Consider the following 54,002-nt stretch of genomic DNA (forward strand, 5'->3'; position numbering starts at 1 on the left):
TAATAATTAATATAATAATATAAATATTATTTTAATATTTAGTTTAATTATTTTATTTATTTATTTATTTATAAATAATTTATTTTTATTTAAAATAATTTCTTTAAATAACTTATATTAGCTAATAATAATTTTTAAAAAAATATAAATAAATTCTTTTATTATATTAGCTTTTTTATAAGGTATAAAATAAGTATACTTTATAAATTTATTTATTATAACTAAAATACTATTATATTTAATTTTAATTATTAGTTTTATTAATAAAGAAAGCTTAATAATAAAATTTAAGCTAATTAATTTTTATAGTTTTTTAAATACTAATAGTAATTAAAATAACTTATATAGCTTATATTTTATTAATTAATTTTTATTATAAATATTATATTCTTTAAAAATTTAAATAATTTCTTTTTATATATTAGAAAAGTTTTAATATCTTTTTAGTTTTAAATATATAATATAAATACCTTAATATTTATATATTAATACTTTATAAAGTTTTATAATAACTTTTTTTTAAAGAATTATTAATAAATAATGCTTATTTTTATAAAATAATATACTATTAATATTTTATAGCTATATTTTTTTATTATTTAAAATATTATTATATTATTATTTAACTCTGTTAATTAAGTTTTTTTAAAACTATATTTTATAAGCTATAGCTAGCTAGCGCTGTTTTATTTCCAGGCTTTTATTATTATTAATATATAGTATTATTTATATTTTAAAGGGTACCTTTTATTAATAATCTAACCTTTTATTAAAAGTATTTATTTATTTATTTTTAAATTTTTTTTAATAAATTATTTTAATATTAAATTATAAAAAAAATTTTACTTATTTAATTTATTATTTATTAAGTTTTTTAATAATAATAAAATAAGTTAAGTTTTTATAATTAATAAATATTTATATTTAATATTTAACTTTTATTAAATAATATTTCTATTTTTTAAATGCTTTAATTATTATTATAAGTTTTTTATTATATATTAAATAGTTAAGTTTAAGTTTATTAAGTTTTTATAAAAAAAATGTAATTAAATAAAATTATTTTTATTTATTTTATTATTTTAATTTTTTTTTAATAGTAAAGTTTAAGATATTAGTATTTATTTTATAAATTTTATTAGGGTTTATTTTTATAAATATAGATTTTAATATAACTTATTTTTTAATTTTATTAAATATTTATTATTTTATTTTATTTTAATAAAAAAGTTAATTTTTTTTAATAAGGTTTATTAAAGGTTTTAAGATATTTTTATAGTTTTTAATAAACTATTAGTAAAAGTTAATATAGCTTTAAAATCTTTTAACTTTTTTAATATTAATAAAAATTAGCTAATTTTTAATTATTATAATTTTTAAATTTTATATTTAAATTTCTTTTAATTAAATTATATATTTAAGAAAATTAATTTTTTATATATAAAAGTAACTTTTTTTTAGTTTTATTAAAAGCTTAGCTTTTTAAAAAGTTTAGAGAACTTAATATATATATTACTTATATTTTTTAAGCATTTTTAAAAAGATTAAAATATTATTTAAATAAGCTATTATAAAAAAGTTAAAGTATTTTTATAAAATATTATTAATTATAGCTTAAAATAAAGCTAATATATTAGTAAAGCTAAAAAATATAATTAAATATTTAAAATAATTATATTTTATTTTAAAAATAATTTTTTATTTTTTTCTTTTTTTTATTTTAATAAAATTATATACTTTTTTTAAATTTAAAGCTATAAATTATTTAACTTTTTAAAGTTTATTATATAATTTTTTAATAAATAAAAAAAAATAATAATTTTTTATTATAATATTATTAAGTTATTAGTAATTTATATATAAATATAATTTACTATTTTTTTTAAATATAAAGAGAATAAAGTATTTAACTAATAATATAAAAAGTTAAATATATTTTTTTTAAAAATTTTTTTTTAAATAATTTTATAATATTTTAAATTAGTTTTTATTAAATTTATAAATTTTATAAAACTTTAATTAAGTTTTTTTTTTAAAAAATATTTTATAATTTTATTAATTATATTTAAATAGTTTAATATTAAATATTATTTAAAATAATTTTAAATATTTTTAGTATTTTTTTAGAATATATTTTAAATTATTATTTTTTTTACTTTTTTATATAAAATATATAAACTTTTTTAATAATAGTTATATTATTTTTATATATAAAAGTTATTATTATTATTTTACTTATTTTAAAGTTTTTTTTAAAAATATTATTATAATTTTTAAAGTTTTTAATAAGTAATATAGCTATTTTACTATTATTTAAATTTTTTTTATTTTTTACTATATTATATATATTAACTGCTTTTTATTTTTTTTAAGTTTTATTATTAGTTACTATTATATATATAAATTTATATAAATATAAGCTTTATTACTATTTTTAAAAATTAAATTTAATTTTTTATTTTTAATTATTTTTTATTTTAGGTTAGTATTTTAAAATATTTAATTAATAGTTTAATTAATTTAAAAATTGCTTTTTTTTAGTTATAATATTTTTAATATTAGTTTATATTTTACTATATTTATAATATTAAATTAAATAGTTTTTTTTTAATTATTAAAAAAAATTTAAAAGTAATTAGTTTTTATATTAATAATTTTATTTTTATAAAATACTTTTTATTTATTAATTATATTAAATAAATAAGGTTTTTTCTTTATTTATTATAATAGTTAATATTAGTTTATTATTATAAATAAAATAAAGTTTTTTTATATTTTATTATTTAAAAACGCTATAAATAGCTTTTATTTAATTTATATTATAATTTTTATATATTTATATTTCCTATTATTTATTATATAAAAAGATTTTTTTTTAGGTTTTTTTATAGTTATTTAAAGCTTATTTAAAAGCAGCTTTTATTATTTTTTTTTTTATTATTTAGTTTTAAATTAAAATATTTTTAATTTTATTAATAGCTCTTTTAATAAGCCTTTATACTATTTTTAGTATAATTGCTATTATTATAAAGTTTTTTAATTATATATTTTTAAAATTAAATAGTAAAATTATATTTATATAATATTATTAATATTAGTTTTAAAGTTTTAGTTTAAAATAAATTTAATAGTTTAGTTAAAAGTATTATTATTATAGTTTAGGGTTTTATATATATTTTAAAAAATAGTTTTATTATAATTTTAAAATAGTATATTTTTTTTTAAATATATATTCTTATATTATTTAAAAATATAATTTTTTTTTTTTATAAAGTTAAATTATTTTTATTATTTTATATTATTTAGGAAAAAAAAATTTTTTAATTTTATTAGTATAGTATATTTTGTATTAATTAAATATATAAGAGGCTTATAAGATATTTTTATAATAAAAATGCTAATTATATATTTTTAAGTTATTTATTAAAAAATATATAAGTAATAGTTTAAATAATTTATTATAAGCTATTATTATTATTATACTTTTATTTTATTTTAGAATTATAATTTAGATAATATTTATTTTAAGTGCTATTAAGAGTATTTTATTTATATATTTATAAAGGTTTTAGTTTTATAAATTTAAAAGTGCTATTATATTAATTTTTATAGCTATTATTATAAGCTTTTATTTTATTATAATAAATATTTTTTTTAATTTTTTAAATGCTTTAAGAAATTATTTTAAAGCTTTTTTATTAAATAAATATATTTTATAATAGTTATTAAAATATTTTATTTAGCTTTTTTTTATATAGTTTTTAAGTGTTTATTATTATTTAGTAATATTAGCTTATTATATTTTTAATTTTAGTTTTTAATTCTTTTTTTTTTTTTTACTTTTATATTTTTTTATAAAGTATTTTTTTTTATTATAATTATAATATTTAATTTTTTTTTTATTTTTTTTTTAAATAATATTAAGCTTTATTAAGCTTAAATACTATTTATATATTATAATTTTAAGCTAATAATGCCTTTTTATATTTATTTAATTATTATTATATTAAAAGTTTTTTATATTATTGCCTTTTTTTTTTAGGTGTTATTTATAAAGCTTATTATTAATTTTAATAGTTAGCTTAATATATTATAGAAAGTTGTTAAATTGGTTTTATTTAGCTAGTTTATTTTTTACTTTTTTTTTTAAGCTATTATAAAATATAAATATTTAAGTATTATTAGTATAATTTATTTAAATATAAATTTATTGGAATTTTATAGTATAAATTAATATTAGTTTTTTTTATTTAAATTTTATAAGTTTTTATTTAGCTTATTATTTTTTATTTAGATTTTAAAAAAAAGTTTTTAAAGTATTTTTAAAGCTTTTATAATTATTAAAAATCTTTTAAGTTTTTTATTTATATTTTTTAAAGTTATTTTTTTTTAAGTAGTTTATAAAGTAGAGTTTAAATTATATAAAGGCTTTTTCTTTTAAAAAAAAAACTATATATATAACTTTTTTACTATTTAATTAATAGTTTATTTAATAAAAGCGTTAGTAAGTTTAGATTTATATAAAGTAGGTTTATAATTGTTTTAAAGTTTTATTATATAGGATTAGATTATTAAGTTTAATATTATTTTTAATTAAAATTAAAATATTAATAATATTAATAATAGTTTTAAAAGTTTTAACTTTTTTTTAAAATTATTTTATTTTTTTATTTTACTAAGCTTATTTATTAATAAAAATTTAAAATTTATTTACTTTATTAACTAGTTTTTAAAATTATTAAGTATTAATTTTAAAAATTTTATTACTAAATATATTATTTAATTTTTATTAAAAATATTATTAAAATATATTATTATTTTTAAATTTAAATATATTAAAAATAAAGTTTAAAATAATTATATAAGTTATTATTTAGGGTTTATATAAAATGTTTAAATAAAAATAGTTAAAATATAATAATTATAATTAGTTTTTAGCTAATAAACTTAGTAAATAGGTTTATATTTAAAAAGTGTTTAAAATAATAATATTTTAAATAATATATAATAATAATTAATTAAAAGCTTTATAACTATTTAAAATAAATATTTAAATTAATTGCTAAAAAGCTGTTTTAAATTAATATTATTTATTTAATAATAAGTATATTTTATATAATTTATTTTTTTAATTTGAATTGTTAAGCTTAAATTTAATTTTATTAATTTATAGTATTAGTTTAAATAGTTTAAGAATAAGCGTTTTAATTTAAGTATTAGCTTATTTAGCTTAGTTCTAATTTAAGTAATTTATACTTTATATAAGCTAATAGGTTATATAGCTTAGTATATTTTTTTCTTTACTATTTAGCTATATAATAGCTAGCTTATACTTATCTTTAAAACTAATTGTTAGTCTTATTTCTATTAGGGTTATAATAATAATTAGCTTAATATATAATATATACCTTAAAAAGATTATATTTAAATTTAATTTAATAAGCAATAAAAAGTTCTTACTAATAACTTTTTTACTAACTAACAAGCTATAAAAATATATTAAAAAAGCTATATATACTAAAATTAAAAAATACTAAAAGTATATAAAATTAGTATTATATATTATAATAATACTTTACTTAAATATAGTATATATAGCTATATAGCTTTTATAATCTTTTATAAACCTTAAACCTATATACTTTAATATAAGTAGCTATTTAATATAATACTTTTATTTAATAAAGATATTAGAAATTAAATATAAAAAAAAACTTTAAAATATTAATATACTTTTAATTATTAAAAATACTTTTTTTATAAATAATAAAAAATCTTAAAAGTTATTTTAAAAATTTATAATTATATTATTTAGTAAATTAATTTATTAAAAAGTAACTAAATAAAGTATAATAGTTATTTTAATTATAAAAGCTAAACTTATAATTCTAAACTATATAACTAAAAATATAATAATATTTTAAAAATTCTTTATTAATATTTTATTAAATATTAATAAACTATAAAAAATCTATTATAATAATAAATAAGCTATTTAGCTTATTATATTAATAAAAAATAAGCTTATAATTTAGTTAAAATATTTAAATATTTAATAAATATAGCTAAAAAAATAATATTAAAAAAAAATTTAAAATTAAATACTTTAAAATTAGTAAAATACTAATTAATAAGCTTATAAAGAACTTTATAAAGAAATAATTTAAATACTTTTAATTACTATTAAACTTTTATAATATAAAAATATTAATAAATTAAGTTAAATAATATATATTAGTATTAATAAATTTTATTTAGTTAAGCTTATAAAAGCTTATTAATAGTTAAGTATTTAAAATATTAATTATATTATAATTTTAAAAAGTAATACTATATTAAATAAAAATAATTTATAAAGCTTTATATAAAAGTATTATATATCTTTTTAATTATATTTTTTATTATATAAATAAAAATATATTTTATATAGTATTTAAAATTAGTTATATAATAATTTTCTTTATTAATATTTTTAATATTATTAAAGCTAGTAATTTAAACTTAATAAGCAATTTTTTTATTAAAGCTTTTAATTAAAAAACTATAAAAAGCTTAAAAAATATACTTTTTAATACTAAAATTAGTTAATATGTTTAAAAATAATTTAATATATTTATTAATAGCTTTAATAATATTACTATTTATTAATAAGCTATTACTTTTAAATATATTTTTTATATTAATATTCTTAATATTGCTATTAAACTTTTTAAAATTATTATTTAAAAATATAAAAAATAAGCTATATTTACTTTTAATATTATTAAACTTATTAATAAAATATTATTTTAAATGCTTTTTTTAAATAATATAAGTATTTATAAAAACTTTTTTATTAAAATTAATAATTATATTATAAAAAGTTTAAATATTAGTATATAAAATAATAAAAATAAAGAAATACTTTTTACTATAAGTATATTATAAATAGTAATTATTATTATTAAAGTAGTTAAAATAGCTATTATTGCTTTTATTATTAATAAATAAATATATATAAATAAAATAAAGCTTATTATATTAAATTATAGCTTTAAATTTAAGCTTATTTTTAAAAAATAATTTATAAAGCGCTTTATAATTATAAATAATAATAAGTAAAATATAATTAAATATTTAAAATTTTAAATTAATATAATAAAAAGCTTTTAAAGTATATTTTTTAAAAAAAGCTAAGCTATTTATATTTAGCTTTTTAATGTTTTTTTTTAAAGCTTTATAATATTTTTATACTTACTTTAATAATAATATAAGCTTTTTTATTAATTAAAAGTTTAATTATATTTAAATAAATATATTAATAATATTTTAATAAATAAATAATAATAAAAAGTATTTATAAATAAAAAAAAAGTAAAATATTTTAAAATTAATAAAAAAGTTAAAAAGTATATTATTTAATAATTTTTAATATATAATAAGCTAGCTATTTATAATTTTTATTAATATAACTTATAATAAAAGAAAATTAATAAAAGAATTTTTTAATAAATATATAAATAATAATTTAAAAAAACTATTTTATAAAAATATAAGTTTAAAATATATTAATTACTTATAAAAATTATAATTTAAATAGTTATATATAAAGTTTTTATAAATAAAAATAAAAAAATATTATATATTATAAAATAAATAATAATAAAAAAGTTATTATTAATATAATTAATAGTTATAAGTAAGAAAAATTAAAAATTAAAGTATATACTTTAAAGAATTATTTTTATATTTAAAATAATAATTAATATATATTATTATTAAGCTTATTAGTGCTTTAAAGTTATTATTATTAAATATTTTATTATAATTATTAAGCGCTTTTTTTTAAAAAAAGTACTATATTTTATTAAATTAATATTCTTTTTATTAAAATTCCTTTTAATTAGTTATATTTATAATAATTAGTTTTAAATTATTTTTAAGTAAATATTTAATAGTATTTAAAGGGTATATTATAAATTTAGTATATATATAAGCTATTAAAAGCTATTATAGGGGAGTATATACTTGCTAAAGCACTTATAAATTACATTTTAAGGGCTTACTCTTTGCTAAAGCAAACTTAGCTAGAATAATAACGCTTTTATTTATACTTTACTACTCGCTACATAATCTATAGTGCTTTACATATGTTGAATGTTGATAACCCTCCTCCTAGTCAGGTCAATAACAGTGTCTCTCTATGATGCCCGACACCTAGCTTTGAGTGTCTCCCAACTAGGACATACCCTTGTACCTGAATGATTCTAGTCGGTCGATAGGTTCTGAGTAAGAACTGAACAAGAAGGCGGGTATGAAGCGATTCATTGATAGTGGCTCGCTTCTTCATCCATAGAGTAAAAGTCAAGGACAAACAAACAGGTGACAATACTGACTGAGAGCTTGTTTCAAACCAATAAGCTGGAATGTAATCCTATTTCAAAACGGCTATTCACTTATCAATACTTTGCTGTGGCCTATTGGATTTAATCGACACTTGTCTCGGATCGCTCAGTCAACTGGAGGATGTGATGGGACTAGTCAACCAATAAATGTTATGAGCAAGCTGGCAATCTGGCATATGAAGCAGCTCACCGAACACAGAAAATTGATTATGCACCTTCGTGGGTACTGAATGTGCCTCTCTGGAGGGGTCGGCGTCGGCAGGGGTTTGCCGTGGTCCAGGGTAGCATTAGGAAGTGCGGACTAGCGCAAGGGAATACTACGTTTTATTTATCGTCTCACCCTTCAGTGCGTCCTACTCGGGCTCTCAAGCACTTGCAACAATCACCCCTTTCGGAACCAATGACGACGCCTGGCTCCCAGAGCTCTCATGCCTCGTCTGGCGGGTCTAGAAACTCGTCGGCGCGCCAGTCTTCGTGAGTTACACAGCGAGCGCGCCTCTTCAGTTGCGACATGACATCACAAGAGACGGCTAAGAGAAGAAGACTGACCATCTATCAGGGGAGACACCATACCGGATGCGCTATCTGTGGAAGAGTATGGACGCATGTTCAACGCATATCGCGAAGGCAGTGAGTTTTGCCGCCGTAGGTCCCAACCGATCACGACACAGTCGTAGCTGATAACAGCCCGTCGCCGTGTTAGAATATCTGTTGCCTAACGATGGGGTATGGATCTCGATCTCGTCTTCGGTCCAGCATGTGCGGCTGATTACTGACGTGATCGCAGGATGAACAAGATCGTCTCGGTATGTATTCATGAATGAGACACACATCCACGCACCCACAGAGGCTGAGCCTGAGCACCCCAGACCTGCAGCACCACATGTGGCGCCTGCTCCTCCGCGGCAGGCTGTCGATAGCACCCATAGGTGAGCCCGCCAGTGTCCTCGACATCGGCACAGGCACGGGGATATGGGCCATCCAATTCGCGAAGCAACACCCCGGCGCGGACGTCGTCGGGACGGACCTGAGCCTGATCCAGCCCACGGACAACGTGCCCCCGAACTGCCGGTTCGAGCGCGAGGACAGCGAGGAGGACTGGGTGCACGACGTCCCGTTCGACTACATCCACTGGCGCCTCATGTGCACGTGTTTTTCCGACATCAAAGGCATGATGGCCAAGGTGTACGGCAACCTGAAGCCAGGCGGGTGGGCCGAGTTCCACGACGTCGCTTGGGAGCTCGTCGGCGCCGACGACGAGGCCTCAGCGGTCCTCGACGGCTCGGCGCTGGCGAAGTTTTTCCGGTATGCCGTTGCAGGAGGGACCGCATTCGGTCGCGATTTTGAGGCCGGTCGCAAGTACAAGGAGTGGATGGTCGAAGCGGGCTTCGAGGGCGTGGTGGAGAGGCAGGTCCTCGCGCCTGTGAACGCCTGGCCGCTGGACCCCGTCGACAGGACCATCGGGAACTGGTTCTGCGTCGACGTCCACAGGGTGCTAGATGGGACCACAAAACTGCTCGAGGCCGGCGGCCTGCCGCTCGCTGAGATTCCTAGCTTCCTAGATGATGTGCGTGAGAGTATTACGTCGAGGGAGATGAGGGTGTATTGTCCCCGTAAGTGGTCACACAATCAAAGCTCCCCAACAACCACCCGTCTTCACATTCTGCGGTGCTTTCATTTACTTATTTTGTTGGACCATCAGATTATATCGTCTATGGTCGGCGGCCAGCCGGCCCAAGCCAGGCCGCATCAACTGCATCTGCCGCGTGATTGAAACGGCCCGGCCGGGCCATCGTCCTCAGCGACCTGGCGCCCCAGACGCTTGCTGCGCCGCATCCCTCACAACTTGCTGCAATGCGCAACACACGATACAGACACGGTTTTGGAAGGTATCTCACAGCCAATCCAAGCCTGCTCATTCCATAATTTGGGCTTTTTAGCCTTCTCCGGTCAAACAAACCGTCCCGGCCAGTCTGCCCCCAAAGAAGGTCCTGTGTGCATAAGATGAAATAGAAAGCCCAGGGTTCCAAACCTCGGTTCCTTAATGACCACTATGATAATTCAAGACGACCCATACCACAACTGATCCTGCTGTCCGAAATCCAGTCTCCTGAAGATCAGCGTTCCTCTTGCTGGAGCATCAGAAATTACCCATAGGGACCGCGATACGCGAATCAACAAACAAGCTCTCACTCACTCTTCCACAAACACAAGACGCTCTTCCTAAAGAGCGCACCGCAGTAAAAATGGGCAACAGTTCCTCCCGGCCGTTCAACCCAAGAAACCCACCGGAGATCTACCACGACCTCGTGAGTCCCCCCCCCCCCTTCCCCGGGCTCTTCTCTTTCCCAAATGAGGGCAGGCTCGCCTGACGCCAGCAAAACCACAGGGCTACGGCGCCATCCTTGCGCAGCCGATGGTAGCCCCCGCAGAGGCACCAAGGCCCAAGGGGCGCAGGACAATGTCCTTTGCCCGCAGGTCGACGGCGGTAAGCAGCCGCAGGGTGATCGGTGGCTATCCGAAGAACTACCACTGGTGATCTTCACTCGACAGCTTCTGGGCGGCTGACAGAAGCGAATGGTGGCAGCTGGTGTCATTTCTGCGGGTTAAGGAGGGAGAGTGCTTGCCATGCAAGTCATATATCGTCCAGCTTGAGACGAAGGACTCTATGGGAGGAAAGCATGAAACCATCGCATCATGTGGTCAGAGCCCAAAGGGCAGAACCGGTTGACCAAGGCCATGTTTATACATGTATATATGTAATGATTGCCAAATTATGAGTTTTACTAGGACAAGTATCTCACTCACTCACTCACTCACTCACTCTGCTCAGCCAGCTGGCGGATATTTCCTACATGACGCTCGGAGGACCAATTGAATTACAATTCTATCTGAAAAGACTGCTCAGAGGGGGTATCATTACTGCCAGATCTATGCCGAATACAAAAAGGACAGGACAGGGGCAATGCCATATTACATGTTGCAACCACAGTGCCTTTCACCATCGATCCAGGCCGTTCTATAACCCGGTAGTATATCGTTCTTGACCTCTCACTTCCCCTTGCCCTTGCCCTTCCTATGATGGCCAGGATTAGTCAACCACAGCCCCTTGGCGCTGCTCCACACGCTGTCGGACACGCGCGGCGGGATCTTGCGACCCCTTAGGCGCTGGTCGACGAGCCACGTGCCCACGACGAACTCGGCCTTGCTCAGAGCGGCGCGCACCCGCACGCCGCCCTCCTGCCCGTTCCCGTACACCAGGTCCCAGACCTCGGCCAGCTCCGCGGCGGGCAGCCGGCTGCGGCCCCAGATGTCGCGCACCACCACGCTGGCCACGTGCTCCGAGAGCTCCTCGTGGCTCTGGTCGCGCACCGTGGGCCCCCTGTGGCGGTGCGACTGCGGGTGCTCCGGGTCCGAGCACGCCTGCGCCGCCGACACGAGGAACAGCCCTCGGTTGCTCGCCCACACGGCCTCGTAGCGCTTCCTCTCACGCTCCGTGATCTCCTCGCGCCACCTGCGCCGGGATCCTTCGTGGTGTGTGTGTTTCTTGCTGTTGATGAGGCCTTTCTTGTGGTGGGGTCTTCGGGCATCTTCGTCGTCTGACTTGGGCCGCTGATCACGCAGGGTTTTCTTCAAGTGGTGCGGTGAGGTCGCCCGGCTGGCTGCTTTCTTCGTGCCTCCTATGCGGCGTGACGCTGGCACTGGTGGCGGCGTGCGGGTGCCTATCGCAGAGACAGGCGTGTGTCTTGCTGACGCAAGAGAGCCTGCCATCATAGCATCGGATAGTGAGTCTATAGGAAGTTGGGACGAGCCGGTCAAGTTTTGACGGATTGGAAAAGCTGGGGTGACCGGTCGGGCTGAAGCGGAACGTGGTGGTAAGGCTCTGGGTGTCAATGTACGAGAGGCAGGATCGAAGACAGGCGGTGAGTCCGCACGGGTGGGCGTCGAAGATGCTGAGACAAAGGTATCATTAGATGACATAGAATCACCAGTCAAAGGCCTAGCCCCCGCCGTGTCTTCAGGCGACGTTGGCTTGGACATATCCTGGCCATCGGTGCTAGGTGCGATGGAAAGCCTTTGCATATTCTGCCTCTTCTTCGGCGCCGGTGGTTTGGCTCTGGCCGGTGGAGCGGAAGACCGGGCTGGTAGGGTCGGAGGTTGTGGTTCTGGTTCCACCTTATCTTCTACACTTGGACGGGCCATTGTGCTAGAGCCTTTGGCTTCGCTTTTATCCGAGTTTCTCGGTTTGGGGGGCTTTGGTTTAGCTTTCCTCTCTTCCAGACTTGTGACGTTGGGCTTCTCTGTCACTCCAGTTGAAGATGCCGGAGCCTCAAACTCCAGCCTGGGCTTCGTGTCAGGCCTTCTAGGTTTCGGGGACACAATCTCAGTCTCGGCTCTCCTGACGACCGGCGGAGGCGGAGTCTCGTCCCTGGGTTTCGTCTTGACCTTGGGCTTAGGCTTCGTCTTCGGCACAGGTTTCCGTCGCGGCTTGATATTCTCCACGTCCAGGTCCTCGCTATCCTTGTTGCCATCATCGAGCTTCACATCCGGAAGAGGCCATCCCTTTGACTTGTTGACACGGGGCCGGCCAGGACTGTCCTTGACAGGGTCTACATCCTGGTCCCCCTTGAGCTCGAACATTGAGATCAGCGAGTTCGTAGGAGGCAGGTGCGCTGTATCAGGGAGGCCGTCCGAGCTTGTGGTTGAGAGGCTCACCGCCGGGCTGCCCGTCCGGACAGTGGGTTTCCTCCGGATAGGTGCCGGCTCCCCAAGACGTGATCTCCCCGTGGCTGTCCTCTCGTCACCGCCGCCCTGCCTGGCCGGGCTGGAGCCAGGACTAACGCTCCTGCTCGCTGCAAGCGTGGCAGCTATAAAGCTCGTAGACTTTGGATCCGCGGTCGCACCCGTCGCCCTGCCACCAGGCGGCAGCAGGTACGGGCTCTTTGACTGTTCGGAGCCGGGGGAGCCGAGGAACAGTGCTAAACGTTCCCTCTCCTGCTCAGTGGCCTGTGCTATGTCGCTGTCTGGCAAGATACTGCTGTTGCCAGTCGTCTGCCTGCTGATCCTCCCATTTCCAGCCCCCGTGCCTTGCCTACTGAGCGGGTTGCCCTGTCGACTGCTGACACTGCCTGTCGGAGATCGTATCCTCGAGGCCGACGTAGCCGCCACGAGCGCGCCGCCGTCCTGCGGCATTAAGAACGCTGGATCATTCAAGCTGGGCGTCAAGCTCTCCCTCCGTGTATTCCTGGCTTGCTGTTGCTGCTTGGAGAAGGCGAGGGACGCACCGCGCAAGGCTGCCTCCTGGGGCGTAAGCTTGTGTGGGCCGGCATGGTCGTTCGAGTTGACAGGACGGAGGTTCGAGCGGTGGCTTTGAGGTGTGCTCGAGGCATGCATGGCCTTTTGTAGGCAGGGACTAGGTAGACTCGGGAGGGCGAGGGGGAATCGTTGGCATATGTGGCTGCACGATGGATTACTCGGGACTTAGAGGTCGCATTTCGAGGGATAAGGCGAGTCGGATGGGTGCTAGGATAGCTGTTGGAGCTTTCGAAAATGACCTGAAGCTCGGTTCACGTCGACGAGTCACGCTGTGTTGGTGCCACGCAGGGCTGAGGGGCCGTGTCGAGGGATGTACAGGCCAATGTTGTGATGATTCAGGAGGTCGGTAGCAGCGGCCAGTGTGGCCAGGCGGTTGTGTTGTGACGAAATAGGGGATCTGATGTAATCGCGAAGGCTGTCCGACGCCGCTGATCCACCTGCAAGGGCGCTGAAAGTTCCCGAGGTAACGCTGAAGCTGCAACCCTGCCGATCCCCCAAACTCTGGAATGCCATGGTTTGTTTTTAGAACAGAGCCTCAGCCAGGATGGTCTCGCTCACTCAATCCAACCCAACCCAACCCAAGCAAGCTTCGGACATTCACTATTGCCTAGGTGATTATTTTGAAGACACTTGATACGAGTTCATGGAATAGCAATTCTCTGTTGATTTCTGATACAGCCAGCCATAAACGCATACAGTCAGTCAGTCGTCATCATTGATCGGGGCAGAGCAGCTAGCTACCATCAAGTCAGACTCTCATATCGTCCGTCTCAGTGTTTCCAGAATGAACAGAACGGAAAACAAACACAAAGCCTTGAACGCCGGTATCGACCTGACTCCAGAGTCTCAGATTTCACGAGTCTTCCATCCGTTTCCTACCCTTGCCCTCCCCTTCCATTTCCCAGCCCACGAGAACCCCATCCATCCATGGTTGGGTATCAACTATGTCTCCCCACCCCCGCCCTCCAGGAATTGCCCACAGTTAGAATCGAAAGCCCTTGAACAGGAAGGACTGGAATATGAACGACGCGGCCGGCCGGCCGAGCCTCTCGAGTTTTACAAAAAACCTTGCGGCATACTCTCTCAAGAGTCGTATAAGTAGGGTCGAGAACCGATCGGGTACAAAAAGAGAAAACACCCGGTAGCAGTGAGAGTGTCGATCACGGCGAACGACGGACACGCTTCACTCCTTAGAAAACATCCTCGTCCGTCCAGCCGGAGCTCCCAGAGTAGACGCGTCTGTCGTCGCCATCTACAATCACATGCGCCTGTTGGAGCGCAGGCGGGATTCCTCGCGGGCGCTTTGCCTGCTGGCTTGCGTTGAACTTGCTCGGTGGCCCCATGCTATAGTCGGTCCTCCCCGCGCGTATCTTGGCGTAATACGAACTCGGGACGTCCTCTTCCGGCTCTGATGTGTCGTCGTACGTCTCCCAGTTTTCCGACCCCGTCACTACAGTCCCGTTCGAGTCACTAGATTGGTTCGAGATCTGGCGGATCGCGGGGCGTTGGGCTTGGGAGTACGACTGCGCGAAGCGCTCGTACGGGGGACCGCTGTCATGATTGCGGAGCGAGGCCTTGCCAGGAAAGTCGCGAAAATCGTGGTGCGAGATAGGTCGCTCATACTCTGCACTGTGCTGCTTCGGACGATCGTCGTACACGTCCTCAGGCTCGATGTGCCGGATGACGCCTGATCCTCGGTCGGAGGACTGGTAGTGATTGACAGGCGCCTCCATCTCCGGAACCGAGACAAGGTCTCTCATCTTTGGCGGCGGAGCACGCATCACGGGAACCGTACCGCGCCTCACAAGGTCGGCCTTTTCCGGCTCTTGCCTCAGTTTGTCAGGGGAATTGTTGACGTGCTTCAAGTTGGACAGCGGAGCACGGGCTGGGATTCGGGTCGGGCTGCCCTTCCCGTTTATGCTCGTCTGGGGCCCCAGTGGCTTGGACCACTTGGTGGGAAGGGAATTGAACTTCTCAGTCGGTGTCTTAGCCCCAGCCCGACTAGGCGCCTGCGAGCGGTTGGTACCAACAGCACTGTTGGACCTGCTGACGGGTGGTGCCGACTTGGCTGGGCTAGTTGATCTCGATGGCATCGAAGTGTTTGCTGGGGTTCTCGATCGGGGCCCCGGGGTTGCCCTATTGGCGCTGTCGTTTTCAATATTGTCCAGGTACCTTTCACCGTGTACGAAGAATGGCCGACCCCACTCATCTTCCCACTGCTCCAGAGCCTTTCGCAAATCAGCTGTCACCTTTGGCAGTTCCTTTGCAATTCTCTTCCTCATCTTCTCCTCCCGCAGCAGCTTCCCGGGGTCTCGCTTCTCGCCCTTCTGTGGCTTCATCATCAGTCGAGAGGCGTCCTGGCTTGCAGCAGCTAGTTCATCTCGCTCAGAAATCAGGGTGCGGTGTCTCTCCATAAGAGCCAACATCGGGGCCCGTTGTTCCTTGAGAGTCTCCAGTCTTGCGATCTCGCTCTCATGGGCCTCGAGGAGCGCGTCGCTATACACGTCAGAGAAGGCCGGGGTGAACTCGAGCATCTCGTCCTCGGACATATACAAAGCATCCCATAGCTCCTGAAGTTTGCAGCGGGCGTCCTCGACAAAGAGGTGGAGGTTCTGTCGCTTGAGTTCGTTCAGCCGGGCCAGCTCATCGTCGAATTCATTGATCTGTCGAATACCACAGCCACGATTGGCATTCAAGAAGGCCTTGCGCTCCGCCTCGTCAACGCCGAGCTTTTCCCACAGGGCCTCGACGGCATCCTTGAGATCACGCAGACGCTGCTCCCTGTTCTGCTTCTCATTGTCGAGCTTGTCTAGTCTGGCGCGGAGTCGCGCAATATCCTCCTCGTGCAGACCGAGTTGCTCGGGGGCGTCGCGGTAGTACTTAACGATGGCGCCATCTGTTTGGGCCTGTGGGGTACCGAGCTCAGCCCATAGCTGAATGATGTTCTCCGAGAGGGACTGGACCGTTGAGATTCGCTTAGTATACTCTTCGTAGACCCTGGTGAACTCATTGTCGAGCTTGTCGACGTAAGAAGGAGACAGATCGAAGTTAGGCGGGATGGACTGGTTGGGTCCGGTGGGTGGGAGCGCAAGCTTAACAAAGCTGGGTTCGAGATGTGACGAGTAAGACTCGAGCGCCTGGACAAGTTCTACGGGATGTCAGTCTCATATATAAAGATGGTGGACTGAGCGTCGGGAGTGGCGGCGGTACGTACTCTTCACCTGGGCGAAACGCTCCTTGTGCACCCTGCTAACCTGGGCATGTTTCTCCTTCAATGCCTGAATACATCTGGTCAAAGGGTAGGAGATTTCCAGACCATCATCCTGGCCTTGGGAACCACCGCGGGGCTTGGGATCCTCAAGTGAGGCTTCCATCTGGCGGATGGTGGTGATCATGTTCTGGGCCTCTGAGATGATCTGTTTCTTCTCCTGCGTCACAAGGCGCACCTGATTGTTCAGGGTCTCGGACAGGGCCGCGAACAGCTGCATGTGTGGATATTTCAGTCAGTCTACCAGGTTACCAAGCACGGCACGAAGACCAATTGGACTGATTGACGATCTTTCACATACCTCTGCCTCTCTAGAATCGCGGTCATGGCTGGGGACGCCGATCTCGTCGAACAGGCCGTGTAATTGACCAATGATGGTGTTGACCTGCTGGGAAAGGTAGCTGGGGTCCATGGCGGCAGCGATTGACTGAGGTTGACGTGAAGCAGAGGGACAAGCGAGTGGTGAGGTGCGGCACGAAAGTGGGCCAGCGGCCTGCAGCGCAGTTTGAACCAAGCTTCAAGGTTGCTGTGTTGTGAGTATTAAGTTGGATTGGATCGGATGGGATCACTTGAGTTGTGGCCTTGGATGCGGCCACCGTTTTACGACAGACGAAGGCAAGATGGAAGAGGAATGGATGGATTGATTGTTGACAGCTGAGAGCACGCGCGCTGTGCGATGCGAAGCGAAGCGAAGCAATGCAGTGCGATGCAATGCGATGCGATGCTCCGCCTGTCAGAGGCAGTGGGCGGAAGCCGTGTGTTTGCTTGCGTATCACAACAGATACAAGTTCAGGACCCTCACAGCTCGGCTGGGATGATTGTGACAGCAGCAATGCATCTCATGAAAATTAATGAAAATGTGAAAATGAGAGACGACGCTGGGCTGTGCAAGACTGGCCTGGGTCTGGTCTGGTCTGGTCTGGTCGGGTTGGGGTGGGTGAGTGACTGAGTGACAGAATAACTGAGTGATTGACAGGAAATAGCGACGACGACGACGGCCTTGTTCTCGTCTTCTTGGGGCGAGCTGGGGTTTGAGATCGAGCCTGGGGGTCGGGCTGAGTGAGGATGGAAATTAGGCGGCGCAGTTCTGGCTTTCGCTCCTGCGGGTGCTCCTGCGTGCAGGCAGGTTTTACAAGCGAGGGCGGTTGTTGGGTTTTGGCGCTCGACCTGTCCCAGGTCTCCCAGGTCCCGCCAAGATGGTTTCCAGGGCAACGGCCCCAGTCCGCAGGAACCATGCCACTGCATGCCCATCCCACAAGCAAGCAATTGGGGCCCACCGGTGCCCACCTGCTTCGCGCCCGTCGCCCCACTCCTGATATAGGGATGCATATGCCTGTGCGCGCCAGGAAGGCTGACCCCGCTACCAGCCTCCCAGCCTCCCCCAATGGCTCGACATGCTCGACTACTCGACCAACGACGGATTGACTTTGGGGCTACTTTCCAAGCTTCCAAGCTTCGTCTCGAACCAGGACAGCAGATGCAGTGCCGTGGCCAATGGGCTAACTTCCAACGTTCCAAGGTTCCAAGGTTTACTGGGTTTCTGAGGCTCCGCCCTCCTCACCCCAACTTGCCCCAGCACCATTCTCCGCCTGATGTTGACGTGCATCGCGCATCTTGGATGCTACCCTGGCATGTCTGGGTACCACGGCACGCAACAGCAAACTCTCTGCTCACAGTCCCAATGCTCTGGTTCTCGTCCCTCACTCGCTCACTCGCTCACTCGCTCTCTGCAGACTGAGTGACTGTCTCACTGTCTTATCATTTGTGACGATCAAGCTCAGCCCGAGGAACGCCAACGCCCCAACAGAAGGAAAGGAGATGGTTAAACTCACCAATCATGATAAGTGCCGATCACAGTCCTAATGCACGTGTCTGGACTATGTATGTACGCAAACACACGCCAGGCGGCAAAATAACCCGTCGTTTCACAATGGGCGCTGGACACCTGCTCGTGTCTGCAGAACTAACGGACTACGTTGCCCCGACCACCAACCACCGCACAACCGCACCACCGCCTCGGCTCTGCCTCGATGCTACCTCGACTACCGAAAAGAAACCCAACGAAAGAAAGAATCTACCCTGGCATCACATCATTCATCTACCTGCAGTCATCTTGCAGTCACCCTGCAGGAAGCCACCGGGCACAGACGTCCAATTGTGTCGCAGAAACGCTTTGTTTTTGCACGACGCCCCCTCTTACATCTCCCTCCTTGCCCCTGCCGCTCTTCGCGTGCAAAAAGTAAGCCCTAGAGTAAACAAAAAAAGTTCCACGCACGGCTTCCCAGCCAGCCAACATCATCTCGCAGAACGACGCAGTCTTGAGAGGTCAGCTGAGCTTGGCTCATCTAGAAAATGTGAGACAGGACCTAGACTATACAGCAATATCTATGGGTCCTCCGCGCATGATAGGAAGAGGGGCCGCGGACACTGTTTTTCCAGTCGACCGCGTCGATCTTTCAAATCCCCACAGAATACAAAACTCCTGAGAACCTTGCCTGCGAGACTTGGTGTGTAGCACGACATTGTGTCAACAAATTCAGGCTCTATCCAGTCGCGTGTTGCACGGCACCATACGTCCGGAAGCAGAAACATGCGCTGTCTTGCCCGGCAGCTTGGTGAGGTCATGCCCGCAGGAACTGAGCATAGCCCATGCAACTGCAGTTATATGCTGTCCATCGACATCTTAAAGCCTGGTTCATGAGAACAAAGCTCAGTGCTCGCCCTTTTACGTGTACACGGCATTAATCATGCCACTAGAGGTCTTGACTTGCCTCGCCAGTTGTGACTTTGGTTCCCTCTGCCACAGCGGGGTCCTGAAGGACGTGCTCTGGACATTAGAAGAAGCAGCGCTGGCCCCTCTCTTCGTATGTCATGCGTCAAGAACTGGGCTAGTGGCTCCCGAAAGTGGAGCAGGCATCGTCATACTCAGATAGGAAATAGTGGCACGTCTGCAGAAGGATCAAGCACGATAGTCTATAATTAGTCCCCCTTGTTCTGGAGGCTATCTCCGCGCAGACGTCCTCTGCGAGAGCATAGGGTATTCGTTATTCTTGACAAGGTTCCTCGCTACCAACACACTATAGTGCTCTACCCACCTGTAATGTAATCCTCATATTGCCTCTAATAAATTTCTAGCCATACCGAAGGCATTTTTTAAATGTGCCGCAATATTGAACGGCCATGCATTTAGGTCATCCATACCAAATCTGCAAGGCATGGACTTCACTACTAGACTACACCAACTTTCCAGTCAAATTCATTTCACGCTTTGCTTTCAAACGGATCCTCAGTCATATTCATTGGCCGTAAAGCATCAACAGTGCCGTTTTTCAATGTCCTACTACCTCTTTTCTTTTTCCTCGTTTCTTTAAAATAAAAAACTCAAGTTTGTCTCACTTGTGCGATAACCCGCATTGTAGTTGCGAGACGAACTCTCCATCGCTCAATTCTGGCTAAGTGAATGGCGTGAAAGAAAATCAGCATCGGTGTAAGGGATACTGAGCACAAAGTACTGCTCTAAAGACAATCCAAAGAAATCTAGGCCGATGGACAATTGACTTGTTTTTTATCCCACTGCATTACCCCCAAAAAAGGCATTTCGACGAGGCCATCGGCTTCTATTCGAAATGCTCAAGCCCCAGGGCCCAAGCCTCCAATGCAGAAGCCACTGCGTCTGAAATACAGCTCTCAGTCCATCTAGCCCTTTCGGCCCTCCTTGCTGCACACAGCCTCCGACTAAACCTCTTTCCTATGCGCTCAGGAAAAGTTCGCTCTAGCGTTCTCGATTACAGTTTTCAATATCACTGAGTACATGAAGTCGACAAATATGACATAGACCCCTAACTTTGCAACTTGTTAGACATACAAACCCGCTTTGCTGAAATCGCCAAGCAGGATATTACACGTACTCGTCATTTGGAAGAGGCCAGGGGGAGGGAGCAGCATCGACGGTTTGCGCAGGATACTGTCCCCGGCGAGTCAACAAATATGTTCGTTCATTTTCGTCTATACCTGTAGTAAGGCGAGAGGATGGCGTACTCAAGACGCGTGGTAGCCGGGAGATCGAGACACATTACACGGAAAGATCCTTTATAAATTTCGGTGTTTACTAAAATGAACATTATCGATTCCCACCTATTTCAGCTTTCGTGCCTAGTTCGCAGCCATACTTGGCCCCTTAACATGACCACGTTATCGACAGCGCCGACTACAGGCCCAGTCTCAGTCTCGCCGTGATGATGCTTACGACGATAAACTCGGCCTTCCATCAGCACATATGTGGCTGCTGATATTGACGGCCCTGAGCCTTGCATCGCAGTGTCTCAGACTTGATCTGGGGATGACCGAGGTCAGCTCAGAGGTGCAATGGCCGAACGATAGCGCTTGTCCTTAATGCATCTCAGTTAGCTGACTTGAGAACGTATCGGCTCGTTGGTCTACGCCACAAGACAATAAATTGAGAGCTTGTACGCATATGGGAACGAACCCACCTATTGTTCTTGTCTATCGGTGCCTCCTCGACTTCGTATGTGCGTCCTTCCATGTTTGATAATTAAATAACCATTTTTTGACTACAGATCACTTCCTGATACTGGTACTGATAAGATTTGGCAGCACGCTTGGAAGAATTTCACAGAAACTCGGAACACAGGATAGTCCTCCTGCTTACCCTTTATTATATCCGCCACAGGGACTCGGGGAGGCCCCTTGCTTCACCGCCATAGTACAGGTAGAGCCAAACTGCTTCTCATCTTCAACCACGCTAGAAGCATCGGAGTCGTATAACGTGTGCATCCTGTCTTGATCACACGGACGCGGCACCTAGCCCATCCTGAGAACATCAGGCTTGTAGCCCACTTTCTGAACCCACTCGGAGCTCAAGAAGGCTCGTCGACGCACACGACCAAAGCCATACTGCACCAAACGGTCGAAGCGGTTAATTGATACTTGGCAGGAGTAGGGTGCTCCTCGAGCAGAAGGAATAGTCACGGTGACGGCAGTAACGCTTAACCAGAGTGCCGCCAGCCTGAGTGTGCTCGTTGGTCACTGGCCCCTGCTGCTCTTCACCATGACACGGCTGGGTACACAGACACTCTGCCAGCGATGACGACAGAGTCATCAAGAGATGCGGCAAATTCAACGTGTGTTGTGAATACTTGTCTTCAAGCCTCAAAATGTCGCGTGAATCATATCGAGATTGCGTCCCAGCTGGGTTCGTAATGAGCTACTTGAAGATGGCTCCAAGACGTGAGTATTAACTACCTAGGTGTACTATCCAAATTCAACAAAAGACAAGCTAGAACGCGCACGGGACTTGAGATGATGGTTTCTGAGCACGATTATTAGACGAAACATTTCCTTTGAACGGAGAAATTTTAAGCATAACAGAGTCATGGCCGAGAGCCAAAACCAAACTCAATACGATTTGACTTTCCGATACTGTAAAAGTAGGGTTCCCAAAAGGAAATTACAGCTTACATCAAAACTTTCTCGAAAAAGTAAAAGCACTCCCAGCTTTCGCAGCTGTGACGAAAGCTTGCTGCCCTCCAGCCCGTCACGAGGTCCTCAGCGATTGATTGAAACAAGATGAGACCGATGCCAGCCCAGGCTCAGATGGGGTGGGGATCGATTTTCATATTCAGTCACAGAAGAGAGGCAACCCGGCAAAGAGAGGGAAAAGGTCCCAAGTGCAGTACAAGGTGTGCGTACACACTGATAGAAGAGGGGCGGGTGTAAGCGATCAGCTGCACTGAGCTGTATGCTGCTGCAGCTTTTTGCGGCGACAACTTCACGTATAATATTGGACATACAGAGTCACGACACACATGCAGAGTTCAAGAGGCATCATTTTTGAGACAGATTGATTCATTCCATTCGTTCCAGATGTAGCGGCTACCACTGCAAAATATCTGACTCTCTGATCACACACTCGTGCCATATTAAGCACTACAGCCCACATGTACAAGGAACGTGCCAATGTCTGTCGCAGTCCGAGACGCACCCCAGTTGGGGACGAGACACACAAGATTTCGTCGAGAAGATAAAGAAAGCTTTCATGAATAGTAAATATGTACACACACCCAGAAAGAACGCGCTGGGTATACGCAGAGAGGTCGCTGTTGTCCTGCGACAAAGATGCGCGGGGTGTTATCGGTTCGCGGTGGTAATGACTGATGAAGGCATGGAGGGTCTACCAGCTGAAGGCCTCTTCGCAGAAGTCTATGGTGCCGTTGTACTGGCGGTTCCGCACGGCTAATCGCACCTCGTCGCTCAGCGCGCCGGGTCCGCAGACAGTGACACCCATGGCGCCGACCTGGTTCTCCATCTCCGCGCCGATCAAGTGCTCGATGTTGGGACGGCCCGGGAACATCTGCACGGTCGCGCTGGGGGAGTGGATCTCCTTGGTGGAGCGAGGACGGGATACAAAGAGCATAATGCGCAGGCACTCACGGCGGCGCTCCATGGCCAAGATCTCGGTCATCCATGGGCGGATCCACTCCAGGTGCTCGGGGCTCTGGATGATCCAGACAAGCACGATCTTCCTAGCCGCAACTGTGCCATTGTTGTAACCGGCGACCAGGTCGCGCACGTGCGGCACAGCCTGGGTGATGCCGACTCCACCTGCGAAAAGCATGGCTGTGCCGTACGACTGCAGCTTGTGGTCGCCGCCATAAGGGCCTTCCACAAAACACGACGTCACCATTCTGCCATCAGGGCATGCGGCTGCCTTCTTGTACAGAGAGCCAGTAGCGCCTGTTCGACCTCGGATGATGAAGGACATGCTGGTCTTGCGCATTGAGAGGATATCGTTTCGGTCCATAGGCAGCTTCTCGCCATCATACGAGTCTGTCTCCTCGCTCCAAGCGACGGAGAAAGGGTGCGACTGCCAGAAGCTGACGCTAGGGAAGTACAGGTACGCATGCTGCCCAGGGGCGAAGGCCCAAGGTCGTGCCATATTGACAGTAACGCGGACAGCATTGCCGGGCAGGGCCTCGACGAGAGTCTTGGTGCCGCCTGACCCAATGTTGGCGTACGCGAGGCGAATCAGACGAGCAGCACGGTCGAAGGACCAAAGAGCGACAACAGCGTACAGGTACTTGAGCTGGGGCAAGTCCTTGATCTGGAGGTGGTACCATACGCCGACGATGGCAACAGCGGCAGCGGCGATGTGGAGAATCTTGAACGTCTCGTAGAAGGCGTGCCTCGAAACACTGCACGCCTGGATGAAGATGAACACAAAGGCGATTGTGCCGATGAGACCGAACATCAGGAAGGGACTCTTCACTGTGATGCCTATGACCACGGAGAAGGGCTTCCCTTTGGAGGCCATCCAACAAATGGTGTGAGCCAGCGCTTCGAGAACCACGATACGGCCCAGCCATCGGTGCAGCAGGTTGAAGGTGTCGAAAGACATGCCCAGCCACGAAAGCAGAGGGTTGTTGCGCGCAGCCATAAGCCAGAGAGGAATCATGTTGACAACGGCCAGAACGCCGGTTCGGTAGAGGAACATCTTCGTCCAGCTCTCGAAGTTGCCCTGAAATGAGATGTCGACGCAGCAGAAGGCCACGTTGGTGGCGAAATATCCAAGCAGACCGAAGAGCTGAAGCCGAGTGGGAAGGGTGCCCATGTTGATGGCGGAGCTGATCTGGAACTCGCGATTGTGTCTCTTGTGCAGAACGGGGGCATACTGCAAGGACCTCTTGAAGAAGGCATGTCCCCATGACTCCTTGGCGAAGTAGGATTGGGTGCTGTTGTTCAGTGACGAGACTGTCCGGACGTATCTGACGAGTGTGATGTATACTTTGTGGGTGATGACCAAGGCTGCCATGATGGCAAGAATGTAGTAGAGATAGTTGGAGAGCAGCTGGTTTTCAAGGAAGGGGTTGATGGCCTGTGCGGTCTCGCCATCACCGCCTGAGCTGGCACCTTCGGCCATCTTGAACGAGTTGTGGTGAGAGGATGGAAAGAGTTTGGTAGTCCTGGGTGACGGCCTGGTCCCTAGGTCCCTAGGTGGAGGACGGCTTTATCGTCGGCCTCGGCGTGGAATTCGCGAGGAACAGGTGACGTCTTTGGGCCACGAGGGCCAGAAAGATCGAGGCTGTCAAGTTAGAAAGGGCGGATGTCTGATTTCGAGACCAGCACGAAATAGACTGGAATGCAGAGTGAGTCGAATGCTCCGAGGTGGCGGGTCCGGGCGGGTCGCGTCTTGGCGAGGGCTGCCGAGTGTTCGTATGGGACCCGTATGATATAGTGAATGTTGTGGAGGCGTGCTCGTTGCCTCTCCTTTGTTCAATTGAAACTGGCTGTTCTTGATCTCGTTTGGTCCCCCTTGTTGCTGAGTCGAGTCCAACCAATACACTCAAGTCAACACGAGTTTGCTGTCAAAGTGAGAAGAGTTGTCCTTTGACTGTGGCCTGAATCACAAATCCAGTTGCTTCGACCGTTATGTCACTGTGGTGAAGTGAGGTAAGGTGGCGAGTTGAATAAGCAATTCGATGATATTGCTGTGGTGGGAAAAAGGGGGCTGATGAGAAAAAAAGCCGTTGACGAAGTGAAGACTGTGAAAGGAGTGCCTGTGCCCAACAGCTCGATGGAAAAAAGAGGATCGAGAGTATTGAGGGCCGTAAATGAGAAGAGGGAAAGACGAGAGTCAGTCAAGACGTCAAGAGTCGCGGACTGCTGGGTTGAAGTGAAATGAGAAAAGTGTGGTGAAATCTTGGATGGCCTGGGTCCGCATGGCTAGAGAGACAAGAGGGGACGTGACGAGCGGATATATGCCAAGGACGTGGTCGCCGGTCGAAAGTGGAATCCCTGGTGGAGTCCAATCAAGTGGCCTGTCGAAGGGCTGCCGCGATCTACTTGGGACAGCCATCCAGTCCTGGCATGGGAGGGCGAGAGCGACGACTCAGGGGAACCTGGGCAGCCTTGGGAAGCTCCTCAGAAGGATGGCAATGGCTGCGCTGGTAAGGGAAGGGACACGCCAGCGGGGTAGGGAGAGAGGGAGGGATGGAAGGTGGGCTGGCTGACAGGGTGGGTATCTGGTGGTGGTATCTGACAGGGGGCAGGGGCTCGGGGTACGTACCCTGCGCCTTCCCGCTCTGCCCGCCAGCCCGCAACCCGACAGCCAACCAGCCCTGCCCGATACGGTGCCACGAGCCACCGTACCTACATACAATTTTCAATGTGTGTACGTGTACTACGTATACGTACTCCCTCTTAGACCTCCTAGACCACTTAGATATGCGTTTGCGTACTGCAGTGCAGTGGCCCAAAACTTCCCCCGACGCCTCCTGAGACCTGGCAATGATTGGCATGCATGAGTGCTCTGCGTGCTCTGTGTGTGCTCTGTCGCACTGCATACATACATGTTTTACTGCACTCTGGCTTCTGGCTGCACAGTTTGCATTCATTTTTCTCTCTGTGCACATGGATCGGCAGCCCCAGCACACCCCAGTACACCCAAGCACCCAAGCATCCAAGCAAACCTGGGGCTGCGCTGGGCCACGACATCGAAACGTCCACGGGTCTTGGAACCCACAAATCGGCGCGCGCCTACTTTCTGCCGTCTCATCGTCCGCACCTCGCCCTCGCACCTCTTTTTGCATCTGCTTATCTCGCATCTGTCACCTCTGTCCGCACTGCACTCTCTGAGCCCCCGGCCCTGGCCCTGGCTTCCTCGACTGGGGCTCCTCCGAGAGTGACGGACCTGACGGAGTCAACCATCTTGCCTGTGCCCGGTCAGATCTCAACAGAATGGCACTACAGCCACTCATCCAGAAGATCGGCGACCCGACAGATGCATGTGCTTCTTCAGGCCCTCCCATCTTCCATCACCACCTCTCACCTCCCAGCTCCCGCTCAGCTCTCACCGCTCCCTGGAGCTGGAAGTACGGCTGCGGGTGGACAAAGTAACGACAAACGCGGCTCTGTCCTGCATCATTCATCCAAACTTCCGTCGTCGACGCTTTGCCCCCCGCTTGCGACGACTCGCCCATGATTCACGAACTGCTGCGCAAGGGCAATCCCAGGCCGGCCCTGTGCCATGCAGGACGCTATGGCCGAGATCACCGCCAATCACCCTCTCAGCCACGGAGTCCTCCCGTCGTCTGAATAAACATAGCAACAGCAGAACACCCACAAGCCGGCGATGCCTGAGCCCTGGCGTGCCTGGGAGCCGGTGCAGTGCTCGCTTTCTGGCTTCTTCCGTCATGCTGGTCTTACTTTGGTATCTGCACGCCTGGTCGCCAAGCAGGCGAGCAAGCAGGCCCCTGTGCCGATACCCTGAATGCCTGCTGTCAGATGCTTGGTCATCCCAACTCTTTGCATTTTCTTCCTACGCCATGTCCCTTCAGCCTCTGCATGGCCCGGTGACGAATAACAACCACATTTTGCGCAGGTGGCCACGTCCTCCACTGTTGCGAAACTGCCTCGATCTGTTTCGTTGGCGGGGTGGGAAAATTCGACCGATGAGTCGACGCCTCTCATGTCCCTCTCGGCCGGCGAAGTTTGTCGAAGCTTGTCGATTGACAACGGCTCATTGGATGGCAGGCCTCTGCACACGGACATGTGAAACGGGCCAAACAACCTTGCCCCACCACTACTCTGCTCAGGGGCGGCCCACTCACATCACCTCTCACCTCCCGTCCCTGACAGCCTCTCGCGCCGACATCCCTGTTGTATGCCTGTTTGGGCACTGCTACCGCATTTAGGCGCCCTCGATTGGTGGAGTCGCAACTCAGCCCAGCTCGCCACGAGTCCGTGCAATTACACACTGAACTCTGTCAAGACGCTGGCACAGCTGGGCAAAAATATCCCCCTCGTATCTGAGGTATTGACGGAAGAATCAGCAGGTTCAACCGTCATCTTGGAGGACGATCTTGATCACCCACAGGCCTGCGGAGATCCTGACCGTAGTAAACAAGTTCCCCATCAGCGTTTCCGAAATCTGGGGACTGCCTCGGGGCGTTGGCTAGTCCCGAGGGTCAGAGATCCTATAGGGTCCCGAATGCCCACGCAGCTTGGCGAGAACCACACTCTCGGTCTATCCTACTGCCACAGCCAGAGTACCATTACCACCACCTACTAAGTATTCGATCTACCCGAGGGCTGACAGTTCCCTCTGCACATCATGCTCAAGCTCCCCCTCCCCTGCAGCCTGGCGAGCTGGTGAGGGCCACAACGCAGGCGGACCCTGGCAGACGGAAATGACTAAGGGGGTCTGGACATTGGCCTAGCGCTGTTGCACGCAAGAGTCGTCTAAGACATGATTGAGTGTTTTCACTCCTCATATCCCCAGTGTTGCTTCTACGAATTGAAAGTTCGCGGCGACAGTTTCTCATAGAGTACGCTACTGCCCACTGTCAGACCCGCATGCAGATGCCTATATCAACGCTCTATATCATACGCCAACGAGCCGCGTGGGCCCCCAGCAACGATCCAATGCAGGGTAGTTGGCTGAGACAGCATCGATCTGCCACCACGGTTGATCGGACCGCTGAACGCCTGATAGATCAAGCTATTCGCAATATTGAACAAGCTTCTTGCGATGCTCCATATTTTGGTCGACTGTTTGAAGCGGACAAGCACATCCCGTGCTCAAATGCCCAAAATTAACCCCAACACTAGCAAGAGAACCACTGTATAGGCTTGCAGACTCGCGGCTCGGCAGGCCATGTTTTTAATCTACATGCCGCCGATCCGACTTCACTTGTGTCTGGTCATTTAAGAACCCGTGTTGAAATTCCGAAAAGCTCACATTGAGTTCACCTAGTTTCGCAGCAGCCTAGCTGGATTGATGTTGCTTGGGAGTTGAAGCCATCCGATGTCATGGCCAGCTGATCGCAAGTTATCAGTTGCCAAGTGCCGATTTAATCTATTATCTGCCAGCGAAGCATAGCGCGATAGAGTTCATGAACTCCGAGGTAAACATTGTGCTGCCCGGTAAGGCGTTCGCTTGCGGCAACGTCGCTCCAATATTCCCTTATCGTCCTGCTTTGCGGTTTGCGGTCGGACGAATCACACATTGAAGATGCAGGTGAAACGACCTAGGAGTCTATCAAGGACAGATGCCATCTGATTCTCGTGGGGGGCCTTGACCAGAGAGCCGGCCGGCACTCCAACTTTAGATGAAGGTTGGGTAATCATCCACACATTCTCGAAAATCCTCAGCAGCCCGAAACGCTCCAAGAACCCACTCACTGCCCGAGACAAATCTCAGGTGCGTCAAGCACGCCAGCGCGACCGCCAAAGCACTTCGACAGGCCCTCAACCCTCGTCACCTACCACCCTACCAGACAACCCTGACCTCGGTCGGCGGTGTCGCCTCGGCGGTAGCGATCCTCGGCGGCGATCCGCGAGCAAGCTACGGTAGCAGATCACCGCCAGGGATTAGGGCAAGGGCGCCGACGAGTAGGAAGATCAGACCACGCCCATCACGGCTGTCCTTGACGATTTGAATGCCACACCCACACCCCAAGACGCATGTTCGTTCAGTCTTGGGTGAAACGGCAAGATCAAGCGAGACCGAATGTTCTGTTTTGGGTCGTGCGTCAAAGTGCCAAGTCTCGCTCGGCTTTACTGTCCGTGCGATCAATGGAGTCTCGAGATCTCCATCAGCATCACATCATTACAGACGGTCGGTAACAGAACACTGGGCCCTATGCCTGTGTCGGGCCTGAACAAAATTTTTGCACCACATGCAGCCATCGACAGAAGACGCTACATCACGTATTGCGAGCAATGCACTCTACGTTCCTGTAGCACATGCGGCTCTGCGTGCCGCCCAAACGTCCCGAGGCTCCACTATCTTGATACAGTAGACAGCCTCACAAGCTTGGCTCTGCGACAGCGTCCACGCACACAAAATGTGGCAGATTAATGCGTTTTCTATTCCTGACGTGTCATACCGAATTACCAATTCTGCTTTGCCTGCGGTCCCTCACCAAAACTACCCATCTGGGGGATTAACAATCACCACCCTATCCGCGAGACACCTTGTCAGAGGCCGAGCTCGTCCTCGCTGCATGCATCGTCGCGAGCAATGTTGGTTATTGTTTTCAAAATGGCCCGAGATGGTTTCAGCGTTGTCGTGCGACGCCTCTTTGCGCCATCTTGGCGAGGCGACAGCCCATTCTCATTGCTGCTGTTGCGCTGGGCGCCCAGAGCCTCAACACCCTCATCATCACCATCATCTAGTAGCGGATCGGCCGATTGATGCGCTTCCAAGTCCCGCTTGCCCAGTGATGTGCCGCTGCGGAGCCGCCTTGATGTTTTGACGGCAGAATCTGCGTGAGCTGACACGCCGCGAGCAAGTTTCTGCCTCTGTTTCGGCTGAAGTCGTTTCGCCGAGTCTGCATCCTGCCCCCCACCGGGACCAAGGTTCTGTCCCGGCAGTGGCGACAGACTGGACGACAAGCTTCGTCGCTGTCGTTGTCGCTGCATTGGCGCTGGAGTGACCGTGATCCACTCGCATATGTCTTCGTCCCAACGATAGGATGACGATGCGGACTTTCTCCGAGGTGTTGGTAAGACTTCCTGTGTGCATCCGGCAGCGTCAAGTGACTCAGCGAAAGCGAGATCGCGGAGATCGTTGGTCCGCTCTGCCAGGATGAAGGCACAGTCCATCCGCAATGTCTTTGGGGGACACTCAGGAGACAACTCCAGCTCGAGCTGATCACAAAGCTTGGTCAGATAGTAGTGCGACGGTTGGGTTGACCCTCGGCCACAGCACTGCGCGATAGAGCCGATGAGCGCTGTCATTGCTTCGTAGTGCTGTCTGCTCTCCCTGCTCTCTTGGCTGCATATGGTTTGAACCAAAGCTCCTGAAATGTCGGTACTCTTGGGACTGCTTGATGATGTGTTCGTATAGAATGCTGCCAGGTTCAAGGTAGTGGCTGGCCAACTTGGTTTCCTGGTCTTCCTCAACTCAAACATACATCTGTGAAGGATATATTTAACTTTCTGTGATGCTGAAGATCTCCTGGTCTGACTAATTTCAGACGTAGATGAACCCCTGGCCTCCTGGCCCAGAATTGACAATGTTGAAATTGCCGTAATAGCACTGATCAAAGTCTGCTGTGATAAGCTCCTAAGGTCGTTACTGTATTTTCTGAGAGACAGCGCTTCAAGCCTGGTCTGTGTACTCAGTGACGTGATCATTTGTACCGCGAATGATGTAGTGTCATCGCAGACTGCATTTCCAGAAAGAGCCTTAACCATGCTGGACCATATCAAACCAAATTCTTTGGTAGATAGCCAAAGGAGCGGCAGTTGTTGTTTGGATAGCAAGTTGCAGAGCTGTCGCTGCATGAACTGTGGTCTGTCGGACTCCCTCGCAAAGTCCCTCAGAATTTTCAGTGTTGCGAGCTTGCGACTCTCCTCGAATGTGCTGTCGACGCCCTTGGGCTTTGGATAAGAACGGTCAGTCAGTTCTCGCAACAATTCCTCGCCCTCCCGGAAAGACTTTGTTTTGCAGCAAAGCTTGATGAGCAATATCGAAAAGCCGTCGTCCAGCAGGCCCTCGGCTATTGAGTCTCTGACGACCTTGACACAATGGGCTCGGACGACCATTCTGAGATGACCGGCTCCATGGCTCGCCGGCAGCATGGCCTCGACCTGGCCGTAGATCTCATTTGAGATATCTGAGTTTTGCAGCGTCGACTTGGTTCCCTGCTCCTCCGCGTCACGTTGCTCCCAGTACTCGAGCTCGCCGATGTACTCAGGGACCTTGCGGAGGCACATCGCAACGAGAGACCTGTGCCCTAGCGAGTTTGAGGACGACGCTGCAGTGGCTGTGAGAAGGGCATGGACGGCTCGGAGTATGGAATCATAGAGCGAGAACTTGGTTGGCGAGACGCGGCTGCGAAGCGGCTGCATCTCGCTCTCAAGTGCTGCGATGACAGACGGGGTTCGCTGGCCTTGGAGCGCCGCGAACCGCTTTTTCCCAGCTACACCCCCTCCTGCGTCTGCCAATGGTGGTTGTTGTATTGGTGACGACAATTGCTGGCCTCGAGCCCGGCGGATAAGAGGTGTTGGTAGGACAATCTCTCCTGGCTGGGTGATAGTCCTCTTCGGGATTCTCTTCCAGGTGCCCGTGGTGGAACTCTTTGGGCCTCCCGACGTACTAGGAGCCCCCCGTGCCTTCCGTCCTCTCCGTGAGTATGTACGCTGGAGGTTGGAACGAGCTGTCTCAGCGGTGCCATTCTGGGCGACATCGTCACTCAGCCTCTCCGAGTCCTCCAGGTCGATCTCGCGCCTGAGCGCATAAATATGTGTCTTTAATGGGCGAAGCAAGCGATGACAGCGAGTAGGTGTCCAGGGCTGCAAGTTCTCTCTTGCTGATTGCCGGCGCCTGTTTGAGGAATGGGTGTGCCATGTTGTAAGACTCTGGGTATCCAATGGCTCCATATTCAATGAGTCGATAAGACCAAAAAAAGGGATCACAAGCAAATGCTCCCCATGACCTTCCCGTCTAGTGTCGTCGCGTATGTGATGTTGCCGTTTGAGAAGCGCTCAGATAATTGAAGCAATTATGAGCCCATTAGTTGAGATAATAGTCTTGTATCGATGCGGTGGCGACGGCGAGGGCTACGATGGCGATGTTGTTGAATGTTATGGCTGCCTATAATGAATGGACCTCATTGTTGGTGAGCGAAGTTTTGTTTACTTTGGCCACAGCAACCAGGGTTCGGGTTCTCCATAGTTCAGAGTTCCCCAGAATTCAAGCTCCCAAAACGTCAGAAGCTCAACGTCGGCTGCGGGCCAATGGAATGACGGAATGGACTGAATCCCTTGCTACCCACCAGCAGCACTGTGGACCTATGACTTTTCCACCACGGGGATGATGCTGAACACTTTTCTTCAAAAACGAACTTGACGAGTTGAATCCCATGGAGCAGCCATTGCGTGTTCGATGTGATGGATTAAAGGCTATATATATGGCCTGTGGGCTGACGGTACGGTGCGGTACGGTACAGCACGGTACGGAACGGTACCTAGGTAATGTACGCATAGCTCGGGCGCACGGGAGACGGAGCAGACGTGCCTTTGCCTGCCCGGTCCCCGGCTGCAGCAGCTGCTCTCCCAGTCAGTCTCGCAGCACTGGGGCGCACCCGCGTCTTGCCGGCAGAACGGGTTATCCTAGCGCAGAATTTTTTGAAAATCGTCGACGTATGTAGCGTAGAGAGCAAAGAGTATTGAGCTGTAGTCTGCGGTTTCTTGTTCTTCTTTCTTATTTTTACGCCTCACATACCTTGTCTGTTCCAGATATCCCTTGAGTATCTTGAATTGGCCCCATTTCTTTCCCGTCTCAAGTCTGAAGGGGCGCTTTTGTCTTTCCCATCCCTCCCAAAATTCCCCATCCCCCAGTCCGTTCTTTTTGGGTCGGCGCATCTGGAAGCCATTGTCCCTCAGCTGTAAATAGAGGGACGTCGACAAGCACTTTGGCCTTGTGTCGGTCCAAGTTGTCAATTCAATATCCAAAATGGCTGATGTGTCCAAGGATACGGCTGCAGCGGCTGGTACGGGCCCCCAAACTTACTCTTCCCTTGGAACACCTTGACCTCGGTTTGGTCGCGTGAGTGCTGACAGAGCCCGCGACTTCAGAGAACGCTGCGCCAGAAACCTCGACCCCCGAGGCCAATGGCGCTGCTCCAGCGCCGGTTGTGGACGATGGGGTGGAGCCAAATCCAGAAGGTACGCCCGCTTCTCAGCAGGACCGACCACTGTACCGGACTCGTCGGCCCCTTCATGCGCCGGGTAAGGGCTGTTGTGCTAATGAACTGTAGATGCGATGTTTCTGTTGAATATTATCTTGCCCCATGCCCCGGGCAAGGTCAACATCATGGTTAGCAAGGATGTGTCAAGACGACGGTGTTCTGAGGCGCTGAATCTCTACCCAATAGGTCTCTCCCCATGAGCAAGTCCACGAAGTTCGACAGTCCATTATCGAGCTACCAGCAGCTCTGCAGTACTCTTGCTTCCACCTCGAGCACAACGGCGAAAGGATCAACGACTTCATAGCCATCAACGAGATCAATGGCATCGGCCCCGATGCTGAAATCCACCTTGTTGAGGACCCATACACTGAGAAGGAGGCGAGGATACATCTCATCAGGGTTCGTGAACTCATTGGTGCGTCGGGTGACCGCACCGATACTATACAAGGCGTTCTTGCTGGAGCCTCGCTTTACGAAAAAGTTGCCGCAGAAGCTGGGGACACAGCGGACAAGGCGAACCAGGAGCGAGCCGCCGTCGAGGAGTACGACTTTAATGTTGTTCCTCCAGTGTCGACCTTGCTACCGGCAGAGCAAGATCCCGCCCCCAAGACCGTGAAGGCTATCCAACTTTCAACCTGGAACCCACCTCCCGCCCACCTCCGTCAAAAAGGACACTTGCTCTACCTGATTGTGACAACCAACGAGGGTGAACAGTTCCAGATCACGGCGCACGTTGGGGGCTTCTTTGTCAACAAGTCATCCAATGCAAAGTTCGACCCGTTGCCCCGCTTGGCGCCAAAGGGTGCGTCTGCGCACTCTCTTTTGGCCCTCATTGGCGACATTTCCCCATCGTTTGCCGCCTCGTTCGCACAGCTACAGGAGCACAACAACCGCCGGGAACCCCTGGCAACCTTCCAGATCACCAATGCTATTCCCTCCGCGCCATGGGTGGTACCGTCATCAGCTTCCCCACTCTGCGCTCACCAACCCGATATCACGAGGACACAGGAGTCCTACCTCATCGCCGGCGTGGAGAACACCGACACTCTACGGGACTGGAACGAGGAGTTTCAGTCGGCCAAAGAGCTGCCCAAGGAAAATGTCCAGGACCGTGTTTTCAGGGAGCGTTTGCTGGCGAAACTCTACGCAGATTACAACGATGCTGCAGCAAGGGGAGCTGTCCAGGTGGCTCGGGGCGAGGTAGCCCCTCTCAACCCTACTGAGGCACGGGATGCTCAGATTTATGTGTACAACAACGTATTCTTCTCCTTTGGTGCTGATGGAGTGGGCACCTTCACCTCTGAGGGTGGCGACGAGGCAGCACGTGTTGCTACGGGCAAGGACGTGGCCGGTGTCAAGGTTGTGAACCAACTGGATATTGAGGGCCTTTACACCCCCGGAACCGTGGTCGTGGACTACCTCGGCAAGCGCATTGTTGGTCAAAGCATTGTTCCGGGTATTTTCAAGCAGCGAGAACCTGGTGAGAACCAGATCGACTACGGTGCTGTCGATGGCAAGGATGTTGTGGCAGCGAACGAGAAGTTTACTTCCGTTTTCGAGAAGCTCTCTCAGGCCATGAAGGTCAAGAAACATGCTGTCTGGGACAAGGATGGCAAGCGATTTGACCTGGAGGCCAGTGTCGAGACGAAGGGCCTCCTCGGAACTGATGGCCGGAAATACGTGCTGGATCTTTACCGTATCACCCCGTTGGATATCGCCTGGTTGGAGGAGACCGCTGCCGAGGAGGAGACCAATCCCTACCCGCATCGCATGACGGTCCTGCGAGGAGAACTCGTTGAGCTTGTCCACCGCCATAAGATGCGCGAGTGGGTTAATGCCGAGATCGCAAGGCGTGCCGATGCCAAAAAGGACGCGAAGGCCTTGGAACAGTCTTCCGAGGATAAGAAGGATGAGGATAAGAAGGATGAAAAGGCCGAAGACAAGACGGTGGAGAAGGCTGAGAAGACCGAGGAGGCCACGGCAAGCCAAGAGCAAGAAGACCGAATCGACGTCAACAACTTCAAGTTCGCTCTCAACCCTGATGTCTTCAGTGGGCAAGAGGCCCAGACTGATGCCGAAAAGGAAGAGCTGGCCACCGACGAGCAAGAAGTTCGATCAGCTTGTGCCTATCTTCGGGACACGGCTATCCCTGAGTTGCTGAATGACCTGAAGGAATCCGACATCAGCTTCCCAATGGACGGCACGTCACTACGCAATCTGCTTCACAAGCGCGGCATCAACATGCGGTACTTGGGCAAGATTGCATCCCAGAGCGAGGGCTCGCGGCTGCAGTGCCTGCGTGACGTCTGCGTTCGAGACATGATTGTGAGGTCCTTCAAGCACGTCGCTGCGAAGTACCTCAGATATCTGCCACTGCCCCTTACCTCCACCTGCATTGCGCATCTGCTTAACTGCTTCCTGGGCGTTGGCCTGAACCCTAAGCCATCTGCCGACATCGACCAGTCCTTGCGATCCCTCTACAGCGATGCAGACCTTTCATTCGAGACTGTCACCCCTGAGAGCCTGAGGAAGGCTGTCGAGCTTGAGGCGTCTCGAAGGTTCAGATTCCAGCTCGATGCTGAGTGGCACGCACAGCTCAGCCAAGTCCAAGTGTTGCGCGAGATCTGCTTGAAGCTCGGTCTCCAAGTGCAGTCCAAAGAGTACGCCTTCACTGCAGCGTCGGTACCAGAACCCGTTGCTGCCGAAACTCCACCATTGAATGGCAACGGTGAAAGCAAGAAGAAGAAGAAGAAGGCACGTGAGGGCTCACCAGCCTCTATCGCCTCCTCGACCACCGTGCCCCACACGTTCACGACTGACGACATCGTCAACGTTGTGCCTATTGTCAAGGACTCTGCACCACGCAGCTCACTGGCTGAGGAAGCTCTGGAGGCAGGAAGAATTTCCATTGCGCAAAACCAAAGGAAACTTGGCCAAGAGCTCCTGCTCGAGTCACTATCTCTGCATGAGCAGATCCACGGCATACTGCACCCAGAGGTGGCGCGCGTGTACCACCAACTCTCCATGCTTTACTTCCAACTGGACGAGAAGGAGGCCGCTGTCGAACTTGCTCGCAAGGCCATCATGGTTGCAGAAAGGACCGTCGGTATCGACGCGCAGGAGACACTCCTCGATTACCTTAACCTCAGCCTGTTCCTGCACCAGCTAGGCGACAGCCGCAGCGCCCTCGAGTACGCCAAGCACGCGCTGCAACTGTGGAAGATCATTTACGGACCCGATCACCCGGACACCATCACGACCATCAACAACGCGGCCGTGATGCTGCAGCACCTCAAGGCGTACCACGAGTCGCGCCGCTGGTTCGAGGAGTCGCTACGTATCTGCGACAAGGTCTTTGGCAAGCAGTCCATCAACAGCGCCACGCTTCTGTTCCAGCTCGCGCAGGCCCTGGCGCTGGACCAAGACTCCAAGGGCGCTGTCAACCGCATGCGCGAGAGCTACAACATCTTCCTACAGGAACTGGGCCCAGAGGACAAGAACACCAAGGAGGCCGAGAGCTGGCTCGAGCAGCTGACGCAGAACGCCGTGTCCATCGCCAAGCACGAGAAGGACGTCCAGGCTCGCCGCCTGCGCGCCGGCATCCGCTTCACACCGCGCAACCTGTCCTCAGGCGTCCGCTCCGGTGTCGCGGGCGGCGCCGCCTCCGCACCCGCCGCCGGCGTGGCCAGCCACGAGGTCCAGGGCAAGCCATCGCTGGACGCCCGCAACATCGACGAGCTCATCAAGTTCATCGAGGGCGGCGCCCCCAAGAAGTCCAAGCCCGGCAAGAAGACCGCCGGCGGCGCGGGCCGCAGCAAGAACCCCAAGAGCCGGCGCGGTGGCGCCCAAGTCCCGACTACGGCTTAGGTTGTCGAGAAGGACGGGGCTCGTGGGGATCTATCCTTTGGCCGATTCTGGAAGGGCAGTGGCAGCAGCATGGGTTGACTTCCCGGCCGGCGTGACGGAGGAACAATAGTACCCGGTGGGAAGGCGAGGCATGTGTCGAAATAGACGGGGCGGCGGGACCTAAGCGAAAAAATGGAGGAGGCAAGGAGCGACGGCGCGTGTTCTTGTTGGCAATGGTGTTTCCATTTTTCCCACCTTGCGTATTCATTACATGGGGCGGCGTTTCTCTACTCAGATCTTAACTCGTCTGCATATTGCACACTGTCGAATGTATCAAAACACATGTACAAAAACAAACAACAGCAAAAAGAAGATGGCGGCCAGGGTCTTCTTTTTCTTCAGCGTCGGAAGACAGGCCACGGAGATACAAGGTTATGTATTGGATAGTGCACAGAGCCCTCTACATATAGCAAGCAGTAGACCAAAAGCCGGCGCATGGGGGAGGCAAGTGAGAATAGACATCTTCACTCCATTTCTCTGGACATTAGAAGGCACTGAAATGAAGCTAGGCTTTGGTGCGTTCCTAGACGTGATGATGTGAGATCCATAGAGACGTTGCCATTCCATACATGGCTTCGCTGGCCTGCGGCCGAGACGAAGCTCAAACTCCTCCTTCTCTACCTCGACTAACTAAGCATCATGCGTAAAGCGTAAAGCATAAAGCATACATCGTAATCATACATGACCGTGGTTGAGAGAACCCTCAACTCGCGCCCCACATTGAAAGCAAAAATCAGTGGCCAAGATATCATCAAATCATGACAGTTCCAGTCGTATGAGCGCGCAAATGGTAACCAGTGGGAAAACTCCCAAACTCCTGTTGACTTAGCGACCGCTCCGATGCCAAGTCGCAATTTAACCCAATTGAAAGCAAGAAATTGGTATAGTATACTAGTACAATGTGTTCGCAGCGTCGGTGCGGGTAAAAGATGCGGCTGGAAATAAAGCAAATTCTTCAATTCCAAGCCGTAGCTTGAGCGGTTTGTGATGGAAGCACCTCGATCCAGTTGCGGGACTGAGTTGCTGGGCAACGTAGAAACTTAACAATTTCTTGTGCTATGTTTGTGCTCTCCTGGTCCAGTGGCACACCATGCGCATGGTGTTCGTCGGTTGAAGAGATTCGGCTCATTACACTACCAAGAATATGAGCTTGTGGATTTGTTGGTGACGCGCTTCGAGCGGCTGGATGAGTTCCTTTGCTTCGTCCGAGTGATCGACTCCGGAAAGCCTGTCAATGACATTAGATCAGAGAACTTGTTTATGCTTTGCTTCCGTTAGTGGATTCGAAGGAGTTGCCCTTAGACATGGAAGCGTTCAGCGACTCGTGGTAGGAGCTAATGCTCTGGAATCCTCTGTGTAATCTATTAGCTACCTTCGTTCAAGATGAGACTCGACGAGACCGCACTTACTTGGTCAAATCGATACCCTCCTCCTCATCCTCGGGCTCTTCAGGCTTGATGGATTCATGAGTTGCCGAACGGCCGTTCTGAGTGGGACTGCCAGTAGGAGATTTGGGAATGCGTGGGGGGCTGCTACTCTGTGGAATTGGTCCTGGGTTCTTGGACGGGCTGATATCCGCTAAAGGCTTGATCGGGGTGCTGCCGTACTCGGCAAATTTCCAGAAAGGAGCAGGTGAGCTCATGGGCATGTGTTGACTCGGACGCTGAGCCGTGCTCGGAGGCGCGAGTCTCGGGTGGATTTTGAGTGGAGCTGGGGTCACCAGAGATGACCCGTCCTCTGGAAGATACGAGGAAGTTAAGAGAGGTGACCGTGGAGCGGTCTCATTCAGCGCAGCCGAGGCTCCAGTGCTTGACTGTCGGTGTCTTGGGAGGGGACTGCCATCTCCGACATCCGCAGTGTCATCAGACTGAAGACGGCGGGAGCTACGCTCAGGCGTCGTGTGAGAGATGCGCAGAGCGGAGCGAGGCTGTGGTGATCCGGAGGGCGAGACCTTGCGCTTGCGAAGGGGACTGGGCTCCTTGGCTGCCATTTCTCTCGGACCCTGGGTGATGTAGTTCAGCCCACTGGGCGAGGATGGGTTCGAAGACCCACGGTGGCCACCGCGGCCGCCTTTCCAGGCGTTCTTGACCATCTCATCACGACATTCGGCGGTGATTTGCCACTTCATTCCCTTTCCGGGTTCATCGGTAGACCTGGCAACCTTCTCAAATGCCTTGTTGAGTGAAAGATTGTGACGGATCGAGTTCTGGGAAGTGTTAGAACAAGCGCGAGCACGCACGGCACCGGGGATACTAACCTGCCAACCAGCGGGTTGCTGATGCCGATAATACGCATAGTGTGACATGATATATGTGTAGATGCCGTTCAGATTCAGTTTCTCGTCCTGAGTGCTCATGATTGCCTGGGTGATCATCTGGGCATAACTGTACTGGGGCTTGATAGCCTTGTTGTCCTCAAGACTGAGGTCCATGTCATTGGTGCTCAAAATCATGTTCCCCGTAGCATTGCCCCTGAAAAGCGGCGAAGCCTTGGCCACTGTCTGGGTCCTGCTCCGCACAGACGGCGGCGTACCTGGACGCTTGTAGTCAGGCGGCGCGGGCGCAATAGCTTGCTGCCCTCGTCCCGGCCGCGCCTGGTAGACGCTGTGCGAAGAACTAGGCCTGCCTGCAGTGGAGCTTGGCGGATTTAGACGAGCGTCGTCCGTCTTGGTGGGGAGATCCCGCTCAGAGAGCCCCGCGCGTTCGAGATATTGTTCTGAAATCCTGAGGGGTTCTTGTTCGGGCAAGACCATCATCATCTCAATCGTTGCGATTTCGAGGACGTCGCCACTGCCCAGGGCCTGTGCCTCGTCGACAGGCAGAGGAACGCCATTGATTCTCACCCCGTTCCTGCCCTTGACGTGTAGAACCCATCGACCGGAGCCTCCACCGTAGCTCGGACTGAAAAAGATGCTGGCATGCCGGCGCGAGATCATTTTGCTTGGTCCCAGGTCAACGTGAATGAATTCCTCGTCGTTGTCCGGGTCGACGGGCTGCGGAGGATCAGAGGAGCGGCCAATGTTTATGGTCGTCTTCTTCACGTAAAACGTCCATCCAAGCCCGACGATCTTGGCGTAGGCGTTGATGCCGTCTTCCCCGCTAAGGCGGGAGTTGGAGTGGTCCTTGTGAGCTTGAATGACGAGGTTCGAGGGAGCTTTCAGGTACTCGGCGACCTTGTCGACGACATAGTCGAAAGGCTTCGCATTGTGAACAGAGTCGTCGGCGACAAGACTGGAGTCAGGAGCGAGACTGGATTCGAGTTCTTCATCGACGACATCTCTGGGAGAGGGAGAAGTTTCCTCGGTCTATAATCCAGAAACCAGGCGCGTTAGTAGACGATCGAACAGTATGGCGTGCGTGGCATGGAAAGGGAAGGCATGGCATGGCAAATGCCAGGTCGCCAGGTCGCCAGGCAGGCAAATAGGCATACGAACCTTCTTTCTGCGCTTCGCAGGACGCGAGGGAGAAGAATCGTCGGGGCGATCGATAGCCAGCTCCTTGCGCGTCGAGTCGCGCCTTGCGCGCTGGGTGCGCTTTGAGGGACTAGGCATGATGACGGTGGGCTGCAGGTGCCGGAGGACTCGAGGTGCAGAGTGCGACCATGCAGGACGAGCAGTGATGGTTCAGACGTGACTCGGCGAGACGCGAGCGAAAGTAAATAAAAAAAAAGTGGCAAGGGAGGGAGGCAGGGAGTGGAGGGAGTGGAGCGGCTTGTGGGTATGGACCCGTTGACGGACAAGGTGCACGCGCGCTATGTGAACCTTGGGGGTGATCCGCGATAAAGTGGTTGCAGTAGTCGGCGATTCTAGGCAAGCACTGGCGCAAGTTGGCAGGACCAACTACTAGGTGCTGCTGCAGGCGACGGTGGTGGGTGAATGAATGAATGAATGAATGGAATAAATTATTAAGTTTGTGGGCGTGCACCTCGATGATGGAATGAGAGCGGGCGGGCGCAAACACAAAAGTCAATAGACCAGGCAGGCCGCTCGTGCTCGAGAGAAAAATGGTGGTGGTCTGGGGTGTTAATTGATAAAGACATTCGAGTCGAGTAGCCGAGTAGATTGCAGTGTGGGTGTGAGGTGTGGCCAAGGTCGGGTCAGGTCAGGGAGAGGAATAATGATTGACGATTGAGGGCGATGGTAGTGAGAATGAGAATGAGAATGGTGATGCTGATTTGAAATTGGGAGGTGAGGGAGGCTGGTGGTTCCCGGGTTGTTTTGATCTAGTGTGGTGAGCGTGGTGCCGGATGGAGGCAAGCAGCAAAAACACAGTGAGGGCGGGCTGAGTAGCCTGGTAAGTGTTGGTAGTGAGGTAGTGAGGTAGTGAGGTCTGAGGTCATGATGCAAACTCCAAGGAAGGAAGGGTCCTTCCCCGTCCGTCGCGCGGCCATGATCAATCGCGTAACTGCACTACTTGCAAGTACACAATGCGCCTGCCCTGCTTAATTGGAACACGCTGTGGGGTTGCAAGGTGGGGGGTGGGTGGGTGGTTGAGCACGGAAAGAGGGTTGAAGGGTTGGGGTTGGGGCCGGGGCCGTAGCTTCCTGCTCGTCAATGTTCGTCAATCTGCTAACCACTGCACTGCATATTTATAAAGGTTTTAAATCAACTCGATTAGCTGCATAGCGAGCAATCCTTAGGGGCCACTTAATTACATAACCCAGCATATAACTTAAATCGTGCCAACTACACTGAGCGCAGCCTAGGGATAGCCTTTTTATATAAATAAACAAATAAAATAAAATAAATTTTTTTTCTATTCTTCCTCCCTTTATTTTCCTTTTCCCTCTATTTTTCATCCCTCTAATTTCCTTCCTTTTTTTTTTTTTAAAAGTAAGTAAATAAGTAATTTTAAATACAATGCAAGCATAACCTACAAGCACAAATAATAGGTAAGAAAATGTTACGAATGTGACAGGAATAGAACTAGGGGAGCACTATTAGTCCTTTAAAAGCGCAGATAAACCCTATAGGCCAGCAGGGCAGGCCTAGAAAGATTTACTACGTAATAGAAGCAGGTTATATAATAGAGCGAAAGGATAACTAAGATAACTGGAGCAACGCTTTGCTCCAGATAATCCAAATAATTCAACGCTCCTACCGCTCCAGGTAAGCAACGCTCTAAATAAGCTGCTAAAAGCAACACTCCTATTATTCCAGCTAAAAAGATAGACTATATAAATCACACTTATTACTAGTAAATAGCATTAGCTTAAAACAGCTCTTTAGCAATCAATCTAAGTATTTACCTAGAATAGCTATAAAGCTTTTAATCTACTATTATTATATATTGCTTAAAACATTACTACTTTAAATATTCCCTAAATATAAACCCGCTTACTAGGTTTATTAGCTAAAAACTAGCTATAATTATTATATTTTAACTACTCTTATTCAGACGTTTTATATAAACCCTAAGCAATAACTTATACAGTTACCACCCTTACTTTAATATATCTTCCAGCTATATCCAGAAAAACCTCTAACAGGAGCTAAACAATAATAACTTTAAACTTTTACAAGCCTAGTACCTTAAAATAGTTAAAGAGATTAAGAAACTCTATACCTATATCTAGAGATAGGCTAGCTAGAACAATAAAGTAGAAAAACTTAAAGCCAAAATTAAAACACTTTAAAGCGCTACCAATATCATTAACACCTTAGTTAAACCTAAAAAATCTATTAAGCTCGCTAACCCAACCCCCTATAATAGTTCCCTAAGATAGTTACAGGCCTACCTTACCTAGGTTAAGGCTTACTAGCGCTTCTACAGCCTTAACAATTAATCTAATAAAGAATAAGTTATATATATAGCCTCCTTTTTAAAAAAACAAGCCCTAATATAGTTTAAACCTTACCTTACAAACTTCTTTAAAAAAAACGAGTTCAAATAATATAAGCAAAAAACCTAAAATATTTTCAATAACTTTAAAAATTATAAGCTTACCTTTAAGTTACTCTTTTAAAACCCAGATAAGAAACAGTAAGCAGAAAGGAAACTTATAAAACTATACTAAAAAGAACCCGCTATAACTTACACCACAAAGTTCTGCTAAATTTATACTAGAGTCAACTATACTAACATTATAAAAATCTTTATATTTTATAATAAGTTAAAAAATAAAGTAAAGAACAAACTATCTAAACTAAACCAACCGAACAATTTCATTCAATATATAAAATTAGCTATCTAAATCAACAATTAAATTTATAAGTATAAACTTAAGAAAAAGGGGCAAAACCCAATACATCCCTTCCGCTAATAAAACAAGCTAAGCTTTAAAAAACAGTACTAGCTATAAATAATAGCTAGCAGGCAGCATTCAAGCCTAATAAAACTTAACACTACTTAAAAAAAACCTAAAAAGAACATTAAATACTACAACTATAATAAAAAAGAATACTTTGTATAAAATTACCAAAGTAAAAAAAAGAATAACTAAAAACCAGTACCAGAGCAACAACAAGCCAACCTAGCTACTAAAAAACCCACAGAAAACTATACATTTATAAGCTAAACAGTATACTATAACAATAACTGCAATACATACTTTTTAAGTAAAGAAGCATTAAAATAATTCTTAAAAGCGCCTAAAGGCTAGAAAACTCTTACAATAGCAAAACAAAAGCTACTTATAATCGCAGTTAGCATTAACTAAATAGCACTTTTAAATTTAAAAAACTAAAACCCCTACAAGCAGATAGGTAAAGCACCCCCTATAATACCTAATACTAATATTACCCAAATTATAATCCCAGAACAGGATAAAAGCGCAGTAATATCAGCAGTCCGCAAAAGACTCCCTACACTACTACCAGCACGTTTTCCCAACAACAACCCTCAAATACACCATCAGCACCCAAACCACAAGGAAATCTCATAAGCTTCATATATCTTCAACAAGTATAGGATACACTATATAAACAAAATCAAAGAGAATTTCTTTCCTAAACAGCTAAACATAATAAAAATAGTAAGGCTTTATAAGCAAAAGGAACTATAATACTAAAGTATTTAATAATACTTCCTAAGCTAAAGATATATAATCTTTAAACTTTAAATAAACTACCCCCTATATTGCCTATAAAACCTTAAACTATAAAAGCACTATTTATAAACCAATTATTAAATATACCTTAAACTAAAACTCTAAAACTAATACTAACGCTATTAACCTAATATAGTTTTACTGCTTAACAAAGAAAATATAATACTAAAAAACCTTACTATTATAGTATAAGCACTAAAAGCAGCAAAAGGGCTTATATAAAGAGCTATTTAACAGATTAAGAAAATCCTAGTAAAAAACTAAATAATAAAAAACAACTAAAGCTAAATCTAAACAAGCCTTAACCAACTTTAACTAATATAAAAAGGTCTCTCTGCGCAACAGATACTAAAAAATGCAAGCATATAAAAATTACACTACAAATTAAACAACAACCCCTTATAATACTCCTAAATAGCAAAGCATAAAGAAACTTTATATTACCAATAATAGTAAACCAATACAAAATACTATAGCAACAGAAAACAAAACCCTATATACTTAACACTATTAACAAATAAAAAGTACTCTATAAAAATAAGATTATTAATATAAAAACTAATCATCTACCAATCATCTTCAACAACTACAAGGAAATTATCCAATTCAACATCACAAACACAGCAAAACACAAAATTATACTAAAGATTTTATAGCTTAAGAAAAGCAACCCCTAAATTAACTAAACTACTAGCTAGATCTATTAAAACTAACTAATAAATAGGAAAGTTAAAGATAAGGGAATAAATTTAGTCCTTAAAAACAGCCGCAATACTAGCGCTTATACAGATTCACATAGCAAACCTCTCCAAAAACAAAAGAAAAACTTAGTTACTAGAGCAGGAATAGCTAACCCTTTAAATAAATCAAATAAATAACAATAGCACCTCAGTCCACTACAAACTAAAGGAAAAACAAAGCAGCTAGCCTAAGCAATACAGTAGCAGATATAGGAAATCCAAACAATACTTAAATAAATATACTACCTATTAGAAATCCTAGGGATTACAGTTATATCCCTAGAAAGAACTTTACAATAAATATAAAGATAACAATATTTAGCGCACTATAAAATAATATAGCCGCTATTTAAAAAGTTTATTTATTTTATATAATAATAGAAAAAAACAAATAATTTAAAACAAATCCTAAAAGAGTACTAAAAATATTTAAAGCTATTTTAAGCAATACTTAATACTAAACTACTTAAGTATAATTAGTAAAACTATAAAATACCCTTAAAAAAAGAAAGTTACCCTAAGTTTTATAAGATCTATAACTTTAATAAAAAACAGCTTAAAGCACTGCAAAAATACTTTAATAATAACCTAAAAAAGGGATATATTTAACTATTTATATTACTTATAGGCTATCTTATCCTCTTTATACCTAAAAAAAACAGAAAGCTATACCTCTATATAAACTACTAATAGCTTAATAAAATTACAATTAAAAATCAATACCCCCTTCTGCTTATTAAAAAATTACACAATAAACTTTAAGAAATATAATAGTTTACAGTACTAAATCTTAAAAATATTTATAACCTTATTAGAATAAAATATAAAAAAGAATAGAAAACCGCCTTTAAAATAAAGTATAGTTACTTTAAATACTTAATTATACCCTTTAGCCTTACTAATACACCCGCTTCTTTTCAGGCAATAATCAATAATATTCTATAGGAATACCTTAACTACTTTATAATAGTTTACCTAAATAATATCCTAATCTTTTTAAAAACGCTTAAGCAATATAAATAGTATATATACTAAATCCTTTAAACTCTTTAAAACGCTAAACTTCTAATAAAACTAGAAAAGAGTCACTTCTATATACAAAAAGTTAACTTCCTTAAATATACAATCCAACCAAAAGAAATCAAAATATAAGCTTCTAAAATCATAGCAATTAAGAATTAGCTAACCCTAACCAACGTTAAGGAAATCAGGGGCTTTTAAAGTTATATTAACTTCTATTAACAATATATTAAAAACTATAAAAAGTTATTTATACTATTAACTAACCTTACTAGAAAGAATTAACCCTTTAAATAGGAAAAAAAAAAAAAAAATATATTTAATAAAATTAAAGAACAAATTCTCTTAAAACCTATACTTACAAAAGCAAACCCTAAAAAGGTCTACAATATAAACACTAACGCCTTAGATTTTGCTATTAGAGGAAAACTAAAATAATATAATAAATAAAAACAATTTTACCTTATTACATTCTTCTCGCAAAAACTTAACAAACCTAAACTAAACTACTTAATATACAATAAGGAACTAATAGCAATTATTAAAGCATTTAAAAAATAGAAATACTATTTAATTAAAGCAAAATACTAAATATAAGTATTTATAAACTATAAAAACCTAGTATACTTTATAACTACTAAAGAATTTAATAAGCAGTAAATTTAATAGTTAGAATACCTTTTATAGTTCAACGCTAAAATTATATATTAAAAAAGATCTAAAAATAAAAAAGCAGATACTTTTAGCAAATAGTTAAACTATTAGCAAAAGGTTTTACTTAAAACCTATACAATACTTTATAAAAACCTAAACAAAAGCTTAGGTATAAGGTGCTTAAAAAGGCAGTCTACTATAAACTAACTAAAAAATAACCTACTAAAGCAACAAATTATAGCAGCCTATTAAGTGCAGTTTGCTGCAAACTAACTTAATTAAGCAAAATAAAGCTACAAAAATATCCCAGGCAATAAAAAAAAGCAGCTATAAAATATAAATAAAACCCTATTTTATAAGGGAAAATACTATTTTCTAGCAGCTCTTTAAAAGAAAATTATTAAAAAACTTTATAAAGCACTAGCATATAGCTACCAAAGCATTTAAGCCATATACTTAAAGCTAAAACAACACTAAAACTTCCTTAATACAAAATAAAAAGTAGCCTAAATTATTAACAAATACAACCTCTACAATAAAAGCAAGCCTGTAAAATACAAGCTATATAAGCTATTACAATTATTACTAATGCTAAATAAACTATAAAAATCAATTAGCTTAAACTTTATTATTAAGCTTCCCCTATCTAAAGAACTAATAATAAGAGTTAGCTATAATAGCATCCTAGTTATAATAAATAAATTTATAAAGTATATATACTTTATACCCTATAAGAAAGCTAGCATAGTAAAAAAACTTACTTATATATTCCTTAGGATAATCATTAGCCAACATAAGCTGCTAAATAAAATCATATCTAACTAAAATAAACTATTTATATTAAACTTTTAATCCTTTTTAATAAAACAATTAAAAGCTAAGCATAAACTTTTAATAACAGTATATTTATAAATAAATAAGCAAATAAAACAATTCAACTAAATATTAAAACAATACATACACTGCTATATCAACTATTAGCAGAATAATTAAGTACTATTACTACTATTAGCACAATTCGCATATAATAATGCAAATATATATACTACTAATATTTCGCTATTCTATACTAACTACAGATTTAATCTAAATATTTATCAATACCCGATTTCTAATACAAAAGCATTATAGGCTATTAACTATACAAAACAAATTAAAAATATCTATAGAAAAATTATAGCAGACTTAGGATTTATCTAAAAATATATAGCAAAATAAACAAACTAATAAAAGTTAAAAAAACCAACCTTTAAAAAGGAAAATATAGTTTACCTACTCTACAAAAAACAAATCAAAACTAAGCAACCCAGCAACAAACTTAATTTTAAAAAAATTAAACTATTTAAAGTTAAAAAAAGAATATTAAAAATAAACTATAAACTTACACTACTAAAAGGAATAAAAATCCACCCAGTTTTTTATATTTTTATATTAGAACCTATACTAGCTAACGCAATACTAGCTACCAGCATTAAGCTCAATAACTATAAACCGAAATACAAAGTAAAACGCATCTTAAACTACTAAACATATAGGAAAACAACAAAATACCTAGTCAAATAGAAGAATTATAGCAATAAAAATAATTTATAAAAACCTATTTAAAACCTAGCAAACTACTAAAAAGCACTTCAGGCATACTATTAAATAACTAGCCAGAAAAATCTACATTAGTAAACTTTATTATAAAACCCTAATTTATAACACTAAAACCCTTATTCTATTAAATATTAAAAACAGCTTTAAATTCTTTAGCTATAATTCAGTTAATAGCCTTAATATAATTAGCCTCCTTAAACGCATTTAAAGCAGCTAAACCTTTATTTACTAAACTAGCCTTATAATAGACTAAAAACTCCTTTTAACAATATAAACAATCCAAACAGGCTATTACCTTACTTACCCAACAATAAGCCTCACATAAAGCCTCTTAAGCCTTAAGCTTTTAAAAATGCAACTTTTTTTTTTCTACAATAACCTAAAATACTAAAAGAATAATTAGAAAAAAAAAAAAAAAACAGAAAAATAAAAAAAACCAAAACTTATAAGCACTTATTAGCACCCTAAAGCTATTATACCTTTTACCTTACTTAACGCAAATAGAATAATAGGAAATACCCTTTATTATCTAATAAAACTACCCCTTTACAAAATAAAATAAATAAAGTATAACTTTAAAGCCTAACAACTTAATAAACGCAAACAATCAATTATACTAATCCAATTTCTTAAAATACAGTTTCTCTATACGCAACAATATAATTATTAGCAAAACAAACACAATAAACATATAAAAGGAAACAGGAGAAAAAAGGACTCACCTAAGTTCTTTAGGGACAAAAAAGCAATAGAAAAGGGGAATAATATTACAAACATAACAAGAATAGAATTAAGAAAGCATTATTAATCCCCTAAAAGCGCAAATAAACCTTATAAGCTAGTAAGGCAGGCTTAAAAAGATTCGCTATATAATAAAAGCAGGTTATATAATAAAGCAAAAGAATAACTAAAACAACTAAAGCAATACTTTACTCTAAATAATCTAAATAATCCAATACTCCTACTGCTCTAAATAAGCAATACTCTAAATAAGCCGCTAAGAACAACGCTCCTATTACTCCAGCTAAAGAGATAAACTATATAAATTACGCTTATTACTAATAAATAGTATTAGCTTAGGATAGCTTTTTAATAGTTAATTTAAGTATTTACTTAGAATAGCTATAAAGCTTTTAATCTACTATTATTACATATTGCTTAAAACATCACTACCTTAAACATTCCCTAAATATAAACCCGCTTACTAGGTTTATCAGCTAAGAACTAGCTGTAATTGTTACAGAAAAAGGGAAAAAGCTAAAATAAATATAAGCAGAGAATGCACTCCTTTTTATTTGCTTGCTTTCGTATATATAAATATTACTATTTGCTAACTATTACACTATATATTTATAAAGGTTTTAAATTAACTCAATTAGCCGTATAGTAAGCAATCCCTAAAGGCCACTTAATTACATAACCTAGTATATAACTTAAATTGTACTAACTATGCTAAGCGCAGCTTAAAGACAGCCCAAATCCGCTAATTAAGTTAATTAGTTAAAAGAAGCAGGTATAGTTAGTAAAGCAGTATATTCGCTGCTAAAGTATAAAAATAGTATTAAAGTAATTCTTAAAGTAACGCTAAACTACTAAGCCTCTCCACTAGCCTAAGATTTTACACTCCTTTTTAAGCATGCTAGCAGCTGCAGCAGCTTTAGCAGCGCTTTTATAAAAGCTATATCTAAAATAATTATAAAATAATATACTTAAAGCAGCAATACAGTATTATATAACTGCAATTACTATCTAACATATAAAGGTTCCTTTTAACATTGCAAATAAAAGAGCCTTCGCTTTATATAAGTAAAACACAAAAAGTACCTTCATATAAGCGTATAAGCAGAGGGGGCTATTAGTTTTAGTAATAGGAATAGTAACCCCTTTATTACCTTTATCTGTTTTAAATATTAAAAAAGTTATTAATATATAGTTAGCTAGAAATATAATATATTTTTAGGCAGTGTATAAACAACTAAAGTTCTAAGAGCTAATATAATTATCGGGCCAAGTAAATTCGCTTATCCAGAAAAAGGCTGTAAAAGCTAATATAAACGCAGCGTTAAGGTTAAGTTTTATATCTACTGCCTTATCTGCTGCAGCGCAATTAGTAAGCATTTAGCATAAAAGCTTTAGCTCTATCAGTTCATACTTATCTTTAAAAACTCTAAGGAAAAAATTTACTACTCCCTAAAGCAAAAACCTAATATAATTATTACTAAACACCTTTATAGGCATATTAAAGTCAATATATTAAAAGTAAATTCTAGTAAAGTAACTTATAATTATTATATACTTAATGCGTTTAATAAAGTATTTATTAAACATAAGAGCAGTAATAAAAACTAATAAAATAGCTACTATTATAAAAAAGGAGTAGTTAATTTAATATAGCTAGCAGATTTTTAAATATAAGCGAATACTAGTATTATATAAATTTCTTATTTTAAGCTTAATACTAGCTTAAATTAACTTAGTATAAGCTTTACTAAAAGCAAAATCGCCCACTCTTACTATAAAATCAACACTAAAGATACTAATAAGGGGCTCTACCAGTTTAAACACAGGTTAGCAACTAAAAACCAATCTTAACAAGAAATAGCATTAGCAAAAAAGTTCTTATTAATAAAAATCCAAACAGTATAAACTTTAATATTTATTACCACTGTAAAGCAAAGCAGGGCTTAAAAAACCAGCAAAACAGTAAGCAACCGTATAATACTACTAAAAAGTACAGCCTAAATAGTTTTATTATTAGTATAAACAATAAGCGTACTATAAAGCCAGCAATAGCGCTATTTATTTAAAGCTAATAGGATATAAAAAGTCTTTACAACATTAATACTATTACTAAAGAAAAGAGCTTTAAGTCTCACTAAAGCAATAGCTTAATTTTAAAAAATAGGCAGATAGGATAACTAATCTATATTCGCTAAAAATATAAATAAAAACCAAAACGCTCTATAACCTATTCCAGATATATTTATAAATAAATAGTAAATCTAGTATAATATATTTTAAAATAACATTATACTATTAAAATCTAATAGAAGGTCTCACTACTAAAGCAAATTTATTTAAACTACTAGCAAGATTGCCTAACGCCAATATAACTATATAGTAAACAAAGCTAGAAACTCTTACAGAAAGTATAGGAAAGTTTGTCCTAGTTAAACAACTACTATATAAAAGCTAAAAAAGCCATTAAAGGTTTAAATATCTTATAGAAAAAAAAACTTAAAGTCTAGTATATTTTAAATACAGAATAAAGCTTTATTAATACGCTTTTACAACAGTTAAGCTTCTATCTACATCATATCTACCTCAATACTAAGGATTTCCATAGTAATACCCTACTAATCTTTAGCAATATTAGGAATCATCCTAAAAAATTAGAGTATTACTAGCCAACATTTTAAAGCTAAGTTTTTAAAAATTAAAAAAGCATATACTAAAAGAGTAATAATAAAGTTGTTTAAATAATATTTTATCAAAATACTAAAATCAGGGTTCCATATAGCTATAAAGATTCAATAAAGGCCTTTTATAAAAAAGTTAAACAGCAGTAAAGCTATACATAAGCTAAAAAGCAAATAGTTTTTATAATAATACTACCTTTACTATATAAAGCTAAAAAGTTTCCTTTAAAAGTAAGTAATAAAAATAAAGCAAAATATATCTATTAAATCTTATTTCATCAGCTATACACTATAGCCTACTTTCCATACTATATTAAACATATAGTATAGCGCTATATACTCAAAAAAAGCCCACTCCTTAAAAATACTATTATTAACTAATATACCAGTTAAGTAAAAAAAATAGTAAATATATTAAAAGCCGCTATCTTTCTTTAGAACTAGTTCTTAGGGGGAGCAGATAAACAGCTTAGTAAGTTTATAAAGGAAAACTCTACCTAAAGAAAAATCCTTATTAAATCCTTTCTAAAAAACTAAAAGGTTGTTTTAAGCAAAAGCAAAATTATTTAATAAAATAAGGGAATTAAATTCGCCATTATACCTAGTTAAAGCGCTAAAGCACAAAATACCACTAATTATAGTTTTAAAATTACTAGGGTAGCCCTAAAAAGCTTCCACTTAGGCTTAAAGTATAAGAAAGCTAAATAAATCCTATATAACGATTACAACTAGTTCCTAGCTAATAAACCTAATAAGCAGGTTTATATTTAAAAAGCGTTTAAGGTAATAATATTTTAAATAATATATAATAATAATTAATTAAAAGCTTTATAACTATTTAAAGTAAATATTTAAATTAACTATTAAAAAGCTATTTTAAACTAATACTATTTATTTAATAATAAGTATATTTTAATATATTTTTTTTTTTTATTTAGCTATATAATAACTAGCTTATACCTATTTTTAAAACTAATTATTAGTTTTATTTTTATTAGGATTATAATATTATTTTCCTTTTTTTAAAGTTTTTATTTTTAAAAATTTAATTTAATTTTTTTACTTATTTTTATAGCTTATTTTTTTTATATAGGTTTATTTTTATTTATTTTTTTTATACAGTTTTTTTAATTTTTTCCTTACTTTTTATTCTTTATATTTTTTATTTTTTAATTATTATATTTAAAGTTAAGAAGCCTTATTTTAAAAAAACTAAATAATATTAGGTTTTTATTATTTTAATTTAGTTTTAAAGTATTAAAAGTAATATATTTTATTTTTATTATTATTATTATAACTTTTATTACTTTTATTTAGAAAATTCTAACTAATATTTTAAGTATATAAATTAAGAGTTATTTTATAATAAAAATAATATAATTTAAGTTTATAAATAGTTTTTTATCTTTTTTTTATAATATTTTTTAGCTTTAACTTTTTATTTTTTTTATAATAAAAAAGGTTTAATATAAATAAAAATATATTAAAAAAAAAAGCTAAAAAAGTAAAAAAAAAGTTATTTTTTTTATAAATTAAATTATAAGCTACTTTAAAGCATTTTATATATTTATATTATTAAAATTATTATTTTAAAAAGTATTATATATTTTTATTTTAATAAAATATATAAGATTTAAATAAGTATAATATTAAATAAAAGTATTTTTATAAGGTAAAATTATAAGTAATTTTTAATATTATTTTACTAAATATTATAAATATAGCTATTTAGCTTTTATTTAGCTTTAATATATTTAATATAGATTAAGTATTATTTTTTAAAAATAATAAATTTAATAATAGTTTTATAAAAACTACTAGTAATTTATTAAATTCCTAGCTAATTCTTATAAGTTGTTTTTATTATTATAATTTTTTTATTTAATTAAGTATTTTATAATATTATTATATATTTTATAATTAAAAATTTATTT

The 54,002-nt window shown here is 41.4% G+C and overlaps 7 protein-coding genes across 7 annotated transcripts; 2 read left to right on the forward strand and 5 right to left on the reverse strand.

The window, feature by feature from the left end:
• Positions 1-8,784: 8,784 nt before the first annotated feature.
• J7T55_001360 (uncharacterized protein) lies at positions 8,785-10,923 on the forward strand (the record flags this gene model as incomplete). Its single annotated transcript, XM_053136184.1, has 8 exons — positions 8,785-8,858; positions 8,944-9,014; positions 9,088-9,110; positions 9,172-9,190; positions 9,254-9,997; positions 10,128-10,273; positions 10,571-10,693; positions 10,774-10,923. The coding sequence occupies 8 exons, from the start codon at positions 8,785-8,787 to the stop codon at positions 10,921-10,923; spliced, it is 1,350 nt and encodes a 449-aa protein (XP_052986211.1).
• Positions 10,924-11,435: 512 nt separating this feature from the next.
• J7T55_001361 (uncharacterized protein) lies at positions 11,436-13,778 on the reverse strand (the record flags this gene model as incomplete). The annotated part of the gene is made up of 1 exon (XM_053136185.1): positions 11,436-13,778. One exon carries the CDS (start codon positions 13,776-13,778, stop codon positions 11,436-11,438), a length of 2,343 nt encoding a protein of 780 aa, XP_052986212.1.
• A 1,112-nt stretch (positions 13,779-14,890) lies between these two features.
• Positions 14,891-17,380, reverse strand: J7T55_001362 (uncharacterized protein; the record flags this gene model as incomplete). Its single annotated transcript, XM_053136186.1, has 3 exons — positions 14,891-16,848; positions 16,915-17,182; positions 17,270-17,380. The coding sequence occupies 3 exons, from the start codon at positions 17,378-17,380 to the stop codon at positions 14,891-14,893; spliced, it is 2,337 nt and encodes a 778-aa protein (XP_052986213.1).
• A 5,778-nt stretch (positions 17,381-23,158) lies between these two features.
• Positions 23,159-24,904, reverse strand: J7T55_001363 (uncharacterized protein; the record flags this gene model as incomplete). The annotated part of the gene is made up of 1 exon (XM_053136187.1): positions 23,159-24,904. One exon carries the CDS (start codon positions 24,902-24,904, stop codon positions 23,159-23,161), a length of 1,746 nt encoding a protein of 581 aa, XP_052986214.1.
• Positions 24,905-29,964: 5,060 nt separating this feature from the next.
• J7T55_001364 (uncharacterized protein) lies at positions 29,965-32,341 on the reverse strand (the record flags this gene model as incomplete). Its single annotated transcript, XM_053136190.1, has 3 exons — positions 29,965-30,763; positions 31,193-32,221; positions 32,268-32,341. 3 exons carry the CDS (start codon positions 32,339-32,341, stop codon positions 29,965-29,967), a joined length of 1,902 nt encoding a protein of 633 aa, XP_052986215.1.
• A 1,107-nt stretch (positions 32,342-33,448) lies between these two features.
• J7T55_001365 (uncharacterized protein) lies at positions 33,449-37,550 on the forward strand (the record flags this gene model as incomplete). Its single annotated transcript, XM_053136191.1, has 4 exons — positions 33,449-33,485; positions 33,571-33,660; positions 33,753-33,811; positions 33,870-37,550. 4 exons carry the CDS (start codon positions 33,449-33,451, stop codon positions 37,548-37,550), a joined length of 3,867 nt encoding a protein of 1,288 aa, XP_052986216.1.
• A 1,167-nt stretch (positions 37,551-38,717) lies between these two features.
• On the reverse strand, positions 38,718-41,139 carry J7T55_001366 (uncharacterized protein; the record flags this gene model as incomplete). The annotated part of the gene is made up of 4 exons (XM_053136192.1): positions 38,718-38,817; positions 38,999-39,795; positions 39,847-40,893; positions 41,023-41,139. 4 exons carry the CDS (start codon positions 41,137-41,139, stop codon positions 38,718-38,720), a joined length of 2,061 nt encoding a protein of 686 aa, XP_052986217.1.
• Between the last annotated feature and the right edge of the window lie 12,863 nt (positions 41,140-54,002).

This window comes from Diaporthe amygdali (genome assembly GCF_026229845.1).
Source record: "Diaporthe amygdali strain CAA958 chromosome Unknown NODE_68_length_54002_cov_60_158183, whole genome shotgun sequence".
NCBI lineage: Eukaryota > Fungi > Ascomycota > Sordariomycetes > Diaporthales > Diaporthaceae > Diaporthe > Diaporthe amygdali.